A 72,089-nucleotide genomic window follows, 5' to 3' on the forward strand; every position below is an offset into this window, starting at 1 on the left:
AGGGCTGGGTTTGTCACTAGGCCCTATTTTGGGAATAGGTCAGTTCAGATGGCAAATTGAGTTCGGGTAATGCCTGGTCCAACAACACAACAACCTAAGAGGAGGAGGGCACCCACTTTCCTCTTACTTTCTTGCCTTGTCTCTCCTTTCCCAACAACCCATGCAGACATTGCTCATCTCTCCTGCAAATATGCTGTTGGGACAGAAATGACTATTGTCCTCCTAAGAGACTGTGAAAAAGTGATAGCATGTAAATCTAGTAGCGGGTGCAGGTCTTATTCATATTAACTAAATAAGGAGAGTGGCCACAACTGATATTCATTCCTGTCACCTGCAGCAACACCATAGCTTTTACTCCCCAGCACTAACCATCAGGGCAAACGTTGATGTATGTTCAAATCCACACCAGAGGGAACAGGAGGGAACGCGGTGGAAGCACCTGAGATATGAGCACGCCATGGGAAGAACAGGAAAAAAGGGTGAGAAAAACGTTCAAAAGGCCGTTGACCATCAGAAATCTGACATTCAATCACTAAAAGGGCATCGGAAGAGTCTATTCTTTTGGGATGTAATAAGAGCCTGGTTTAGATTTCGGCGGACGAGTTACTCAATCACAACGGTGACTGATTTCCTGTCCACCGAAATATAAATCCCATAATATTCTATGGGATTTATATTTTGGCGTACAGGATATCTGTCACCTTTGTGACGGAGTAACCCATCCACCGAAATCTAAACCAGGCCCTAAGTTACAATTGGCTTCCAACCACCAAGTCCAAAGGTTACAAGTCCGAGAGGGCACCAGCGGTAGCTTCGCATACGAGTCATGAGACACCGAGAGAATGAGCCTGTGGCACATAAACAGGGACCTTAATTCAGCACTAGTATGAACCATTTATTACCAGTAGCCATGGACTTCTGATAACCCTCAAAAAGCGAGGTAGATACTAAAGCTATGACACTGAACATACAGTATTGTGTTAGCAGAACTTTTTATTTTAGTAGAAAGCATTGGTTGGGCATTTATTAATGGCGGAAAATGTCCTTTAGGAGGAAGCCTCAATCACGCTGTGCCTTCACAGCTCTGGCAACAGAGCGAACGCGTCTTTAGCATGCATTCGTTCTGCACACAAGTTGTTACAACGACTTTCTTTAAGGAGGCGTATTGGTGGAATGGTGTTGGAAATAAAGTTTAACAGCTTCCCTGCTGTTGCACAGACTGGAGTTGGAGTAGTAAATGAAACTATTCCAAAATCCAGCACCCCCCGATGGGAAGTTGTTATAACAACTTATGTGCAGAATGAATGCATGCTAAAGACGCCTTTGTTTTAATGACGGCTCTCCCAAGGCATGCGTCATGAATGCATGTGCAATACCTTCCTTAATGGCATGCTATTTGTTTGAGTTCTGAGTCTCTATTACCACACTGCTTCTAGAGTAAAGCTTGGTTCGCTTTTTCACAACTTTGAGGATCAAGTGCTAAAGGGTTGCATACTGGGTATTTTGGGTACAACCGTCGGTCAATGGTGACTAAAGGCAGAAACAGGTTTAATTGGTGTCCAGCAGTGACTGTGTGACCCAGGACTCCTAGTCCAGTTCACATTAAAGGCCACTGGAATTATGTGATACTGCTGTTGCAGTATTTTCCACACAGTTAAGAATTCACAGCACTTGCACTTAATCTACCATTGACTTCATAATCTGCATATTTCATAAAAACTTGTTTCCAAAGCAAACAGATCAATATTTCCTGAAGAAAAATGGCCACACATGGTAATATGCAGTGACAAGCCATTATCAGCTATTAATTGGTCACCTTCCAGTTGCTGATTGCTGTGTTTAGATGGTAATTGGTACTAATAAGGTATTTCATTAATGTAAATAAGAATTACAAAATCACCAAATAAAACGGCCTTAGTATGTGCCACGTTAAATTACATTTTCTTGCCGAATAATATAGTCAGCACTGCCACATGGTTTCAGTGCCAATCAGATGTCTTACCACCAAACACTTCAATCCTTTAGACAATATCAGAGGTAAAATTTGTACCCCAACTGATGTCCACTGTGATGGTTTGAGGGACCTTGAAGGCAGTTAGTGTAAGGAAGAGTAAGTCTCCTACATTCACAGCCCACTTAAATGCCTGTGTAAGATAAACAGAAGACATGGAGTGGATGAAAAGGTGCTACAAAGAACTGATGATGTTGGAGGGATAGGATCTGAAGCAGGTTTAAAGAGGAACTGCTTAAGGGAGAGACACAACTAGGGGAGAATATTCATGATGAATAGAGGGACAAGGCAGGGAATAGAGCCTATGATGGAGGAACAAGGCAAATGTTTAACGTGACAAAGCTAGGATGATAACTGCCCATGAAGAATAGAGAGTCAAGATGAAAAGCAGACGGATCAATGGATGAATGGGCAGGCTGAGGGGAGCCTCCTTGCAGACTTCTATCTGTCATCCATTATTTTCAACCTTATTTCATCTACAGACCGCACAGCGTATGTTCTTCTTACAGACCATTCACATCTTTCCGTGCCTGTATGGGTCTCTGATAAGTTTTTACCACTATTCTCTTCCTGCAGCCCTCAGTCCATTTTTTCTCAGACGTCCTAGTGTCCACAAACCATCAGTCACTCCACTGTTCCTAAAGATCTTCTCTTCATTTAGGCCACACTGTATCCTCAATTCTTGCATACCACAGCCAACCACACCTTTCCTACAAATGTTAATTCCTCCTCTCATATTGTAATTGTATTTATATAGTGCTTCATACCCCTGAAAATGTACAGAAGATAATAGTGGATGGGAAGCATGCTACAAAGGGTCTACCACATGGCCTTCTTGAGGAGTGCAAATGTTGTGCTTGAGGACCAGAATTTTGCTCTAATCTTTTTTTTGTTGCTGCACATATGCATGAGCTCAAGTAAAAAGGAGTGTGTATAGTACTCTTAAGCAAAAGGCAACCTTTCATTCAAACTGCTATGCAAGTTTAAGTCTACCTATTGATATGCAACTCAGCTTTAAAGATTAACTGCACAAGTAGAAACCCTAATTCTTCTGCATTAAAGGGAACCAACAGGATACAAACTATTTCACTAGTTCACCCTAGAACAGCAGAAGTCCAACCTACCCAATGCACTATTAAGCTAACAAGAGAGAACTAATTTGAGGCAACTTTGGACTAAATGGCCTAAACCAACTGGGCACTTTGAGTCTATTGTTTGGTGTCCACCCAGAGTCACCAGAGCTCTCACCTGCATGAGACACTACTAGTCCACAAACAGATTGCTATATGGGGTATACTTAAGAGCAATAGGGCCTAACACTGCTGGACACTCTTAGATATCTAGAGAGCTACAAAAGCCCATGCCTTGGCAACAAAGTTAAGCTGCCAGAGAAAAGAATAGAGTCCACCCACAAGCAACAGAATCCCAACCACTGGATGGCATGCACAAGTCAAACCAAATATACAACCTGCCTTGGAACAGAAACTGGGGAGTAGGCTCTGAGGAGGGACAGGAGGATCAGTGTCAAAGATGAAGAAAAGGCAGAAGGTCTGGATCTGGCCCAAGGCTCCTGACAACCCAACTAGGGAAAATGCCCCTCATCTTTCTGCCCTTCTCCTGGATGCACTAGATGAAAGGTTTTAAGCAGTGGTGCAGTAAATCAATTAGCGAATGGGATGAGAGGACAAGGTAACTGAAAGAACAACCTTCATTTTCTGGAAGGTTCAGAGAAGCCATCTCTGCCCATTCAGGTAAGCCTATTTTTTTTGCTTCTGGGAGGCTCTTTCCACCTTTTTCACACCTATTCAAATGCTAACTACTGGCTGGCAGAAGTGGGAGAGCAAATGCAAATTTAGCTTCCAGGAACTTCGAGCAGATAAAGGGTAATTTTGTAAAGGTTACTTTTTGCTTAATATTTATTAAAAATCTGACTTCACTATTGAATTGGATTTTTCGTAACTATTAAAAATAGTTTTATTTTTCTAGCACATCCCATTCCCGAGATACAATATTTGTTATGGTTTTCTACATAGGAAAGATAGGCCTGCCATAGTTTTTGGGTACTAGGCACTTTACGGACATGTTAACATAACATTTCTACATGCCCTAGTATTAAATAGCATGCACCATGCCTTGATCTACATCGGGGTGATATTAATAGTTAAAAGGGACATTTTGACCTGTCAAAAGGTTTATTTTAAGTAGTTAAATTACAGTTTTGACACTGCTAATTAGTCTACAATGTTAGGCTTGAGCCACGTTTGCACTACCACTGTAGTGGCTGGCACAAAAGGTGCTGCGGTCCTCTAATGGCACTTAAGCTCCAAGTTCTAGATACATTTTGTACAATATTCTAGGGATTTAGAGGCAAGTAAGATAAACCATTTAGAAGTATGCCGATCCGACCATGTTAAAAGGGGTAGCACAGACACTCTACTGCTGGTTAGCAGTGGGAAAGTGCACAGAGTACTAAAGAATCCAACATGACCACGCAGAAAATGATTTACTAAAGTAACAAGGAGAGGTGACCCAGTGGTTAAAGCACAGGGCTTGAACTCTTATTTTTGACAGGCAGGTTAGGATTTAAGGGAATCCACTAGACACCTACAAAGACTAAACACAACATCCTTACAGAAATAAAATTCAACATATCCATACAAAAACACAGAACCAGCAACAGTGAAAGGCCAAGAACATTCCATTCAGCTAATAAGATCAGAGATTTGGCAACTGTCACAGATGTTGAAAACAGATTACACATTACCCTTGGATTTGTATTTTCAATACAATTCCCCTAAATTGGGTTCATGTAAATAGTGCACTGTTTTTCTGCACATATCTAAAATACTTCCTCTAGACCACAGTTCCCCCCAACTACCCTCCACCCCCCTCCAGAGGAGCTCAATCTTGTTCCTACTTTCTGGAGCTCTTATGAATTGAGAGCCTTGTTCGGGTTGTCCAGTTATTGTTGAAGAATATCTATTTTCATTTGTTCAGGTGCTGAGATTCTGGGATGGCCAGAAGTTGATCCTGTAACAAGTATTTATAGAAAATCTTCTGTACTCCCTTTGAACTTAGCAATTATGCCTTCTCTTGCTTACCTAGACAGTTAGGAAAAGTTTGGTAAGTTCTAAAATAAGGTTGAATTGATTTCTTGTAGTTCTTACGCTTTTTGTGATATTATTCAAAAAGGATAAAAAAGGCTTTGATGATTTTACCAACTCTTTTACACGGCTGGATATCAAAATACTGGTCTTGTCGGAACGGCAACCCTACTTCTTTAAGACCTTGGACAGGCTCCACACTAGCCTTAATACATCATACTTCCTGTAGACCTTAATCTTTGCTTACCTTTGGTTGAGGGTGCCAGTAGTAAACACAGCAGACTACTTCTTGCCTTTAACTATCTTTATTCAAATTCAACACAACACAGACATTGGTCCATAATACCAGGCTAAGTGTGAAATTGTGTTCCATCTTCTTTTTTAATTATGGAAAAAAGTGTACTAAGCTTTCCTCCCACCATCAACTTGCTGTCCTGAGGGGAAATAGGCCTGTGTGCCTGCCTTAAATGTCCTCTTCCTGCTGATCATTCCCTTCATGGAAAACAAAAGACTTAAATACTTTTATCCCCAGCTCATTTATTGTTGGATATCCTATTAGGTATCCATCTACAGCCCACCCGTCATTAAGTACGTACATTTCACTCATTATCACCCGATCTTCATATGCCAGCTTGACATCAAACTTTCCTCTGCATGATAACAATGGGCCCATAAGAGAATATATCTTCATTCTGGTGGCTCTCAGGGGCGGCAGAGGGGAAAGACTGCTGTATGTGACTGAATCCACGACGTTTATCGAAGAACCTGTGCTGATTAGACATTCAATCGACTTGTTTGCTACATTCACTATAAGCCTGAGGCCACCCTTTTCGCTGCCAAATTGCATGCCACCAACATGTCCCTCAGAGGGTGACGAAGAGCGTGATGACCTAGGCTTCTGTTTTTGCACGTGGTCGTCTGTGGATTTTTGGGCTTGTGTATGTTTGCCAAAAATCTTGTCCTGTTTTCTTGGTTTGCTTCCTGCTTTGCCAGAGCGGGTGCCAGGTGCTGTTTTCGCCCTACACACAGACTGGTAGTGGTTCTGCTTCCCACAATGACCACATGTGTGGCCCATGGCAGGGCACTGACCATCATGTGGCCACTGGCCCCCACACCTGTCACATTGTGCAACAGGTTTATTTGCTGACGATCTACTCAAGTGTGGCACCCCCTGTACTTCATTTCCTTGGTCACTGTGTACGTGCTCTATGGTGCCTATTTTTAATGCATCTAACTGCTCATGAATGCTCTCACTCTGCTGACTGTCCGCTATCTTAGTAGTCTCCCCCAACAGCTGATTTCGAAGTGTGGGAGATGAACATCCTACGATTACCTGTGATTGGATTGCTTCTTCAGTGGAATATTTATCAAAGTCACAATCTAATGCCAACATTTTCAAACGCAGTACAAAGCCCTCCATGGATTCATTTGGGCCTTGCTTTGCAGAATGGAACTGGTAACGCAGGTGCTGAAGATCCTTTCTCGGTTCAAAGCACGCACTGAGGGCTTTCTTCAGTTTTGTGACATCTTCCCTCTCTTCCTGTGTGAACGTGTCTATGACATTTTCCACTTCAGGACCAACCCAGTGCAGCAGTAGGTTGAATTGCATTTTTTGAGCTGCACCTGTGAGGGAGACGAGATTGTCAAACTTTCTAATCCATTTTCGCCATCTGGGGCCCAGGTTCCAGGTCTCTGACATGTCAAACGGTGCGAGGGCATTTAGATTCATCTCTTTGCTAATCTACAATAGCAACCAATCCACCAATTTGTTGTACTTAAGTGAGGTGGTAAAGATAACCGCCAAATATCCCTTCCTGCAGGGTGAAAGGGTGATGCTGAATCTTGTGAATCACTCTTCTGGAAAGGCAGGAGCTATTCACTTTTTAGTGCTAATCAGAATCCAAAATAGCCTTGAAGATAGATGCCAACTTTCTCTGTTAAGATAAAAAGCTCTTCCGTTCCTTTCCGAAGATCTTTCGGGCGTGTAATGATTCCTGGAGCTTTGACGGTGTTTGCGTGTGAGGGCGGCTGCGCCTGGACCTCGCCTGACGTTCTAAGATGGCCGCCTTCGCTGCACGCGCTCGCACGTCGGTTGTGACGCGCACTGGCGCCCCCGCCTGCAAGGAACGAGAGTCGTCGAAGCCCAGGGTGGGCACAGGTGTGTGTCTGCCGGGTGTGGCCCCGGAGGGCGGGGACTGTACAGCCCACCTGTACCTGAAGGGGCTCGTCTCCGGTACGGCGGCGCTCACCGCGGCACCTGTTCACCAGCTCCCTCACAGAGCCGTCGGGGTCGCGGCAGCTCGTGCGTGCCCTCGTTCAGGTGAGGCCTCCTCCTCTCCGAGGCTGCGACTCTCTCCTTTCTGATGGCCTCACTGACAGACTGTGGCAGTCCCGGGGGAGCTGCCGCTGTTCTGCGCTCGCGGAGACGGGTTGTTGACGGCCCCGGGGCAGGGCGGGGGCGTCGAGATGTCCGATGCCGTCGTCGGGGTTATTAGGGAGTGTCCGGTGAATGAGGGGCAGAGGACCTGGTGTGTCGCAGCAGCCAGCGGATAAGCTCTCGTCCCACCGACCGACCGTTACTTCCAGACCTTTTCACCGCCCCCTTCGCGCGTCAGCGGCTCAAGGACACCTGGCATAGCCCGGCCCATTGCTTGCTTCTCCAAAACTCCCCGCCCTGGACCGCTGACCCCCGCCCCTGCGTTTCCCTTGGAGATCTCGTGCTCGCCTGCCCCGGTCTGTACTTCCCCCCAACCGCGCCCCTCTGCCTTCTTCCTTCAGACTGTTCACCCTGCCTGCATGGAGTCACATGCATGCCAACAATTTACAAGAGGAAAGCAGAAGATTAAAAAAACAAGCAATTGGCAATGCAATAGGTCTCGCATTTGCGAGATTTTGAGCTATTGCCTTTGTATATGACAATGCCTTTTATTTATGTGTTTAAAAAAACCTGCAAAAATAAAAGGCATTGTCATTTACAATACCAATAGGTGAAAGTCTAAAAAATGCGAGACCTATTGCGTTGAAAACGCTTGTTTGCCAGTGACAAACTTTGGATGACACCCTCCTTTTCTGAGCAACAGGATGTGAACAAACCCCTGCTGTTGCTACAGAATTCCACATTTTCAGTATGCTGTCAACCAATCTATGTGGAAAAAACATGAGAATTCTCAGAGGTTAGGAGCACACCAGACATTTACTTTCGTGGGCCCAACTAAGTCACACCTGACGTAGGGCAGAAGGATGTGGGCAGCATACTGTATTTCCATAGCTTAGCTCTTCATTTAAAAAAATCTAGTGCATTCTAGAAGTTGCAGTCTCTACGCTTCAAATAACACAATTGCACCAAAACTCACGAAAATATGGTTTGTAAAAAGGATACCCAGTATTGGGGGGTGTTGTCCTCTCGTGAAGACATTTGGTCACACTGAAAAATATTTGAACATCAATAGAGCTGTAACAGCTGATGGGATAAAAAGGGGATGTCAAACTTCTGTAGCATTCCTAAGCCAGGATGTGCATTGTGCCCCCTACTCTACTAACAAGTCTTTGTGCCCCTCACTTTATTCCCCCACCCTTCTTGTATTGTACTGTGTCCCATTACTTAGTAGCTAGGGTTGCACATGACATAAAACCACACTCACGACCCATGGCCCATTCACAGAGGCCGTGTTCCATAGTGAACGTTATATTAAACCCATACTCTGTTTCGTACAGTATTCTCAGACGTTGAAGAGGGTTTATTCTGGTGATCGTGGGGAACCACTTGTGTGATTGCAGAACTGAGTAACCATCATATCAGCCCCCCCCCTCCTGCACAGAGATCTTCGAGCCCAACCATCTAACAGCATTTACAAATAAAAGATCTTCATGTCTACACACTTTTAAACTAACTTTTAGAGTGTCAAAGTGTTTTGCGGGGGCAGAGGAGCTATACAAATGACTTTCACGACAAGATGGCTTGCAGGCACCGCCCAGTGCATGCTCCCACTGCTTCTTTTCAAAGCTTGTCTGGAATTTTTACGGAAAGTGTTACTTGAGCTGGATATTGGTTAATGAACACCAATGTGTAGTTCGCTCACTTATGGGAAGGAACCTCCTTCTTATCTGGCAGTGGAATTAAAGGGAACTGGCCCAATCACAAAACACACTTTAATGAAGTGCTGAAGGAATGCCAAAACTGCAACCAGGGCAAAGGCAAGTTGTAATGCAAGTAGTTCACGAAAGCTGGCGAGCGGCCCAGGCGCACTGTCAGACATGGAGGGTGCACAGCTCTGCTGTTTACAGGCACAGGCTTGGGAAGCCCAGATACTGCAGAGCGCTCAAGCCACAGAGTAAGCCCAGGCTGTGCAACAGGCATGCCTAGTGTACATGTAATACTGTTACACAGGGGAGCTGATCAGTAGACCTTGTCTAAGATGCATGTGGGTAGCCATGGACAGATTTAGTGCTGAGAATCACTAGCAGCAGTACTGATATGGACCGGAGTAACACTTTAGCAAATCTGCTGCTGTGAAGCAGGCATGTGCATTAGCAAGTCCGGGCTATGCAAGCAAGCATCAACGTGTGCTGTGAAGCAGGCATTTGTATAAGCAAGTCCGGGACTATGTAAGCAAGCATCAACATGCTCCGTTCTAGTGCTCTGAAGGAGGTATGTCGGTGTGCAGCTTCAGTACTGTGAAGCATCAGGGGTATGCGTGCACAGGAAGAAGGAACTGGTGCTTGGAAGCTGTGTGATATGATGCAGGCTTGCTAAGGATGCAGGTGTTATCACAAAGAAGACAGGCTTCGACTGAAGCTCTGGGGCCATGAAACAGGCATGCTGTGTGGTAGCTCCGTCGCTGTGGAGTAGTTATGCTGGTGGAGTAACTCTGTGACAGTGACGCAAGAGATACTTGGGCAACAGTTATGGTTACGTAAAGCAGGCATGTCCGTGGTGCTTCTCTGGTGCTATGAAGCAGGCATGCCCTCTGTGCTTCTCTGAAGCAGGCATGCCCGCTGTGCTTGTCTGTTGCTATGAAGCAGGCATGCCAAAGGAGTTTCTCTGGTATTGCGCTGCAAGCTGTACCGGGGAAGTAGCCGTGATGTGGAGAAACAGACACGTCTTGGCAAGTGCTCTTGGACCAGGCAGACCCCACGAGCAGACCGAAGGGGAAACAGGGCCTACGAGGCAGCCCTGGTGCTGGTGAAGCAGGAATGCACAGGGGGCGGGGAGGACAAGCCTGACTCTGAAATGCAGTTATGCATGTGAGAAGCTCTGGTGATAGAGAGCAGGCGTTTGGAGGATAGGACTACTGTGCAGCAGGCATGCCTCACAAGTAGCACTGACGCTACGAAACGAGCTTACCTTGGTGCTCTTATAGTGATGTGAAGGCACGTAGCAAGCATTGCTATGGAGCTATGAAGCAGGCACTGCCAATGAGAAGTTCCTGAAATGTGAAGCAGGCATGCTTCTCATTGGAATAGCTCTGAGGGCTGAAACAATTAAATGCGAGTCCTATGACGTGGCCGCCATTGTCCTGGCTGCTTGAAAACCGAAAGTGCCCATGGCGTGCTGAGTGTAAGCAAAGCACTTCGTGGCGCCAGAAAGAAACGGGATGGGTTAAAAAAATGAATGGCGCATGGCGTGCAGAATGTTAGTAAAGCACATCGTGCTTGCAGTAAGAGAAACTCACTGAAGAAAATAGTGCTTATAAGACTAAATAACATGTACTGTGTAAGAAACCAAGTAAAGGGGCCAGTAACCATGGGAGGTTACAAATGAAGACATGGCCGTACTATGGAGGGACTTATAACAAGCCTATTTAGGAATCAGAAGACGGCATTTAGGAAGGACAAAGATACAAGCCGATGAAAAATATGAGCGGGGGAGTGGGCGGGGCTTCTCTCCTGTACTGAACTACCACAGATCATCCCCAGAACAGCGCTTGTGCGCTGGCTCAGGCTCAACCTAAAAAGTACATCATCAGGATATATTTTACCCAGTGACTTCTACTGAAACATGGGCAATTTCAAGCCAGAGACTGCCAAATTAAAAGAGTCTATGTTTAAAAAAATTAAAAACAGAAGACTCTCGTCAGAATGTGGTCGATTGGCATGTATGGAGTTAGTCCATGCCTTTCTCTATGGTCACTTTCTGCAGCCATCAGCATGTCCCTCGATCAGTATACACTTACTCCCTCAGCACCTGCTACCCCACCTGTAGAGGTAGTCTGTGTACTTCCAGCCTGCATATAATTAATGCATATCTCATTCTTTCATCCCTTTCTGCAGCTATCGGCGTGTTCATTTCTCAATGTAAGACTCCCCTGAGTCCCTGCTGTCTTCCTGAATCAGTGACTCTGGACTAAGGTCACACATCCTCATGCCATGACCTCCATTGAGTTAGTTCATGCATATCTAAATCTGTGGAAATTGTCTGTACAGCTCATTCCATGACCTCCATTGAGTTAGTTCATGCATATCTAAATCTGTGGAACTTTTCTGTACACCTCATTCTCTCCCTAACTGGTACACACTGCCTCAGACGCTGTTCCAGTATGGGAGCCTGTGCCCTACTTCCTTGAGTCTACATTGGGTTTATTCACACATATTTGAGTTTGTTACCTTGTGGTCAGCAGACCTCGGGCTGTAATCTTTTTGTGGCTACTGAATCCTGTTCTTCACCAAAAGAAGCTCATTACCGTATTTAGTTACAAGATAAAGGGGTTATCCCAGACACGTCACTAGGACCTGGGTAAGGTACGGTACAAGAAAAAATGACCCCAGTGGACACAAGTTTGAGAAAAGTAATATAAACAACAACAACACCACCTGTTAAAGCAATTACAAACAATATTATTTATGTTGAACACATTTTATTTATGTGCAACATGGAATCTCATGTTCACAGACGTACCATTCGTTAAATTTAAATTATATAGGGGTGCCCCAGCAGGAAGGGAGGGGTAAGTACAGCAGTGTGCAGATGTGAGGGTAAGTGAGAGAAGGAGGGCAGTGAACAATATATACATCTCAATCATGAAAAAAGCCAATCCAGCCGTATCCAAGGCTTCACCTATTTATAACACCAGAATGTTAGAACAGATGGGGGGACACAGTGAATCTATCACGGCTGTCCACAAAGGTAAACACAAAATATAGCCGTTGATGTTTCAACCCTGGGATTGTGTGTAGGCAATTGGAGTCCGTACAGTAGGGTCTTCATCAGGACTAAGAGGGGGACACCTGCAAACAATCAAAGGGACCTTAATTATGTACAGGTGTTGGAACAACAATGAAAATGTAAAGAACTGTGTAAATATAGGCATACAAATTACCCAGTGCCACCGGTACACGCGGTGGAGAGATCGATGAAGATGGGCCTTCCGGCTCCTGTCAGAAAGGGACGTGATTATAGGCTGAAAAAACAAATGTGTAAATATCAGCACCTAAAACGTGTGGGGCATATGAAGAAACAATATGAGTCTTCCAAAGACAGGCCACAGTACCAGTGAACAATCACTTATTTTATTTAAATCCAGTCTCTCTTCTGTTTATCTTGGGCTTGAGAAATCAAAAGCTCCATGTATCTACACTAAACATGGAAGGATTAACTAATAACAACCCACACCACCGAAGGATAGGCTAAGACAAACTATGCGATGTAACCCTCATGTGAGGAGAAGGCAAACATACCTCGTTCCTTAAAGCGCGTCCCTGTCACAGTAATGTAACATGAGCACTGAGCTGACGCTGTATAAATACATGGGGTGGGCGGAATTTGCAAAAGCGACTTTCGCAAATTATCGCGAAAATGTTAAAATTCACCGCAAACACGCGGAAATATCGCGAAGATGCGGAAGTTTTTTTCCCACCCGTTCGCGGTATTTTCTGCGTGGTCGCGGCTCGCCAACTTACCCATGCGGTTGCTCGCGGGCGCGGCCATCTTGTTTTCACTCTTCTCGCGGTGCATGATCGCGAGAAGAAAGACGTGATCGCGTGACGCATGACGTTACTGCGGGCGCGAACTGTCGCGAGACCGCGCAAATGGCTACCAACAATCCAACATCTCGTGGAGAACGCGACCGGATCGGGAAAACTTGTTGGCGAACGCGGGGATTCAGGGAAGGCGATCGCGCGCGAGAATGTATTATTTTACAGCGCGAGCAAGAACCAAATTATCGCTAAGCTGCGGAATGCGGAAATGTTGACATTTCGCGCTCTCTGCGGAACGCGAAAATGTCAAATTATCGCAATTTCCGCGAGCGGAACGGAAATTTAGCCCAGGCCTAATAAATACTAGCTCTGTCGGCCGAGAAACGTGCTATGCTCGAGTGAGCAGCAGCTGAGTGCTGATCGTACTTCATAGCGGGGGAAGCCCTGAGGCCATGGAGCAAACACCGGCGGCTGATCAGAAAGATACAGCTTGTCACGGCTGTGCTCAGGAAGAGAAGGACTTCAAAGTGAAATGAAATTAGGCATAATGCAAAGTCCGGCAGCTGATCGGGAAGTTACAGCATGTCACGGATTTGCTCAGAAGGGAAAATTACTTTCAGGGTGAAAAGAAAGGGGTGGACTGCAATATTAAAACAATGGCATTTGTCACCACTCCCTTAACAGTACATTAGAAGACAACGAGGCGTATAGGCGATGACATTCACCAACATAGGATAAATAACAAGCATTGAAAATGCCTTTGATTAAGTTAAAGCAATTTGCTTTGCTAATGGCATTGTATAGCAAAGCAAATGGCTTTAACTGAATGAAAGGCGAGACCTATTGCATTTTTAATGTTTGTTTTCCTTATGATTTTTTATCAATACATGTATATGGTGACTGTTCGGCTTTACATGACTCCGCCCCTCATGACTCCACCACTTTTCATATGCCTCACATTGATCCGCAATGCAGGGGTTTCCGGGTATTTTTTTGTTGTTGCAATTCCAGCACTGAACCCAGCACAACTTTTCATGCCATCAATAAATTGTCGCGACTGGAGTAGGTGATACTAACGCCTGTTATTGTAATAATGTGGTGCCTAGCTGTGAACCACAATGTCTCTGGCAGCAAGCACTATATAAAACGAAATTTGAGATCTGTGCCCTGACCTGAGAGCAGATTGCCTCAGTGTCCATCCGTGCGGCCGCTTGTAAAGCTCTCCTGGGTGACGCTGATGCTGTGGGGGGTCTAGGTGGCCCCAAGGGGCACGGCGTGCACGTGTCCACATCTGTCCAAGATGCGAACACTGTGACTCCCGAGCAGGATGCTCTGTGGAATCAGATGTCCCCCTCGAGCATTCCAGCGGTCTGTCCCGTTCACTGCTTGGACCCTGGGCCTCCCAGGAGCCCAGGGATGTGACAAGCCCCAGCAGACGGGGGGCAAAGAGCAGCGTGCACCACGGGAGCAGGACTCTGCTACCGGCCGGGGGTGGGCTCTTAGGGCGAGGAGTTCTGGGCACAGCCCCGGTCATCCCTCAGAACTGGGAGAGCTTTCTAAGGAGGGCTGCTTTCAAGAGCACAAAGTACATCTGCCCCTCTCGTGGAGCCCTGCAGCCCCTCGGACCCAGAGCAAGCTCTGCCAGGACGTCCCTCTGAAGTTCAGAAGGACCTGCGCCGCCGCCATCAGCCCTGCACGCCTCCTGGAAAGCACTGTGTTTCCATTGCAAATCCTTTGCCTCCTGTAACAAAACGCTCTAGTGACACATACTTCAAGGCCACCCGAAGAGACCGCTCCAGGCTTACCTAAAAACAAACACATCAGGGACAACAAAGAAGTGCGCACTGCAGGGTTAATGTCTTCAGCTCAAGTTAGAGGCTGCGCTAAACGCACGGTACTGTTACCAAGTTTCTTAAAATCTTTAAACAATAACTAAGCGTGCCTGTGAGTTACCAGTCACCCACACACTGGAACGCGTACATTCCTGAATCCTGAAGTGCACTGTGCTGTGGAGCTCCGCCCTTGCCTTCTCCCCATTGGTTAAAACCTGACACATCTCTCGAGTTGTAAATGGGTCGGCCAGCCTGTGTTTTCAAATTGAGCCTCTGCACTGCTGGGATATGTAGTGAGCTCTACTCTGCCCAGGTCAAACTCTACACGCTTTTGAACACACCGTGAAACAAACAATAACACAAAAAGAACCAATATGAAGTGATTGAAAATGCTTGGTCTCCTATACTTCTTTTGCCAGAGCTTGAAATGTTTGGCTGCTTTTCTCTCAGCGGAAAACTATTAAAAACTCAATGTCCCAGAATCCCTAGCAGCTGTTCCTATTGCATCCCTCCCAGATTTGCTCAGAGTAACTGTTGCCAGAGGAGCACTTCAGAAACTTTCAATGCTTGGTAAATACCGGGGCTGCTATTAGGTAGCAACCTGTCTCATACAGAGGCACCATGGATATTTAGTTTATGCATCGTTTCAAGGAAGAATCCACCAGCAAAATGGGGGTGAAGCCAGCAACCGGGCCAAATATGGTGAACATCCCCTCAGAGGGAGCCTAGGAGAGCAGGGCTCGTTCTGTCCTGTCTCCGACTGTGATGGCTGACTCCTGCTTGAGCGATGTGGTTCTACCGGTGTCTGTGGAGTCACTGCAGGTGGTACCCGGGTTGATGGCGCTTGTTTCACTTGGAGAGAGTTGGGACCAAAAGAAGTTTCCCTCAGCCTAGGTGGGGTGCAGGAAGACAACATCCCGCCAGAATAGCATACCTTACCGTACAATACCATCAACCGGAAACTATAGAATAAGCTAAAATGTAGGTGAAATACCTTGTGTCATTCTGAGATCATATCATTTGGCAACAGCACAAGACAAGTGCCTGAAAGGTTAATCTGATCCCCTGGACTCCAGCGCACACCTCTGTAAGAGTGAAACATGTTCCCGCAGACCTCTGTGGAGGGTGGAAAGAGAAACAGAGATCGCAAAGAGTTCTTGTCCAAGATCACTCTGCCGGTTTGACGGGCCCTGTGATCTCTTGGCCCTATTAAAACTATACCCGCGCCCCCAGTGCCCGGTCGTAACATCCAAAACCCCCACCTCCCCCTTGTGAGTACCCCCATCTTCACCCATTGTACTGCTGCTCTGTCGATGACCAGAGCACTTGTGAAACTAGCCCCGCCCCCGGTGGCAACATCAGTAGCCCCAGTACTCCCCCCAGAGGACCCCCCCCTCGCCTATACTCACTGTGAGCCTCCTGAGCACCTATGACACTAGCCCCGCACCCTGTGCCCAGTGGTAACATCGGCCGCCCCTCTCCCTACCGAGGTCCTCCCCCTTCGCCTGTACTGACTGTGTCGCTGTTGTGCCAACCTCCTGAGCGCCATCCCTATGTTCGCGGGCCTCTTGCGGAACAGGTCTGCTAACATATACATAGGGAGTCTGCCAAACTGAGCGTGGTGTCCCCACGCTCTGTAGTAAATAAAACAAGTGAAAAAAATAGGAAAATTAAGAAGTCAAGTCTAAACCAAATCAAAGTGAAACAAAAGAGAAAGAGAGTAATGAACAATAAAAAACAGAAAACAATCAAGAAATAAAACAATTAGAAAGTAGTCAAGTAGGATAACATGGGATTAAGGGCTCTGTAAAGAAACAACGAACAGATTGAAATTATTAAAAGTATGTCTCGATAAAAGTAAAAGAAAGACACGTGATGATTGAAAGTATAGATGAGAGATAAACTAAAGCAAGTGGGGTTGAGGCAGCGCCCATCCCCCTACCCCCCGTCATCACGGCACTGCTGGGGGTGGGGGGTACAGGCCTGTTGGCTGGCAGGAGGGGGGGTTACACACTCATCTCACTGATCGTATCGCCCCAAGCTCCCCTCCAGCTCCATGCTCAACCCTAGAGTGAGGGTGTATCTGCGCCAGGGTGCCTCCTTCCACAAGTGTTTCCCGCCTGCACCCCTGAGGCCTAGAAGCCCCCGCTGCCCGCAGAGACCCGGAGCACAAAGTGCCTCTCAGCGGAACAAAGGAGGTGGTTCCAACTCTACTGGGATCTACAGCAGCCCTCCCCCTAGCTGTCTTTTTAATTTTCTTTGATCATGTGTCTTCTTTTCACACTCCCTCTCCACACCCCCCCCCCCCTTCCGCCCTTCACCTGCTGCGTTGCCCAAAGCAAAACTGCATATTAAGAATAAATCGGTGGACCGTGCATTCTGTGTGGTTGTTCACGGGAAGGACAGCTGGGGAACCCGGAGTACAGCGGGAGCATGCTGAAAGCACATGCAGGAGTGCACCAACTTGTCATGCTCACTTCTCCCGAAGTCCTTCTGCCTCACCCCCTACTTTCTCTCCATCCAGGGAGAAGTGTTCTCTGTGGGGAAAATGGTAAAATAGGTTCTGCGAGGCCGGCAAGTGGCAAGCAGATGCCGTTCTAGTAAGCGATCTCGGAGTCATACTTTGATTTAAATGGACTGGTCGTGGACAGTGGCTCGCATGCCGTGGTCATATGCCGGGAGCCGCAGAGGGGTCTGCACAGCGCCAGGCACTCTGAGCACTGCTGGGCACCGGCAAAAGATCTGCTTGCTGCTGAGACCTGATATCCACACACTGGCTCAGACCAGGCATCTGGGCACTGGCGAGAAATCTACACGCTGCTGAGACCAGACATCCATGCACTACTGGGCACTGGCGTGATATCTGCACGCTGCTTAGACCTCATATTCATAAAAATAAGGGTACCCCTGACAAAAGTTCCTAATCAGGGTGTATCAAATAATTGAATTCAAAACAACTTAGGAACATAAACATTAATAAATGCGGACCTGAAAAGCATACACAATATTGCATACATACACCATTGGTTACAAAAATAGATATTTTTTATTTTTCTTATTTTGTGAATTAATCTTACTTTTCATAATTTAAAGACCGTACAAAAACATCAAAAGTATCTACTAGAGGTAATGATGACCTCTACATTTGAACGTTCAAAATATTTACACATAGACATATTTCAATCATATTTGGAACAAAAGATACAATAGTTTGTATTCTATCTGAAATTCATTAAACATTCATCAAAGTTATATCGGACACATTGAATATTGTTTCATGTTGTTGAAAACAATGTTTTGAGGCATGGCTCTTGCAAACTTTAAATCCTACGCGCGTTTCGGCTTACAGCCTTCATCAGGACAAGGTATATGTAGACAAAAACATATATCAGTGTTGCAAATTGGTCCTATTTACACAAAATTTATTTATTTTAATTATAAAACACCCCCCAAAAATTGGGGTATTCATAGAGACCTGAATTTCATTTAACCTATCAATATGGGAAAAAACGACAATAATCTCAAAAGAGATTTCTCTAAAAACATAAAACAATTCATTGTGAAAGGTATTTACACATTCCCTCAACAAAAGATACCTCAGAACCAGCAACCCGTGCAACATTAATAGAATGAATATTCAGAAAATGAATAGTGTCAATAAAGGAAAGAATGTGACAGAAAATGAGTGCTTATTTAAAGAAATCTAACTTTATTAGCAGACAAAACAATCACAGGTGACGCGGACGTGGATAAATGTGAAATTAGTGGCAGTCTATTTACTGGCGTTTTGTGCTAATGTAGCGGCCATTTTGGAGTTTGTTTTCTTACGAAAGACATACATCATAGATAGTGTAAATTACAAAAAAAGGGGGGGAGGAAAAAGAAAATAATTATAAAAAAAATCACGATCATAATTTATTTTTGTAGCACAATTATGTTGAATCGTTCGTGCATGGAAATTGATAAAAGTTCTCTCCTATATGTCCATGTCTACAAATTCTCATTGTCAGGATCAGTCTATATTTTGGCGTGGTCTTGCACTATTTCTGCCAGAAAAAACAGTAACACGTCAGAAGTATAGCTTTTAACTTCGTATATGTACGTCTGCACCACAAAACTTGCTGGGCAAGATATGCTGACACTGCGAATAGCCCATAGATGTATATTATCAATTAGCAACAATATTTCTGAAGATATAAAGTCTAATCAGAAATATATGGGTATTACCCATATATATACATGTGCCCACAAAGCCTTGTAAGCAAATGGTGCTAGTTACGAGCGAACCGTTGCAGAATGTTTACTGTCATATAATGACAGTGCTTCTTGGGGCACGTAGTCTATCTTCCAAACATACATGCCTATCAGTCTTTGCTGACAATCTATGTCAAAATCAGCCACAGTTATATTTTAACACCTGTTCCCACGGGATTTCGTTGTTCATGCCGTTTTCATAGGTATTTAAAATAAAAATCCAGTAAACTTCTCTACACTTACAGATATTAGTGCTCAGCACCCCAGCATTAATTCGAATTTTTTCTAAAATTACCCATCTTATTTCGTCTGCATTGTGCTGTGCTTCCATATAATTTTGTACTAATGGAGCTTGGCTTTTCTTGGTGCGGATTGCTGACCTATGTTCTGTTAAGCGTGTCGACATAGTGCGAGCAGTTTCTCCGACATAGCCTTTGTTACATGGACATAGGAGTAGATAGACAATGTTAGATGTTTTACAATTAGTTAACATCCTGGATGGTAAATGGACTTTGTTAAATGTGAAATCAGAGGTTTCAATGGCAAACTGGCAAGCCACACAAGAGAGGCACCTAAAATTGCCTCTTGGATTTGTAGAGCCAGTGATAGATGTTTGAATCATTTTAGATTTAGCTGGCATACGAAATCGAACAATCAGGTCTTTAAGATTCTTATTTTTTCTGTAAGCGTACAGAGGTTTAGGTATTTCTTTACCTTTGGGTTTAGTGGCATTAAGAATATGCCAGTTGGAGTTAATGATATGACGGATCTTCTCATTCATCGTAGAGTGTCTAGTTACAATGACCATTCTGGAATTAGTTTGTTTAGATTGTGGTGTCAACAAGTGTTGCCTGTCAAAAAACCGTGCACGTTTGTATGAGTTGCGTACTAAGCGTCTTGGGTAACCTCGAGCTAAAAACTTAGCTTTCATCTCTTCAGCTCGAATATCGAAATCCTGTACATTGGTACAGTTCCTACGAAGTCGTAGGAACTGTCCAAAAGGGATACTGGTCTTTTGTATTTGAGGATGGTAACTGTCAAAATGGAGCAAGGTATTACGGGCAGTGGGCTTAACATAGAGGTCCACCTCAAGGTGGTCTTCTATATTTTGGATCACTATATCCATAAACTCTACTTTTTGGTTGCTTGTATTAGCTATGAAAAAAATATTCTCATCACATAAATTGAGCCAGGAAACAAAATCTGTGATGTCTGTACTATCATCTAGCCAGATGAAAAAGACGTCATCTATGTATCGAGACCATAGATATACGGACGCACTGTAGGGTGCAATTTCATTGTGGATATAATTTTCTTCGTATAGAGCCATGAAGATATTCGCTACTGTTGGAGCACAGAAAGCCCCCATGCTGACGCCCTTTGTCTGTTTATACAGTGCACCGTTAAACTCAAAAGTATTTTCAGTGAGCACAACGCGTAAACACTCGAGAACAAATAATCTAGGGCAATCGATCTCAAAAGTACTCATAAACCAAGTGACAGCTTCTATGGCTCCTTCCTGTGGGATATTTGAATATAAGGCTTCGATATCCATAGTTACCATAGTGTGTCTACTAGCATTGAACTGAAGATTTTCAACCTTATTATAATGTCTCGTGTGTCCTTGACATATGATTGAATTTGTGGGACATAGGGTCTCAGAAGAGTGTCTACGTACTTGGATAGAAGCTCCGTCACAGACCCAATGGGGGTCACTAAGGGTCTGTACGGATGATCCTCACTGTTTTTATGGATTTTGGGTATTCCATAAACCGCAGCCATTTTAGGTTGTTGGACATTTAGGTATTCCCATTCTTTCTCACATATCCAATTACATTTCAATGCTCTAGTGGTTATTTGAAGTATGGATTGTTGTACTGCAGCATTAATAGTTAGTCCTGTGCAAGCCACTCTTACTAATGTGTCTCCTAGAAACATGTGGTCCTGCACAAGGTCTATCTCTGCAACTCCTGAAACCCTTCCACTGGCCAATCACTCTACCTCAGCTGAGGAACTGTAGATCCCACACATTAACAGGAGGCATCCCTGTGCAGATATTTTGTGTTGTGAGGTCATGCTTCAGATGGGGGTGCTACTATACTCCCCCCAGGCGGTATATTGGGCTGCTTGGCCTGCTGTGTGCTCCACAGTGTCTAATACATGTGCATTTGGATGGCGTGACAATACATGATACACGTCAATGTGGAAACAAACAAGAGAGAAGTGTCCAAATGGCATTCCTTTGCCGCCCAATCACATACAGCTTGGTGTTGTGTGACCATGAGTGAACTAAGAAGTGGCCGGAGAGAGAAGAAGAGGGTCACCAGCTTCATGATGGAAGAGATGAATTTTCAACGGAGAGTTGTTTCTTGAATATGTCTTCAGCTCTTTGGGTCTGCAGATCAACAGTTGGCTCACACGGCTGAAATGGACATCTAGCAGGACACTGCCTGGAAGTGCCTGCAGTCGGGATCATCAACAGGATGGGATGGGACATGAGGAACCACTGGCAGGACATCCTTCAGCTCACCCGATTAAAGGCACGCGACATCCTGGGGAGGACCTCAGCTGAAGAGGAAGGCGAGATCCTGCTCATCCCACCACAGCGAAGAGTGTTTATGGTGCCCTGCCCAGCCTGCAGGCCCAGCTTTAGAATTACAAGCACTTGCAAAGCAGTTCATCTCAATTACTTCAATGGCACAAATGATCATTTTCAGTTTAGTATCAGCGCCAGGGTCTACTATTTTTTTCTGGTGAGCATGAACCAGAATAAATATTGGCAGGTGTTGCATTCAAAGGTGTCTCTTCTTTTTTCTTCATCTGAGAGTAGTTAATCAATTAATTTTAGCTTGAGTAGTGGTTCATTGTTCAGGATTGAATGAAGAAGACTGACAAGGAGGTAATGATCCCGTTACTTACTGGTAATCTTCACTACTCAGATTCCAGGTCTTCTGCATTCCAGTCCTGGCTCCCTCCTTTGCTCCCAGATTTATTGATTCATTTATGTAGCCTAATTACTACAGGAAGTGCCCAGGAGGAAGTGACATATTTAAGTACTTCTGGGTAATAAGTGGGCATATTGGGAGAAGTATGAAAGTTGGGCTTGGTAATCAATATCTGCAAGCTGGGGGGGATGAACTTATTGGTCAGGACTGGAAAGAGGAAGACTTGGAGTAATGAAGAATAACGGTAAGGAAGCGGGTCAATAACACATTTTAAAGTTATTTTGCCTTACATTTACTGTTTAAAGCACATACTTCATTTTCGTATCAGCCAGGACACCCTAGCCAAATCAGGGGTTGTGGCCCTTGGGCCAGTTTATTTCACCTCACCCGCCCAGTCAAAATGCAGTGCTTCTAGTTTTCACCAGTCTTACAGGTTCAATAAGCTTTAAAATGATTAATTTACCAAACATTTCCCCAAAAATTGAGTCCAGTGAGACTTGCCAAATGGTTATCCATGAAAGCGACGATCCAGGTTTGTGGGCTATTGTTTTGGTCGTGCCGTGGCCTAATTGTGATCCTAATCAGACCCTGCCTTTGCCCATTCTGAGCCCCTCAACAGGCTCCGGTTTACCAATGGTAAAAAAGGTGAGTCTTGGGGATGACACCCTGCTTCTTGTCAGGGTTTGCCTCTTCACCTGATAACTCTTGGTGTGGTGCCAGGGGATAGGGGATTGGGCCCACTGGGCCACTTGCTTCCAGAGAAGCGGGCACTTACAGCTTATGATGCCAGAGTGCACATCAGTCGCAAAACATCTTGGAGCTACTTCTGATCTAGGGCATTTCACGGTAGGACATTCAACAGTGCATGCTTTGCCTTGATGTCTGTCTGGCAATGAATTCCCCGTACATGTTTCCCTTCTGTCACCTTTCTTCGGCCGCTCTGCTCCTTTTCTCTTTATGGTTTTGGAGAACCCAACTCTTCCCTCTCATGTTGCTTGCCTCCCAACCCCTGAGCTGTTAGAGACGTTGCACAGCAGCGTGGGCTGCTGTGCAACACGGCTAGGAGGGAAAAGAAATCAGTGACTACGTCAACATTGGCCATGCCATAGTGTATTTTTTTAAACTGTAAGCCATCTTGCACTGCAGCTTGTGCTGTGTGCAACATGTAAATAAATGACAAAGCCAATAGATCTTGCATAGGTGAAATCTACTGTCTTTGCCAATGCTTGTTTTGTCATCACCTGCCACATTGTCTAATTTTGGCGTGTGGTAAAATAACTCACACAATGTATGTGCAGCAAAAGGCCAACGTTCACACTATGCCCCTATCTGTTGTTATCCTCCCTGGACACCACCACCTGGTGTTCACATTGTAACTCCATCGTGTGCAACAAGATGCTACTGGGTTCTTGACGATGGTTGTCCATGCCGACTAACAGTGCACTGGTGTAGCTGAGGAGCCGCTCCATGGACACATGGCCAAGTCCCACAAACGTCATCTGCTGGAAAACAAAAACCCCTTTTTCATGTTGGAGATCTGTCCTGGGCCCACCCACCGTACGTGTGGTTGACGCTCCCTGAGCGGTAAAGTTGCTGGAGAGAAAACAGATCGAAGATGGTGAGAGAAACCAAGCACTGGGATGGTCACACCTGATCTGTCCTGGGCCCACCCACCATACGTGTGGTTGACGCTCCCTGGGCGGTAAAGGAGCTGGAGAGAAAACAGATCGAAGATGGTGAGAGAAACCAAGCACTGGGATGGTCACACCTGAAGAGAGAAGTCTAGGACTTGTCTCTGTCCAATGGCAAAGCAGTGTGGAGAATGAGGGCCTGTGTGGATATGACGTTAAGACTTGGGTTGTGGGACGAGGGCCTAAGGTATGGGTCCATCACCTGTGGAGTAGGAATCCAAAAACTGCACTGTGCCCCAGAGGCCAGGATATTGAGCAAGGGGTGGCTGGAAGCAGCACCCTCGTTGGTGGAAAGGGGCACAGTTGCCTCATCTGTCTGCATTGTATGATGTGTGCGGATGGTGGCTTGCAGAGTAACAGGAGTCTCTCCCAAAAAGAGCATCGACCACCTACTGGGGAAAGGGGGGTGAATGGGGGTCAAGTGGTTGCTCGATATGGCACACATGCCTTTGAAATCACGTGTACCACGGATTGGGAATTAACACATGGGGTCAAGGTCAACATGGTCTATGAGTCAAACATGAGATTCACATGAACATGGGAGTGACGTCAGGGGCAGTAAAGGTCATGACGGCAGTGCACTGTGTCATAGATGCAGGAATCGCAGGATATTGTGAGATAGGGTGCACTCGCAGAGCTCCTGAGAAGCAGGTTGTGCTTCAAGTCTAACTGGGGGTGCATTGGCAGAGCGGTGTGTGCTGGACAGCAGGAATAGCCGGTGGGTACATGCTGCAAAATCTGTGGTACTTCGGCAGAGCAGAGTCTCAGTGCATGATTGGCAAGGGTGTGCTACAGGACATGGCGGAGGTGCACTGGCAGAACTGGAGGGGAACCCTTCCTGAATACTAGCTTGTGTCGCAGGGTAGGTTTGAGGTGCACTGGCAGAACTGGAGGGGAGTCCATTCCTGAATACCAGCCTGTGCCGCAGGGGAGGTCTGAGATGCACTGGCAGAACCAGAGGGGAGTCCCTTCCCGAGTACCAGCCTGTCCCACAGGGGAGGTTTGAGGTGCACTGGCAGAACTGGAGGGGTGTCCCTTCTTGAATACCAGCCTGTGCCACAGGGGAGGTTTGAGGTGCACTGGCAAAACTGGAGGGGAGTCCCTTCCTGAACACTAGCTTGTGTCGCAAGTAGGTTTGAGGTGCACTGGCAGAACTGGAGGGGAACCCTTCCTGAATACCAGCCTGTGCCGCAGAGGAGGACTGAGGTGCATTGGCAGAGCTGGAGGGAACCCTTCCTGAACACTAGCTTGTGTCGCTGGGGAGGTTTGAGGTGCAATTGCAGAACTGGAGGGGAGTCCCTTCCTGAGTACCAGCCTGGGCCGCAGAGGAGGTTTGAGGTGCACTGGTAGTGCCAGAGGGAGTCCTTTCCTGAGTACCAGCCTGGGCCGCAGAGGAGGTTTGAGGTGCACTGGTTGTGCCAGAGGGAGTCCTTTCCTGAATACCAGCCTGGGCCGCAGAGGAGATTTGAGGTGCACTGGTAGTGCCAGAGGGAGTCCCTTCCTGAGTACCAGCCTGGGCCGCAGAGGAGGTTTGAGGTGCACTGGTAGTGCCAGAGGGAGTCCTTTCCTGAGTACCAGCCTGGGCCACAGAGGTTTGAGGTGCACTGGTGGTGCCAGAGGGAGTCCCTTCCTGAATACCAGCCTGTGCCGCAGGGGAGGTTTGAGGTGTCTACACACACATAGAAATGCTCATGTGAGTTGCCTGAACATTCACACAGGCTGTGACTACGCTCTACTCCTCAAGGTAGGAGGTAGGGAGAGTGTCTTAGGGATCTACTCTTTTAGTCCTGATGAAAGCCGGGGACAACGCAGTAGCCGGCTGAAACATGTCGACAGTTTGCAGAGTGGAGGGGCAGTGGGTCCATCATAGACCAGTATACCACCATCCACTGGTTGTTTACAATCTTTTTAATCAGAATAGGGAGTCCACCAATAAAGGGTAGTTAGGAGATCCCTGCGTTAGTTTCAACATTACGTTCTCTGCACTTTTCCTTTGATCCCGCAAAGTTTTTCTTTATGTTTGTCTTGTCTCCCCCTCCTTATTGCTCCACCTCTGTCGTTGGCTTGCGCGATGTGTTAGCTCCCTATGATGAAGCATGCCACAGATTTCTGTGGGTGAGGGCAGTTTTTACAACACAAGTATTTTGTCAACTTACCTCTCCGTAATAGCGACATACTTCGTATAGCCCCATTTCTATGTGTGTGTAGTCGTGTTACAGGAGGTCGAAGTGGGGCATCTCCTCCTACCCCTCATCTACCGTGTGTGAAGAGGTTTGAGGTACACTGGCGGAGCCAGAGGAGAGTCCATCCCTGAGTACCAGCCTGTACCGTAGGGGAAGATTGAGGTGCACTGGCAAAGCAGGAGACGAGTCCCATCCTGAATACCAGCCTGGGTCACAGGGAAGGTTTGAGGTGCACTGGCGGAGCCAGAGGGGAGTCCCTTCCTGAACATCAGCCTGTGCCCAGGGGAGGTTTGAGGTGCACTGGCAGAACTGGAGGGGAGTCCTGTTCTGAACACCAGCCAGTGCCGCAGGGGAGGTTTGAGGTGCACTGGCGGAGCGGGTGAGGAGTCCCTTCCTGTATACCAGCCTGTGCCGCAGGGGAGGTTAGACGTGCACTGACTGAACCGGAGTGGAGTCCCTTTATCAATACCAGCTTGTGCCACAGGGGAGCCCTGAGGTACACTGGCAGAACTAGAGGTGCGTCCCTTCCTGAGTACCAGCCTGTGCCGCAGGGGAGGTATGAGGTGCACCGGCGGTGCTGAGGTGCGTCCCTTCCTGAGTACCAGCCTGTTCCGCAGGGGAGGTATGAGTTTCTCTGGCAGAGCCGGAGGGGAAACCGTGCACAAAGGGATTGATATGAGATCTGACGCTGCTCACTCCTTCCTCACAGTCTACAACAGCTCCCAGCAGCTCAGCTACCTACAGCTTAGCAGAGGCAGCTCCAGGCGGTCTCTTACTAGTAGTCCATTGCCTCCCTTGAAGTCTCCCCAGTGCCTCGCCGGCTCACCCAGGGCCGGACTGGGAACCAAAACCGGCCCCCGCCCGTGCGGCGCACCGGGGGATTGCCCGGTGCACGCTACGGCCAGTCCGGCACTGGGCTCACCCCTGTCCGGCTCTCCCACTTCGGCCCCAGTTTTCTTCACTCCTACCGCTTCACATCCTCTTCTTTCCTACTCCTGTCAGGCTGGATGAGAGTGTACACTCACCCCCCGCTATTTTCAGAGGTTGAGGTCTGTCCCCCTTCAGCCTGACACCCAGGTGTTTGTGGTGTCACCTCGTGCCACACACGCCTCTGATCACCTTTTATTTCCAGTGCGTGGGATCGCATCCACCCGAACGTGAAAGCAGAACGTTTTCATTCCACTGCAGTCTCCTCGTTGCCCGTGCCATTGACCCACCCGAGGTCACCTTTGTGTGTTTTAACGAGGCCCATTAATACTTCACCAGCTTAAAGAGGTGCCGAAGTGATTAATTTGAGCCGGTGGTTTCCCGCTCGGCACTTGTTAACTCCAGCGCTTGTGACAGTCTGCCACGAGGTGGCGCTGAATGGCTACTTTAGAGATGACCACAACAAGCGGTAATTATTAATTCAATATTCATTGAAAATGACTATTACCTGCTGCTCGCGCGATTCTTGTACCTTTGGAGGCCTGAAATAGTCCGAATTGTCACACTTGTAGTGATGGTTTTGTAGTTGTGTTGCTACTATCCCTGGCAGCATGGCAGTGGCCTCCTGACGAGAGCCCTGGCACTTATTATTATTTTTTTACAAATTAAGCACTCGGCTAATCTAGAAAAGAAACAGCAGGCGGTTAACTTTAAAAAATAAAATGCACCCAGCACGTTTTATTCCCACGTTTAAAATACAATTACCAAGTTCCACACTTTTGTTCAAAACAGTTGCCCCTTTCAACCACTTCTATGCCTGGGTGCATATTAGTAAACGAAAAATTCTATATGGCTTATAAAAAGTGAAACTGCCTTCAAACTGATTCTAAGAATGTTCTTTTCACATCTGTGTGTGTCTGTCTGCATTAATGTTTCCAAATAATTGGATTTAATCCAGTACTGATTTGTAAAAAACAAAAAGTGCCCACCCCAAAACCTTTGTGAAGAGTTTCCGCCCGCTGCCACTGGGGAGGGTGAGGAGAGGTTTGGGGTGGGCACTTATTCCACTGGCATCACCCACTGCACTGGGGGCTCTCTTCTCGCATCCTCTCTGTAATTCTTTTGTTCAGTCCCATATATATTGTTCTCTTTCTTTTCCTGCCTCCTCTTCATCATCGCCCCCTCTTTTCCCCTGCCTTTTCTCACTCTCCTCCCCTTTGTATCAAGCCCTTCCCTCTTCTCCTTTCTCAGCACCCTGCCTCTTCTTCCTCTTGTATTTCCTCTCTCAACACATCTATTTCTTTCTCACCCCTTTAACCTTTGCCCGTTTTTTTCTTTTTCTCTGACCCTATGTCTTTTGTCCCTCTCCTCCACAGTTTTTCTCCCTCTTTTCCCCTGTGCTAATTTTTTATCTTGATTTTTCTTTGTCTCATTTCATTAGTTCTTCAGCCATCTCCCTTCCACTTTTTTTCACTGACTCAACATCAATCTCAATATTTTACCCCCGCCCCTAATATTCTCTTTCCCTTTTCCCCTCTGTCTATACCACTTTATCATTCTGTTTTCCCATCTGACCCAACTCTTTCCTCTTCTCTATTCTCCTCTACCTGTGTCTCTGTGTTATTCATTTTTCTCCTCGAGCCCCGTTTCATTCTCCCTCAGTTTTTCCATGCCTGCATCTTCTCGCTCTCTTCTCCCGTTCCTATATGCTTCTCTCATCTCTCCTTTGTCCAAGTCTTTTTGCTTCTCTTTTTATCTCTGCCGTGCCTTATCTCGCTTTTCATGTACTTACCTATGTGTTCACTACCCTTAGTCCAACACTCTCCTGTTCCACCCCTAGTTTTATGTCCAAAATATTTTGGGCTTTTCTAGTATGCGCTTTTGCCGGCTACATAAAAGCAGGGCACAAATGATGTCGAGACCCATTTGGTGGGATATGGGACAAGCAGGGGCTCCTGGGCCACAGCCGTGAATCTGGCTTCCGTCCTACTATGGATCTGCAAACTGGGCCAAGTACAACCTCTTCTACACTTGACTCTCATTGTCAGAGATGGTGATAAGTCATGGGCTTCTCTACATTTACAGTCTTATATGTACAATATCTTAGCTTTGGCTGTAAAGCTGAGCAATCCCGTTTACATTTGGGATGTTATAGGGGTGTCATTTCACTTCCTGTGACACCACTTCCCGAGAAGTCACTGTATGTGATGTTATTACAGATGCTAATTAGTCCTCAATAATGTTTTTGGACTTGTGCCCTGCTGCCACCCTTCCAAATGTTCTCCTAATCCTTCCCTTTTGCCCCCACTCCTTCCCTTTCAGCCTTAACCTTGCCCACCTTTCTTTCTGCCATATCATCCCGTACCACTTCACCCATTTCCTGCAGTCACCAGCACATTCTCACTTCCTAGAGGCCTCACTCAGCCTATTCTCCCTACATAGTGTCCTGCCCAACTGTTCTCCTTGCTGGACCCAGCCCATGCCCCCCTGATGCAGGACCTAGTCAATGCTCCTTCCCTGCAGGCCATGTCACATGCTGGCTCCCTCTAAGCCCCCAGCCCATCCACTGTTCTTGGAGGCACACACCTATGCTCCTGTCTTCAAGATCCAGTCCATGTTAACTACCACCTTACCCTATAATCCCTCTCTGCGGGCCCCCCCCCCATATTATCTCCATGTAGGCAGCAGCCAATGACTCCATCCTGTAATTCCCAGCCCATGCGGATCTTCTACAGGCCACAGTTTCCTCCTGACACTTCAGTCTGTCGCCTCCTTGCTTTTTGCGCTTCATGATCTTGATGCATGTGCTTGCTTGAACAGCATTAGATGGGAAGGGCTGGGTTTGTCACTAGGCCCTATTTTGGGAATAGGTCAGTTCAGATGGCAAATTGGGTTTGGGTAATGCCTGGTCTAACAACACAACAACCTAAGAGGAGGAGGGCACCCACTTTCCTCTTACTTTCTTGCCTTGTCTCTCCTTTCCCAACAACCCATGCAGACATTGCTCATCTCTCCGGCAAATATGGTGTTGGGACTCAAATGACTACTGTCCTCCTAAGGGACTGTGAAAAAGTGGCAGCATGTAAATCTAGTAGCGGGTGCGGGTCTTATTCCTATTAACTAAATAGGGAGAGTGGCCACAATTGATACTCATTCCTGTCACCAGCAGCAACACCATAGGTTTTACTCCCCAGCACTAACCATCAGGGCAAAAATTGATGTATGTTCGAATCCACACCAGAGGGAAAAGGAGGGAACGCGGTGGAAGCACCTGACATATGAGCACGCCCTGGGGAGAACAGGACAAACGGGTGAGAAAAACGTTCAAAAGGCCGATGACCATCAGAAATCTGACATTCAACACTAAACGGGCATCGAAAGAGTCTATTCTTTTGGGATGTAATTAAGGGCCTGGTTTAGATTTCGGCGGACAAGTTACTCAGTCACAACGGTGACTGATTTCCCGTCCACCGAAATATAAATCCCATAATATTCTATGGGATTTATATTTTGGCGGACAGGATATCTGTCACCTTTGTGACGGAGTAACCCATCCACCGAAATCTAAACCAGGCCCTAAGTTACAATTGGCTTCCAACCACTAAGTCCAAGGGTTACAAGTCAGAGAGTGCAACAGAGGTAGCTTCGCATATGAGAAATGAGACACCGCGAGAATGAGCCTGTGGCACATAAACAGGGACCTTAATTCAGCATTAGCATGAACCATTCATTACTAGTAGCCATGGACTTCTGATAACCCTCAAAAAGCGAGGTAGATACTAAAGCTATGACACTGAACATACAGTATTGTTTTGGTAGTACTTTTCTATTTTAGTAGAAAGCATTGGTTGGGCATTTATTAATGGCGGAAAACGTCCTTTAGGAGGAAGCCTCAATCACGGTGTGCCTTCACAGCTCTGGCAACAGAGCGAACGTGTCTTTAGCATGCATTCGTTCTGCACACAAGTTTTTACAATGACTTTCTTTAGGGAGGCGCATTGGTGGAATGGTGTTGGAAATAAAGCCCAACAGCTTCCCTGCTGTTGCACAGACTGGAGTTGGAATAGTAAATTAAACTATTCCAAAATCCAGCACTCCCCTATGGGAAGTTGTTATAACAACTTATGTGCAGAACGAATGCATGCTAAAGACGCCTTCGTTCTAATGACGGCTTCCCCAAGGCATGCGTGATAAATGCATGCACAATACCTTCATTAATGGCATGCTATTTGTTTGAGTTCTGAGTCTCTATTACCACACTGCTTCTAAAGTAAGGCTTGGCTCGCTTTTTCACATCTTTGAGGATCAAGTGCTAAAGGGTTGCATACTGGGTATTGTGGGTAAAACCGTCGGTCAATGGTGACTAAAGGCAGAAACAGGTGCAATTGGTGTCCAGCAGGGACTGTGTGACCCAGGACTCCTAATCCAGTTCACATTAAAGGCCACTGAAATTATGTGATACTGCAGTATTTTCCACACAATTAAGGATTCACAGCACTTGCACTTAATCTACCATTGACTGCATATTTCATAAAAACTTGTTTCGTAAGCAAACAGATCAATATTTTCTGAACAGAAAGCGCAACACATGGTAATGTGCAGTGACAAGCCATTATCAGCTATTAATTGGTCACCTTCCAGTTGCTGATTGCTGTGTTTAGATGGTAACTGGTACTAATAAGGTATTTCAATAATGTGAATAAAAATTACAAAATCACCAAATAATACGGCCATAGTATGTGCCACGTTAAATTAAATTTTCTTGCTGAATAATATAGTCAGCACTGCCACATGGTTTCAGTGCCAATCAGATGTCTTACCACCAAACACTTCAATCCTTTAGACAATATCAGAGGTAAAATTTGTACCCCAATTGATGTCCACTGTGATGGTTTGAGGGACCTTGAAGGCAGTTAGTGTAAGGAAGAGTAAGTCCCCTACATTCACAGCCCACTTAAATGCCTGTGTAAGATAAACAGAAGACATGGAGTGGATGAAAAGGTGGTGCAAAGAACTGATGATGTTGGAGGGATAGGATCTGAAGCAGGTCAAAAGAGTAACTGCTTAAGGGAGAGACACAACTAGGGGAGAATATTCATGATGAATAGAGGGACAAGGCAGGGAATAGAGCCTATGATGGAGGAACAAGGCAAATGTTTAACGTGACAAAGCTAGGAAAATAAATGCCCATGAAGAATAGAGAGTCAAGATGAAAAGCAGACGGATCAATGGATGAATGGGCAGGCTGAGGGGAGCCTCCTTGCAGACTTCCGTCTGTCATCCTTTCTTTTCAACCTTATTTCATCTACAGACCGCAGCGTAAGTTCTTCTTACAGACCATTCACATCTTTCCGTGCCTGTACGGGTCTCTGATAAGTTTTTACCACTATTCTCTTCCTGCAGCCCTCAGTCCATTTTGTCTCGGACGTCCCAGTGTCCACAAACCATCAGTCACTCTACTGTTCCTAAAGATCTTCTCTTCATTTAGGCCACACTGTATCCTCAATTCTTGCATACCACAGCCAGCCACGCCTTTCCTACAAATGTTAATTCCTCCTCTCATATTGTAATTGTATTTATATTGTGCTTCATACCCCTGAAAATGTACAGAAGATAATAGTGGATGGGCAGCATGCTACAAAGGGTCTACCACGTGGCCTTCTTGAGGAGTGCAAATGTTGTGCTTGAGGACAAGAGTTTTGCTCTAATCTTTTTTTGTTGCTGTGCATATGCATGAGCTTCAGTTAAAAAGGAGTGCTGCATAGAACTCTTAAGCAAAAGGCAACCTTTCATTCAAACTGCTATGCAAGTTTAAGTCTACCTATTGATATGCAACTCAGCTTTAAAGATTAACTGCATAAGTAGAAACCCTAATTCTTGTGCATTAAAGGGAACCAACAGGATACAAACTATTTCACTAGTTCACCCTAGAACAGCAGAAGTCCAATCTACCCAATGCACTATTAAGCTAACAAGAGAGAACTAATTTGAGGCAACCTTGGACTAAATGGCCTAAACCAACTGGGCACTTTGGGCCTCATGTAGGTAGCTAAATACCGGTCGGTAACGGCCGAAATTCGGTAAATATCCCGTTACCGACCGGTATTTAGCTATTTGAGATGTAGGAGGCATAATTTCAGGATTCGGTAAATTACCGAATCGGTAAAATACCGATTCGGTAAATACCGAATCCTGAAATCATATGTAGGGAGCATTCTAAAGAGAGAAAATTAGTATTAAGAATTCGTTATTTACCACCAAATACAGGTTGGTGATAAATAACGAATACCTTGCAAAAAGTAATATTTTGCAGATTTAAGAGTGCCATGTGGCAGACATGTGCGCCACATGTGCACACATGCAAGATTCAGGGGTGTAACAGGGTGTCAATGTGACACCCTGCCACCCTTGAATATGCTCCCCCCATTACCGAATCGGTATTTACCGAATCGGTAATGAGGCATACCTTCCCATTGATTCCTATGGGCCTCCAGGCCCATAGGAATCAATGGGAGGGTATGCCTCATTACCGAATCGGTAAATACCGATTCATAATTACCGAATTTTTCCGATTCGGTAAAATTTACCGAATTATTACCTACATCACATTTACCGATTCATAAATACCGAATCGGTAAAATTCGGTATTTATGAATCGGTAAATGTGATGCTACCTACATATGGCCCCAAGTGTCTATTGTTTGGTGTCCACCCAGAGTCACCAGAGCTCTCACCTACATGAGACACTACTAGTCCACAAACAGATTGCTATATGGGGTATACTTAAGAGCAATAGGGCCTAACACTGCTGGACACTCTTAGATATCTAGAGAGCTACAAAAGCCCATGCCTTGGCAACAAAGTTAAGCTGCCAGAGAAAAGAATAGAGTCCACCCACAAGCGACAGAATCCCAACCACTGGATGGCATGCACAAGTCAAACCAAATATACAACCTGCCTTGGAACAGAAACTGGGGAGTAGGCTCTGAGGAGGGACAGGAGGATCAGCGTCAAAGATGATGAAAAGGCAGAAGGTCTGGATCTGGCCCAAGGCCCCTGACAACCCAACTAAGGAAAATTCCCCTCATCTTTCTGCCCTTCTCCTGGATGCACTAAATGAAAGGTTTTAAGTCGTGGTGCAGTCAATCAATTAGCGAATGGGATGAGAGGACAAGGTAACTGAAAGAACAACCTTCATATTCTGGGAGGTTCAGAGAAGCCATCTCTGCCCATTCAGGTAAGCCTATTTTTTTGCTTCTGGGAGGCTTTTGGCACCTTTTTCACACCTATTCAAATGCTAACTACTGTCTGGCAGAAGTGGGAGACCAAATGCAAATTTAGCTTCCAGGAACTTCGAGCAGATAAAGGGTAATTTTGTAAAGGTTACTTTTTGCTTAATATTTATTAAAAATCTGACTTCACTATTGAATTGGATTTTTCGTAACTATTAAAAATAGTTGTTTATTTTTCTAGCCCGTCCTATTCCTGAGATACAATATTTTTTTATGGTTTTCTACATAGCAAAGATAGGCCTACCATAGTTTTTGGGTACTAGGCACTTTACAGACATGTTAACATAACATTTCTACATGTCCTAGTATTAAATAGCATGCATCATGCATTGGTCTACATCGGGGTGATATTAATAGTTAAAAGGGACATTTTGACCTGTCAAAAGGTTTATTTTAAGTAGTCAAATTACAGTTTTGACACTGCTAATTAGGCTACAATGTTAGGCTTGAGCCACGTTGGCACTACGACTAGTGGCTGGCACAAAAGTTGCTGCAGTCCTCTAATGGCACTTAAGCTCCAAGTTCTAGATACATTTTGTACAATATTCTAGGGACTTAGAGGCAAGAAAGATAAACCATTTAGGAGTATGCCAACCCGACCATGTTAAAAGGGGTAGCACAGACACTCTACTGCTGGTTAGCAGTGGGAAAGTGCACAGAGTACTAAAGAATCCAACATGACCACGCAGAAAATGATTTACTAAAGTAACAAGGAGAGGTGACCCAGTGGGGAAGGCACAGGGCTTGAACTCTTATTTTTGACAGGCAGGTTGGGATTTAAGGGAATCAACTAGACACCTACAAAGAGTAAACACAACATCCGTACAGAAAGAAAATTCAACATATCCATACAAAAAACACACCCAGCAACAGTGAAAGGCCAAGAACATTCCATTCAGCTAATAAGATCAGAAATGTGGTAACTATAACAGATGTTGAATACAGAGTACACATTACCCTTGGATTTGTATTTTCAATACAATTCCCCTAAATTCGGTTAATGTAAATAGTGCACTGTTTTTCTGCACATATCTAAAATACTTCCTCTAGACCACAGTTCCCCCCAACTACCCTCCAGAGGTGCTCAATCTTGTTCCTACTTTCTGGAGCTCTTGTGAATTGAGAGCCTTGTTCAGGTGCTGAGATTCTGGGATGGACAGAAGTTGATATTGTAACAAGTATTTATATAAAATCTTCTGTACTCCTTTTGAACTTAGCAATTATGCCTCCTCTTGCTTACCTAGACAGTTAGGAAAAGTTTGGTAAGCTCTAAAATAAGGTTGAATTGATTTCTTGTAGTTCTTACGCTTTTTGTGATATTATTTAAAAAGGATAAAAAAGGCTTTTGATGGTTTTACTAACTCTTTTACAAGGCTTGATATCAAAATACTGGCCTTGTCAGAACGGCAACCCTACTTCTCTAAGACCTTGGACGGGCTCCACACTAGCCTTAATACATCATACCTCCTGTAGACCTTAATCTTTGCTTACATTTGGTTGAGGGTGCCAGTAGTAAACACAGCAGACTTCTTCTTGCCTTTAACTATCTTTATTCAAATTCAACACAATACAGACATTGGTCCATAATACCAGGCTAAGTGTGAAATTGTGTTCCATCTTCTTTTTTAATTATGGAAAAAAGTGTACTAAGCTTTCCTCCCTCCATCAACTTGCTGTCCTGAGGGGAAACAGGCCTGTGTGCCTGCCTTAAATGTCCTCTTCCTGCTGATCATTCCCTTCATGGAAAACAAAAGACTTAAATACTTTTATCCCCAGCTCATTTATTGTTGGATATCCTATTAGGTATCCATCTACAGCCCACCCATCATTAAGTACGTACATTTCACTCATTATCACCCGATCTTCATATGCCAGCTTGACATCAAACTTTCCTCTGCATGATAACAATGGGCCCATAAGAGAATATATCTTCATTCTGGTGGCTCTCAGGGGCGGCAGAGGGGAAAGACTGCTGTATGTGACTGAATCCACGACGTTTATCGAAGAACCTGTGCTGATTAGACATTCAATCGGCTTGTTTGCTACATTTACTATAAGCCTGAGGCCACCCTTTTCGCTGCCAAATTGCATGCCACCAACATGTCCCTCAGAGGGTGACGAAGAGCGTGATGACCTAGGCTTCTGTTTTTGCACGTGGTCGTCTGTGGATTTTTGGGCTTGTGTATGTTTGCCAAAAATCTCGTCCTGTTTTCTTGGTTTGCTTCCTGCTTTGCCAGAGCGGGTTCCAGGTGCTGTTTTCGCCCTACACACAGACTGGTAGTGGTTCTGCTTCCCACAATGACCACATGTGTGGCCCATGGCAGGGCACTGACCATCATGTGGCCACTGCCCCCCACACCTGTCACATTGTGCAACAGGTTTATTTGCTGACGATCTACTCAAGTGTGGCACCCCCTGTACTTCATTTCCTTGGTCACTGTGTACGTGCTCTATGGTGCCTATTTTTGATGCATCTAACTGCTCATGAATGCTCTCACTCTGCTGACTGTCCGCTATCTTAGTAGTCTCCCCCAACAGCTGATTTCGAAGTGTGGGAGATGAACATCCCACGATTACCTGTGATTTGATTGCTTCTTCAGTGGAATATTTATCAAAGTCACAATCTAATGCCAAAATTTTCAAGCGCAGTACAAAGCCCTCCATGGATTCATTTGGGCCTTGCTTTGCAGAATGGAACTGGTAACGCAGGCGCTGAAGGTCCTTTCTCGGTTCAAAGCACGCACTGAGGGCTTTCTTCAGTTTTGTGACATCTTCCCTCTCTTCCTGTGTGAACGTGTCTATGACATTTTCCACTTCAGGGCCAACCCAGTGCAGCAGTAGGTTCAATTGCATTTTTTGAGATGCACCTGTGAGGGAGACGAGATTGTCAAACTTTCTAATCCATTTTCGCCATCTGGGGCCCAGGTTCCAGGTCTCTGACATGTCAAACGGTGCGAGGGCATTTAGATTCATCTCTTTGCTAATCTACAATAGCAACCAATCCACCAATTTGTTGTACTTAAGTGAGGGGGTAAAGATGGCCGCCAAATATCCCTTCCTGCAGGGTCAAAGGGTGATGCTGATTCTTGTGAATCACTCTTCTGGAAAGGCAGGAGCTCTTCACTTTTTAGTGCTAATCAGAATCCAAAATAGCCTTGAAGATAGATGCCAACTTTCTCTGTGAAGATAAAAAGCTCTTCCGTTCCTTTCCGAAGATCTTTCGGGCGTGTAATGATTCCTGGAGCTTTGACGGTGTTTGCGTGTGAGGGCGGCTGCGCCTGGACCTCGCCTGACGTTCTAAGATGGCCGCCTTCGCTGCACGCGCTCGCACGTCGGTTGTGACGCGCACTGGCGCCCCGCCTGCAAGGAACGAGAGTCGTCGAAGCCCAGGGTGGGCACAGGTGTGTGTCTGCCGGATGTGGCCCCGGAGGGCGGGGACTGTACAGCCCACCTGTACCTGAAGGGGCTCGTCTCCGGTACGGCGGCGCTCACCGCGGCACCTGTTCACCAGCTCCCTCACAGAGCCGTCGGGGTCGCGGCAGCTCGTGCGTGCCCTCGTTCAGGTGAGGCCTCCTCCTCTCCGAGGCTGCGACTCTCTCCTTTCTGATGGCCTCACTGACAGACTGCGCTCGCGGAGACGGTTTGTTGACGGCCCCGGGGAAGAGCGGGGGCGTCGAGATGTCCGATGCCGTCGTCGGGGTTATTAGGGAGTGTCCGGTCCCGAATGAGGGGCAGAGGACCTGGTGTGTCGCAGCAGCCAGCGGAGACGCTCTCGTCCCACCGACCGACCGTTACTTCCAGACCTTTTCACCGCCCCCTTCGCGCGTCAGCGGCTCAAGGACACCTGGCATAGCCCGGCCCATTGCTTGCTTCTCCGAAACTCCCCGCCCTGGACCGCTGACCCCCGCCCCTGCGTTTCCCTTGGAGATCTCGTGCTCGCCTGCCCCGGTCTGTACTTCCCCCAACCGCGCCCCTCTGCCTTCTTCCTTCCGTCTGTTCACCCTGCCTGCATGGAGTCACATGCATGCCAACAATTTACAAGAGGAAAGCAGGAGATTAAAAAACAAGCAATTGGCAATGCAATAGGTCTCGCATTTGCGAGATTTTGAGCTATCGCCTTTGTATATGACAATGCCTTTTACTTATGTGTTTAAAAAACCTGCAATAATAAAAGGCATTGTCATTTACAATACCAATAGGTGAAAGTTTAAAAAATGCGAGACCTATTGAATTGCAAACGCTTTTTTGCCAGTGGCAAACTTTGGATGACACCCTCCTTTTCTGAGTAACAGCATGTGAACAAACCCCTGCTATTGCGCCAGAATTCCACATTTTCAGTATGCTGTCAACGAATCTATGTGGAAAAACATGAGGATTCTCAGAGGTTAGGAGCACCTCACGTAGGGCAGAAGGATGTCTGCACATGCGTGATGTGGGCAGCATACTGTATTTCCATAGTTTAGCTCTTCATTTAAAAACATCTAGTGCATTCTAGAAGTTGCAGTCTTCGTACGCCTCAAATAAGACAATTGCATCAAAACTCATGAAAATATGGTTTGTAAAAAGGATGCCCAGTATTGGGGGGTGTTGTCATCCTCTCATGAAGACATTTGGTCACATCGAGAAATATTTGAACATCAATAGAGCTGTAACAGCTGATGGGATAAAAAGGGGATGTCAAACTTCCGTAGCATTCCTAAGCCAGGATGTGCATTGTGCCCCCTACTCTACTAACAAGTCTTTGTGCCCCTCACTTTATTCCCCTACCCTTCTGCGTCCCATTACGTAGTAGCTAGGGTTGCACATGACGTAAAACCACACTAACAACCCATGGCCCATTCACAGAGGCCGGTGCCTTAGCACCTAGAAAACCCGTGTTCCATAGCGAGCGTTATATTAAACCCATACTCCTGTTTCGTACAGTATTCTCAGACGTTGAAGACTGTTTATTCTGGTGATCGTGGGGAACCACTTGTGTGATTGCAGAACTGAGTAGCCATCGTATCAGCCCCCCTCCCGCACAGAGATCTTCGACCCCAACCATCTAACAGCATTTACAAATAAAAGATCTTCACGTCTACACACTTTTAAACTAACTTTTAGAGTGTCAAAGTGTTTTGAGGGGGCAGAGGCGCTATACAAATGACTTGCACGACAAGATGGCTTGCAGGCACTGCCTAGTGCAAGCTCCCACTGCTTCTTTTCAAAGCTTGTCTGGAATTTTACGAAAAAAAAGTGTTACTTGAGCTGGATATTGGTTAATGAACACCAATGTGTAGTTCGCTCACTTATGGGAAGGAACCTCCTTCTTATCTGGCAGTGGAATTAAAGGGAACTGGCCCAATCACAAAACACACTTTAATGAAGTGCTGAAGGAATGCCAAAACTGCAACCAGGGCAAAGGCAAGTTGAAATGCAAGTAGTTCACGAAAGCTGGCGAGCGGCCCAGGCGCACTGTCAGACGTGGAGGGTGCACAGCTCTGCTGTTTACAGGCACAGGCTTGGGAAGCCCAGATACTGCAGAGCACTCAAGCCACAGAGTAACCCCAGGCTGTGCAACAGGCATGCCTAGTGTACATGTAATACTGTTACACAGGGGAGCTGAGCAGTAGACCTGGTCTAAGATGCATGTGGGTAGCCATGGACAGATTTGGTACGGAGAATCACTAGCAGCAGTACTGTGATGGACCAGAGTAGCACATTAGGAAATCTGCTGCTGTGAAGCGGGCATGTGCATAAGCAAGTCCGGGCTATGCAAGCAAGCATCAACGTGTGCTGTGAAGCAGACATTTGTATAAGCAAGTCCGGGACTATGTAAGCAAGCATCAACATGCTCCGTTCTAGTGCTCTGAAGGAGGTATGTCTGTGTGCAGCTTCAGTACTGGGAAGCATCAGGGGTATGCGTGCACAGGAAGAAGGAACTGGTGCTTGGAAGCTGTGTGATATGATGCAGGCTTGCTAAGGATGCAGGTGTTATCACAAAGAAGACAGGCTTCGACTGAAGCTCTGGGGCCATGAAACAGGCATGCTGTGTGGTAGCTCCGTCGCTGTGGAGTAGTTATGCTGATGGAGTAACTCTGTGACAGTGACGCAAGAGATACCTGGGCAACAGTTGTGGTTACGTGAAGCAGGCATGTCCGTGGTGCTTCTCTGGTGCTATGAAGCAGGCATGCCCTCTGTGCTTCTCTGAAGCAGGCATGCCTGCTGTACTTGTCTGTTGCTATGAAGCAGGCATGCCAAAGGAGTTTCTCTGGTATTGCGCTGCAAGCTGTACCGGGGAAGTAGCCCTGATGTGGAGAAACAGACACGTCTTGGCAAGTGCTCTTGGACCAGGCAGACCCCACGAGCAGACCGAAGGGGAAACAGGGCCTACGAGGCAGCCCTGGTGCTGGTGAAGCAGGAATGCACAGGGGGCGGGGAGGACAAGCCTGACTCTGAAATGCAGTTATGCATGTGAGAAGCTCTGGTGATAGAGAGCAGGCGTTTGGAGGATAGGACTAGTGTGCAGCAGGCATGCCTCACAAGTAGCACTGACGCTACGAAACGAGCTTACCTTGGTGCTCTTATAGTGATGTGAAGGCGCGTAGCAAGCATTGCTATGGAGCTATGAAGCAGGCACCGCCAATGAGAAGTTCCTGAAATGTGAAGCAGGCATGCTTCTCATTGGAATAGCTCTGAGGGCTGAAACAATTAAATGCGAGTCCTATGACGTGGCTGCCATTGTCCTGGCTGCTTGAAAACCGAAAGTGCCCATGGCGTGCTGAGTGTAAGCAAAGCGCTTCGTGGCGCCAGAAAGAAACGGGATGGGTTAAAAAAATGAATGGCGCATGGCGTGCAGAATGTTAGTAAAGCACATCATGCTTGCAGGAAGAGAAACTCACTGAAGAAAATAGTGCTTATTAGACTAAATAACATGTACTGTGTAAGAAACCAAGTAAAGGGGCCAGTAGCCATGGGAGGTTACAAATGAAGACATGGCCGTACTATGGAGGGACTAATAACAAGCCTATTTAGGAATCAGAAGACGGCATTTAGGAAGGACAAAGATACAAGCCGATGAAAAATATGAGCGGGGGAGTGGGCGGGGCTTCTCTCCTGTACTGAACTACCACAGATCATCCCCAGAACAGCGCTTGTGCGCTGGCTCAGGCTCAACCTAAAAAGTACATAATCAGGATGTATTTTACCCAGTGACTTCTACTGAAACATGGGCAATTTCAAGCCAGAGACTGGCAAATTAAAAGAGTCTATGTTTAAAAAAATAAAAAACAGAATCCTCCCGTCAGAATGTGGGCGACTGGCATGTATGGAGTTAGTCCATGCCTTTCTCTATGGTCACTTTCTGCAGCCATCAGCATGTCCCTCGATCAGTATACACTTACTCCCTCAGCACCTGCTACCCCACCTGTAGAGATAGTCTGTGTACTTCCAGCCTGCATATAATTAATGCATATCTCATTCTTTCATCCCTTTCTGCAGCTATCGGCGTGTCCATTACTCAATAGAAGCACTCCCCTGAGTCCCTGCTGTCTTCCTGAATCAGGGACTCTGGACTAAGGTCACACATCCTCATGCCATGACCTCCATTGAGTTAGTTTTTGCATATCTAAATCTGTTGAAATTTTCTGCACACCTCATTCCATGACCTCTATTGAGTTAGTTCATGCATATCTAAATCTGTGGAACTTTTCTGTACACCTCATTCTCTCCCTAACTGGTACACACTGCCTCAGACGCTGTTCCAGTATGGGAGCCTGTGCCCTACTGCCTTGAGTCTACATTGGGTTTATTCACGCATATTTGAGTTTGTTACCTTGTGGTCAGCAGACCTCGGGCTGTAATCTTTTTGTGGCTACTGAATCCTGTTCTTCACCAAAAGAAGCTCATTACCGTATTTAGTTACAAGATAAAGGGGTTATCCCAGACAAGTCACTAGGACCTGGGTAAGGTACGGTACAAGAAAAAATGGCCCCAGTGGACACAAGTTTGAGAAAAGTAATATAAACAACAACAACACCACCTGTTAAAGCAATTACAAACAATATTATTTATGTTGAACACATTTTATTTATGTGCAACATGGAATCTCATGTTCACAGACGCACCATTCGTTAAATTTAAATTATATAGGGGTGCCCCAGCAGGAAGGGAGGGGTAAGTACAGCAATATGCAGATGTGAGGGTAAGTGAGAGAAGGAGGGCAGTGAACAATATATACATCTCAATCATGAAAAAAGCCAATCCAGCCGTATCCAAGGCTTCACCTATTTATAACACCAGAATGTTAGAACAGATGGGGGGACACAGTGAATCTATCACGGCTGTCCACAAAGGTAAACACAAAATATAGCCGTTGATGTTTCAACCTTGGAATTGTGTGTAGGCAATTGGAGTCCGTACAGTAGGGTCTTCATCAGGACTAAGAGGGGGACACCTGCAAACAATCAAAGGGACCTTAATTATGTACAGGTGTTGGAACAACAATGAAAATGTAAAGAACTGTGTAAATATAGGCATACAAATTACCCAGTGCCACCGGTACACGCGGTGGAGCGATCGATGAAGATGGGCCTTCCGGCTCCTGTCAGAAAGGGACGTGATATAGGCTGAAAAAACAAATGTGTAAATATCAGCATCTAAAACGTGTGGGGCATATGAAGAAACAATATGAGTCTTCCAAAGACAGGCCACAGTACCAGTGAACAATCACTTACTTATTTGATTTAAATCCAGTCTCTCTTCTGTTTATCTTGGGCTTGAGAAATCAAAAGCTCCATGTATCTACACTAAACATGAAAGGATTAACGAATAACAACCCACACCACCGAAGGATAGGCTAAGACAAACTATGCGATATAACCCTCATGTGAGGAGAAGGCAAACATACCTCGTTCCTTAAAGCGCGTCCCTGTCACAGTAATGTAACATGAGCACTGAGCTGACGCTGTATAAATACTAGCTCTGTCGGCCGAGAAACGTGCTATGCTCGAGTGAGCAGCAGCTGAGTGCTGATCGTACTTCATAGCGGGGGAAGCCCTGAGACCATGGAGCAAACACCGGCAGCTGATCGGAAAGATACAGCTTGTCACGGCTGTGCTCAGGAAGAGAAGGATTTCAACGTGAAATGAAACCAGGCATAATGCAAAGTCCGGCAGCTGATCGGGAAGGTACAGCCCGTCACGGCTGTGCTCAGGAAGAGAAGGATTTCAAAGTGAAATGAAACCAGGCATAATGCAAAGTCCGGCAGCTGATCGGGAAGGTACAGCTCGTCACGGCTGTGCTCAGGAAGAGAAGAATTTCAAAGCGAAATGTAATCAGGCATAAAGCAAAGTCCGGCAGCTGATCGGGAAGGTACAGCCCGTCACGGCTGTGCTCAGGAAGAGAAGAATTTCAAAGCGAAATGTAATCAGGCATAAAGCAAAGTCCGGCAGCTGATCGGGAAGGTACAGCAATGGCATTTGTCACTCCCTTACATGAGAAGACAACGAGGCGTACAGGCAATGACATTCACCAACATAGGACAAATAACCAGCATTGAAAATGCAATAGGTCGCGCCTTTGATTAAGTTAAAGCAATTTCCTTTGCTAATGGAATTGTATAGCAAAGCAAATGGCTTTAACAGAATGAAAAGGCGAGACCTATTGCATTTTTAATGTTTGTTTTCCTTATGATTTTTTTTCAATACATGTATATGGTGACTGTTAGACTTTACATGACTCCGCCCCTCTTGACTCCACCACTTTTCATATGCCACACATTGATCCCAAATACAGGGGTTTCCGGGTATTTTTTTGTTCTTGCAATTCCAGCACTGAACCCAGCACAACTTTTCATGCCATCAATAAATCGTTGCGACTGGAGTAGGTGATACTAACACCTGTTGTTGTAATAATGTGGTGCCTAGCTGTGAACCACCATGTCTCTGGCAGCAAGCACTATATAAAACGAAATTTGAGATCTGTGCCCTTACCTGAGAGCAGATTGCCTCAGTGTCCATCCGTGCGGCCGCTTGTAAAGCTCTCCTGGGTGACGCTATAGTCTCTTGATGCTGTGGGGGGTCTAGGTGGCCCCAAGGTGCACGGCGTGCACGTGTCCACATCTGTCCAAGATGCGAACACTGACTCCTGAGCAGGATGCTCTGTGGAATCAGATGTCCCCCTCGAGCATTCCAGCGGTCTGTCCCGTTCACTGCTTGGACCCTGGGCCTCCCAGGAGCCCAGGGATGTGACAAGCGCCAGCAGACGGGGGGCAAAGAGCAGCGTGCACCACAGGAGCAGGACTCTGCTACCGGCCGGGGGGGGGGGGGTTAATGCAGGGTTAATGTCTTCAGCTCAAGTCAGAGGCTGCGCTAAACGCACGGTACTGTTACCAAGTTTCTTAAACTCTTTAAACAATAACTGCGCGTGCCTGTGAGTTACCAGTCACCCACACACTGAAACGCGTACATTCCTGGATCCTGAAGTGCACTGTGCTGTGGAGCTCCGCCCTTGCCTTCTCCCCATTGGTTAAATCCTGACACATCTTTCGAGTTGTAAACGGGTCGGCCAGCCTGTGTTTTCAAGTTGAGCCTATGCACTGCCGGGATATGTAGTGAGCTCTACTCTGCCCAGGTCAAACGCTACACCCTTTTGAACACACGGTGAAACAAACAATAATACAAAAAGAACCAATATGAAGTGATTGAAAATGCTTGGTCTCCTATACTTCTTTTGCCAGAGCTTGAAATGTTTGGCTGCTTTTCTCTCAGCGGAAAACTATTAAAAACTCAATGTCCCAGAATCCCTAGCAGCTATTCCTATTGCATCCCTCCCAGATTTGCTCAGAGTAACTGTTGCCAGAGAAGCACTTCAGAAACTTTCAATGCTTGGTAAATACCGGGGCTGCTATTAGGTAGCAACCTGTCTCATACAGAGGCACCATGGATATTTAGTTTATGCATCGTTTCAAGGAAGAATCCACCAGCAAAATGGGGGTGAAGCCAGCAACCGGGCCAAATATGGTGAACATCCCCTCAGAGGGAGCCTAGGAGAGCAGGGCTCGTTCTGTCCTGTCTCCGACTGTGATGGCTGACTCATGCTTGAGCGATGTGGTTCTACCGGTGTCTGTGGAGTCACTGCAGGTGGTACTCGGGTTGATGGCGCTTGTTTCACTTGGAGAGAGTTGGGACCAAAAGAAGTTTCCCTCAGCCTAGGTGGGGTGCAGGAAGACAACATCCCGCCAGAATAGCATACCTTACCGTACAATACCATCAACCGGAAACTATAGAATAAGCTAAAATGTAGGTGAAATACCTTGTGTCATTCTGAGATCATATCTTTTGGCAACAGCACAAGACAAGTGCCTGAAAGGTTCATCTGATCCCCTGGACTCCAGCGCACACCTCTGTAAGAGTGAAACATGTTCCCGCAGACCTCTGTGGAGGGTGGAAAGAGAAACAGAGATCGCAAAGAGTTCTTGTCCAAGATCACTCTGCCGGTTTGAGGGGCCCTGTGATCTCTTGGCCCTATTAAAACTATACCCGCGCCCCCAGTGCCCGGTCGTAACATCCAAAACCCCCACCTCCCCCTTGTGAGTACCCCCATCTTCACCCATTGTACTGCTGCTCTGTCGATGACCAGAGCACTTGTGAAACTAGCCCCGCCCCCGGTGGCAACATCAGTAGCCCCAGTACTCCCCCCAGAGGACCCCCCCCTCGCCTATACTCACTGTGAGCCTCCTGAGCACCTATGACACTAGCCCCGCACCCTGTGCCCAGTGGTAACATCGGCCGCCCCTCTCCCTACCGAGGTCCTCCCCCTTCGCCTGTACTGACTGTGTCGCTGTTGTGCCGACCTCCTGAGCGCCATCCCTATGTTCGCGGGCCTCTTGCGGAACAGGTCTGCTAACATATACATAGGGAGTCTACCAAACTGAGTGTGGTGTCCCCACGCTCTGTAGTAAATAAAACAAGTGAAAAAAATAGGAAAATTAAGAAGTCAAGTCTCAACCAAATCAAAGTGAAACAAAAGAGAAAGAGAGTAATAAACAATAAAAAACAGAAAACAATAAAGAAATAAAACAATTAGAAAATAGTCAAGTAGGATAACATGGGATTAAGGGCTCTGTAAAGAAACAAAGAACAGATTCAAATTATTAAAGGTATGTCTCGATAAAAGTAAAAGAAAGACACGTGATGATTGAAAGTATAGATGAGAGATAAACTAAAGCAAGTGGGGTTGAGGCAGCGCCCATCCCCCTACCCTCCGTCATCACGGCACTGCTGGGGGTGGGGGGTACAGGCCTGTTGGCTGGCAGGAGGGGGGTTACACACTCATCTCACTGATCGTATCGCCCCAAGCTCCCCTCCAGCTCCATGCTCAACCCTAGAGTGAGGGTGTATCTGCGCCAGGGTGCCTCCTTCCACAAGTGTTTCCCGCCTGCACCCCTGAGGCCTAGAAGCCCCCGCTGCCCGCAGAGACCCGGAGCACAAAGTGCCTCTCAGCGGAACAAAGGAGGTGGTTCCAACTCTACTGGGATCTACAGCAGCCCTCCCCCTAGCTGTCTTTTTAATTTTCTTTGATCATGTGTCTTCTTTTCACACTCATTCTCCACACCCCCCTTCCGCCCCCCACCTGCTGCGTTGCCCAAAGCAAAACTGCATATTAAGAATAAATCGGTGGACCGTGCATTCTGTGTGGTTGTTCACGGGAAGGACGGCTGGGGAACCCGGAGTACACCGGGAGCATGCTGAAAGCACATGCAGGAGTGCACCAACTTGTCATGCTCACTTCTCCTGAAGTACTTCTGCCTCACCCCCTACTTTCTCTCCATCCAGGGAGAAGTGTTCTCTGGGGGAAAAATGGGAAAATAGGTTCTGCGAGGCCGGCAAGTGGCAAGCAGATGCCGTTCTAGTAAGCGATCTCGGAGTCATACTATGATTTAAATGGACTGGTCGTGGACAGTGGCTCGCATGCCGTGGTCATATGCCGGGAGCCGCAGAGGGGTCTGCACAGCGCCAGGCACTCTGAGCACTGCTGGGCACCGGCAAAAGATCTGCTTGCTGCTGAGACCTGATATCCACACACTGGCTCAGACCAGGCATCTGGGCACTGGCGAGAAATCTGCACGCTGCTGAGACCAGACATCCATGCACTACTGGGCACTGGCGTGATATCTGCACGCTGCTTAGACCTCATATTCATATTTGTAAAAATAAGGGTACCCCTGACAAAAGTTCCTAATCAGGGTGTATCAAATAATTGAATTCAAAACAACTTAGGAACATAAACATTAATAAATGCGGACCTGAAAAGCATACACAATATTGCATACATACACCATTGGTTACAAAAATAGATATTTTTTATTTTTCTTATTTTGTGAATTAATCTTACTTTTCATAATTTAAAGACAGTACAAAAACATCAAAAGTATCTACTAGAGGTAATGATGACCTCTACATTTCAACGTTCAAAATATTTACACATAGACATATTTCAATCATATTTGGAACAAAAGATAAAATAGTTTGTATTCTATCTGAAATTCATTAAACATTCATCAAAGTTATATCGGACACATTGAATATTGTTTCATGTTGTTGAAAACAATGTTTTGAGGCATGGCTCTTGCAAACTTTAAATCCTATGCGCGTTTCGGCTTACAGCCTTCATCAGGACAAGGTATATGTAGACAAAAACATATATCAGTGTTCAAATTGGTCCTATTTACACAAAATTTATTTATTTTAATTAAAAAACACCCCCCAAAAATTGGGGTATTCATAGAGACCTGAATTTCATTTAACCTATCAATATGTGAAAAAACGACAATAATCTCAAAAGAGATTTCTCTAAAAACATAAAACAATTCATTGTGAAAGGTATTTACACATTCCCTCAACAAAAGATACCTCAGAACCAGCAACCCGTGCAACATTCATAGAATGAATATTCAGAAAATGAATAGTGTCAATAAAGGAAAGAATGTGACAGAAAACGAGTGCTTATTTAAAGAAATCTAACTTTATTAGCAGACAAAACAATCACAGGTGAGTACCTCTATATCTTTTATGGGGTATTAGGGCCTCCCAACCGCTTCAGATATGACCTATATATGGATCTTCAAATGGTAAGCAAGGTTCTATGGATCAGTGGAATGAGAGCGGATGAAGTTGATTCTATCCAAATAAATATACAAAGAAATATAAATATAAATTATTATATTTAATTTTATATTTAGACTTTAATATCCTGTCCATTTCTTAAAATGATGTTCGATAGATAGGCAAAAGTTCTCCTACTAGCCTCTATAGTTTCTCAAGGTTTGCATCTAAAAATCCGGTCTGCTAAATCAATGCAAATATTCTGAAAATCAGGGAAAATAGAGCTAAAGATTTGATTTACAAAACATGTGAATGGAAAAAATTCTGTTATATGATCAAGTCCGAAAACATCATATGTATTTTATTCTCTATCTACATCTAAAGCTCAATACAGAGATAAAAGATCATCTAATCCCCAGATAGAAAAACTTGCTGTACCAATACTATCGGGTTGTGTTTAATTGAACAAAAACCTTAGTTGTTGTTCAGTGCGTTAATTATATGATGCTGATGAACGAAGATTGGCCTCTCATATCTTTCTGTTGTTATAAATTCAGCAATTCTCTATCTCAATGGGGGGATTTAAAATATATCTGTGCTTTCTGATTCAAATTGTTATATACAGATAACATATAGAAAGCAACATCCAAATAATACCTGCTCCGGGGTGTTTTATTATCAGAGTTGCCAATAACCGTGGTGGCAATATTGAAGCGTAATACACAATTCGCCGTAGTTACTGTGAAAAGGGGGCAAGCAAACTTACTATGTGATAAAGATATTTGAAAAGAGAAAGGCAGGTGATATAGTTGTTGCATATTAATGCTTACCCGCTATATATAATCTTGCAACCGAAAAATTAGTTCTGTTGTAATAGTTCCAACAAGTATATCGACAATGTTCCGTTGTATGTACAACCACACTACTTTATTGTTGATACATGCGTTTATATCTGAAAAATAATGGACAGAATTACTAAGTGCCACCCCAACAGAAACAAAAAATATGTTATCTATTGCTTGCGAACCCTGTATTAAATCGAAACTAACATATTTACCGTATTTAGGGCTTGTAATGCAGCATTGTAAGTACGGGTGTGGAGAAACTCTCGCTCGATGGAAATACCGAAGTTGCCTGGTAGGCGCCAACTATTCGAGTGTAAATCTTAATCGCACTTTAAATAGACCGATAGTAATGGAGAAGCGCGCCAAGCTGGGCGAAACTCGTCCAAATAACCCAGAAGTGGATAAATGTGAAATTAGTGCCAGTCTATTTACTGGCGTTTTGTGCTAATGTAGCGGCCATTTTGGAGTTTTTTTTCTTATGAAAGACATACATCATAGTTAGTGTAAATTACAAAAAAAGGGAGGAGGAAAAAGAAAATAATTATAAAAAATAAAAAAATCACGATCATAATTTATTTTTGTAGCACAATTATGTTGAATCGTTCGTGCATGGAAAATTGATAAAAGTTCTCTCCTATATGTCCATGTCTACAAATTCTCATTGTCAGGATCAGTCTATATTTTGGCGTGGTCTTGCACCATTTCTGCCAGAAAAAACAGTAACACGTCAGAAGTATAGCTTTTAACTTCGTATATGTACGTCTGCACCACAAAACTTGCTGGGCAAGATATGCTGACACTGCGAATAGCCCATAGATGTATATTATGAATTAGCAACAATATTTCTGAAGATATAAAGTCTAATCAGAAATATATGGGTAATACCCATATATATATACATGTGCCCACAAAGCCTTGTAAGCAAATGGTGCTAGTTACGAGCGAACCGTTGTAGAATGTTTACTGTCATATAATGACAGTGCTTCTTGGGGCACGTAGTCTATCTTCCAAACATACATGCCTATCAGTCTTTGCTGACAATCTATGTCAAAATCAGCTACAGTTATATTTTAACACCTGTTCCCAAGGGATTTCGTTGTTCATGCCGTTTTCATAGGTATTTAAAATAAAAATCCAGTAAACTTCTCTACACTTACAGATATTAGTGCTCAGCACCCCAGCATTAATGCGTATTTTTTCTAAAATTACCCATCTTATTTCGTCTGCATTGTGCGGTGCTTCCATATAATGTTGTACTAATGGAGCTTGGCTTTTCTTGGTGCGGATTGCTGACCTATGTTCTGTTAAGCGTGTCGACATAGTGCGAGCAGTTTCTCCGACATAGCCTTTGTTACATGGACATAGGAGTAGATAGATAATGTTAGATGTTTTACAATTAGTTAACTTCCTGGATGGTAAATGGACTTTGTTAAATGCGAAATCAGAGGTTTCAATGGCAAACTGGCAAGCCACACAAGAGAGGCACCTAAAATTGCCTCTTGGATTTGTAGAGCCAGTGATAGATGTTTGAATCATTTTAGATTTAGCTGGCATCCGAAATCGAACAATCAGGTCTTTAAGATTCTTATTTTTTCTGTAAGCGTACAGAGGTTTAGGTATTTCTTTGCCTTTGGGTCTAGTGGCATTAAGAATATGCCAGTTGGAGTTAATGATATGACGGATCTTCTCATTCATCGTAGAGTGTCTAGTTACAATTCTGGAATTAGTTTGTTTAGATTGTGGTGTCAACAAGTGTTGCCTGTCAAAAAACCGTGCACGTTTGTATGAGTCACGTACTAAGCGTCTTGGGTAACCTCGAGCTAAAAACTTAGCTTTCATCTCTTCAGCTCGAATATCGAAATCCTGTACATTGGTACAGTTCCTACGAAGTCGTAGGAACTGTCCAAAAGGGATACTGGTCTTTTGTATTTGAGGATGGTAACTGTCAAAATGGAGCAAGGTATTACGGGCAGTGGGCTTAACATAGAGGTCCACCTCTAGGTGGTCTTCTCTATTGTGGATCACTATATCCAGAAACTCTACTTTTTGGTTGCTTGTATTAGCTATGAAAAAAATATTCTCATAACATAAATTGAGCCAGGAAACAAAATCTGTGATGTCTGTACTATCATCTAGCCAGATGAAAAAGATGTCATCTATGTATCGAGACCATAGATATACGGACTCACTGTAGGGTGCAATTTCATTGTGGATATAATTTTCTTCATATAGAGCCATGAAGATATTCGCTACTGTTGGAGCACAGAAAGCCCCCATGCTGACGCCCTTTGTCTGTTTATACAGTGCACCGTTAAACTCAAAAGTATTTTCAGTGAGCACAACACGTAAACACTCGAGAACAAATAATCTAGGGCAATCGATCTCAAAAGTACTAATAAACCAAGTGACAGCTTCTATGGCTCCTTCCTGTGGGATATTTGAATATAAGGCTTCGATATCCATAGTTACCATAGTGTGTCTACTAGCATTGAACTGAAGATTTTCAACCTTATTTATAATGTCTCGTGTGTCCTTGACATATGATTGAATTTGTGGGACATAGGGTCTCAGAAGAGTGTCTACGTACTTGGATAGAAGCTCCGTCACAGACCCAAAGGGGGTCACTATGGGTCTGTACGGATGATCCTCACTGTTTTTATGGATTTTGGGTATTCCATAAACCGCAGCCATTTTAGGTTGTTGGACATTTAGGTATTCCCATTCTTTCTCACATATCCAATTACATTTCAATTCTCTAGTGGTTATTTGAAGTATGGATTGTTGTACTGCAGCATTAATAGTTAGTCCTGTGCAAGCCACTCTTACTAATGTGTCTCCTAGAAACATGTGGTCCTGCACAAGGTCTATCTTTGCATCTCCTGAAACCCTTCCACTGGCCAATCACTCTACCTCAGCTGAGGTACTGTAGATCCCACACATTAACAGGAGGCATCCTTGTGCAGATATTTTGTGTCGTGAGGTCATGCTTCAGATGGGGGTGCTACTATACTCCCCCCAGGCGGTATATTTGGCTGCTTGGCCTGCTGTGTGCTCCACAGTGTCTAATACATGTGCATTTGGATGGCGTGACAATACATGATACACGTCTATGTGGAAACAAACAAGAGAGAAGTGTCCAAATGGCATTCCTTTGCCGCCCAATCACATACAACTTGGTGTTGGGTGACCATGAGTGAACTAAGAAGTGGCCGGAGAGAGAAGAAGAGGGTCACCAGCTTCATGATGGAAGAGATGAATTTTCAACGGAGAGTTGTTTCTTGACAATGTCTTCAGCTCTTTGGGTCTGCAGATCAACAGTTGGCTCACACGGCTGAAATGGACATCTGGCAGGACACTGCCTGGAAGTGCCTGCAGTCGGGATCATCAACAGGATGGGATGGGACATGAGGAACCACTGGCAGGACATCCTTCAGCTCACCCGATTAAAGGCACGCGACATCCTGGGGAGGACCTCAGCTGAAGAGGAAGGAGAGATCCTGCTCATCCCACCACAGCGAAGAGTGTTTATGGTGCCCTGCCCAGCCTGCAGGCCCAGCTTTAGAACCACAAGCACTTGCAAAGCAGTTCCTCTCAATTACTTCAATGGCACAAATGATCATTTTCAGTTTAGTATCAGCGCCAGGGTCTACTATTTTTTTCTGGTGAGCATGAACCAGAATAAATTTTTGCAGGTGTTGCATTCAAAGGTGTCTCTTCTTTTTTCTTCATCTGAGAGTAGTTAATCAATTAATTTTAGCTTGAGTATTGGTTCATTGTTCAGGATTGGATGAAGAAGACTGACAAGAAGGTAATGATCCGGTTACTTACTGGTAATCTTCACTGCTCAGATTCCAGGTCTTCTGCATTTCAGTCCTGGCTCCCTCCTGTGCTCCCAGATTTATTGATTTATTTATGTAGCCTAATTACTACAGGAAGTGACATATTTAAGTACTTCTGGGTAAAAAGTGGGCATATTGGGAGAAGTATGAAAGTTGGGCTTGGTAATCAGAATCTGCAAGCTGGGGGGATGAACTTATTGGTCAGGACTGGAAAGAGGAAGACCCGGACTTGGAGTAATGAAGAATAACGGTAAGGAAGCGGGTCAATAACACATTTTAAAGTGATTTTGCCTTACATTTACTGTTTAAAGCACATACTTCATTTTCGTATCAGCCAGACACCCTAGCCAAATCAGGTGTTGTGGCCCTTTGGCCAGTTTATTTCACCTCACCCGCCCAGTCAAAATGCAGTGCTTCTAGTTTTCACCAGTCTTACAGGTTCAATAAGCTTTAACATTATTAATTTACCAAACATTTCTTTAAAAATGAGTCCAGTGAGACTTGCCAAATGGTTATCCATGAAACGGACGATCCAGGTATGTGGCTATTGTTTTGGTCGTGCCGTGGCCTAATTGTGATCCTAATCAGATCCTGCCTTCGCCCATTCTGAGCCCCTCAACAGGCTCCGGTTTACCATTGGTAAAAAAGGTGAGTCTTGGGGATGACACCCTGCTTCTTGTCAGGGTTTGCATCTTCACCTGATAACTCTTGGTGTGGTGCCAGGGGATAGGGGATTGGGCCCACTGGGCCACTTGCCTCCAGAGAAGCGGGCACTTACAGCTTATGACGCCAGAGTGCACATCAGTCGCAAAACATCATGGCGCTACTTCTGATCTAGGGCATTTCACGGTAGGACATTCAACAGTGCATGCTTTGCCTTGGTGTCTGTCTGGCAATGAATTCCCCGTACATGTTTCCCTTCTGTCAACTTTCTTCGGCCGCTCTGCTCCTTTTCTCTTTATGGTTTTGGAGAACCCAACTCACCCCTCTCATGTTGCTTGCCTCCCAACCCTTGAGCTGTTAGAGATGTTGCACAGCAGCGTGGGCTGCTGTGCAACACGGCTAGGAGGGAAAAGAAATCAGTGACTACGTCAACATTGGCCATGCCATAGTGCATTTTTTTAAACTGTAAGCCATGTTGCACTGCAGCTTGTGCTGTGTGCAACATGTAAATAAATGACAAAGCCAATAGATCTTGCATAGGTGAAATCTACTGTCTTTGCCAATGCTTGTTTTGTCATCACCTGCCACATTGTCTAATTTTGGCGTGTGGTAAAATGACTCACACAATGGTATGTGCAGCAAAAGGCCAATGTACACACTATGCCCCTATCTGTTGTTATCCTCCCTGGACACCACCACCTGGTGTTCACATTGTAACTCCATCGTGTCCAACAAGATGCCATTGGGTTCTTGATGATGGTTGTCCATGCCGGCTAACAGTGCACTGGTGTAGCTGAGGAGCCGCTCCATGGACACATGGCCAAGTCCCACAAACGTCATCTGCTGGAAAACAAAAACCCCTTTTTCATGTTGGAGATCTGTCCTGGGCCCACCCACCGTACGTGTGGTTGACGCTCCCTGGGCGGTAAAGGTGCTGAAGAGAAAACAGATCGAAGATGGTGAGAGAAACCAAGCCCTGGGATGGTCACACCTGAAGAGAGAAGTCTAGGACGGGTCTCTGTCTAATGGCAAAGCAGTGTGGAGAAGGAGGGCCTGTGTGGATATTAAGTTAATACTTGGGTTGCTGGGACGAGGGCCTAAGGTATGGGTCCATCACCTGTGGAGTAGGAATCCAAAAACGGCACTGTGCCCCAGAGGCCAGGACATTGAGCAAGGGGTGGCTGGAAGCAGCACCCTCGTTGGTTGAAAGGGGCACAGTTGCATCATCTGTCTGCATTGTATGATGTGTGCGGATGGTGGTTTGCAGAGTCTCTCCCAAAAAGAGCATCGACCCCCCTGCTGGTGAAAGGGGGGGGTGAATGGGGGTGAAGTGGTTGCTCGATATGGCACACATGCCTTTGAAATCACGTGTACTACGGATTGAGAATTAACACATGGGGACATGGTCAACATGGTCTATGAATCAAACATGAGATTCACATGAATATGGGAGTGACGTCAGGGGCAGTAAAGGTCATGACGGCAGTGCACTGTGTCATAGATGCAGGAATCGCAGGATATTGTGAGATAGGGTGCACTCGCAGAGCTCCTGAGAAGCAGGTTGTGCTTCAAGTCTAACTGGGGGTGCATTGGCAGAGCGGTGTGTGCTGGACAGCAGGAATAGCCGGTGGGTACATCTTGCAAAATCTGTGGTACTTCGGCAGAGCGGAGTCTCAGTGCATGATTGGCAGGGTGTGCTACAGGACATGGCGGAGGTGCACTGGCAGAACTGGAGGGGAGTCCTGTCCTGAATACCAGCCTGTGCCGCAAGGGAGGTTTGAGGTGCACTGGCAGAACTGGAGGGGAGTCCATTCCTGAATACCAGCCTGTGCCGCAGGGGAGGTCTGGGATGCACTGGCAGAACCGGAGGGGAGTCCCTTCCCGAGTACCAGCCTGTCCCACAGGGGAGGTTTGAGGTGCACTGGCAGAACTGGAGGGGAGTCCCTTCCCGAGTACCAGCCTGTCCCACAGGGGAGGTTTGAGGTGCACTGGCAGAACTGGAGGGTGTCCCTTCTTGAATACCAGCCTGTGCCACAGGGGAGGTTTGAGGTGCACTGGCAAAACTGGAGGGGAGTCCCTTCCTGAACACTAGCTTGTGTCGCAAGTAGGTTTGAGGTGCACTGGCAGAACTGGAGGGGAACCCTTCCTGAATACCAGCCTGTGCCGCAGAGGAGGACTGAGGTGCATTGGCAGAGCTGGAGGGAACCCTTCCTGAACACTAGCTTGTGTCGCTGGGGAGGTTTGAGGTGCAGTTGCAGAACTAGAGGGGAGTCCCTTCCTGAGTACCAGCCTGGGCCCCAGAGGAGGTTTGAGGTGCACTGGTAGTGCCAGAGGGAGTCCCTTCCTGAGTACCAGCCTGGGCCTCAGAGGAGGTTTGAGGTGCACTGGTAGTGCCAGAGGGAGTCCCTTCCTGAGTACCAGCCTGGGCCGCAGAGGAGGTTTGAGGTGCACTGGTAGTGCCAGAAGGAGTCCTTTCCTGAATACCAGCCTGGGCCGCAGAGGAGATTTGAGGTGCACTGGTAGTGCCAGAGGGGAGTCCCTTCCTGAATACCAGCCTGTGCCGCAGGGGAGGTTTGAGGTGTCTACACACACATAGAAATGCTCATGTGAGTTGCCTGAACATTCACACAGGCTGTGACTACGCTCTACTCCTCAAGGTAGGAGGTAGGGAGAGTGTCTTAGGGATCTACTCTTTTAGTCCTGATGAAAGCCGGGGACAACGCAGTAGCCGGCTGAAACATGTCGACAGTTTGCAGAGTGGAGGGGCAGTGGGTCCATCATAGACCAGTATACCACCATCCACTGGTTGTTTACAACCTTTTTAATCAGAATAGGGAGTCCACCAATAAAGGGTAGTTAGGAGATCCCTGCGTTAGTTTCAACATTACGTTCTCTGCACTTTTCCTTTGATCCCGCAAAGTTTTTCTTTATGTTTGTCTTGTCTCCCCCTCCTTATTGCTCCACCTCTGTCGTTGGCTTGCGCGATGTGTTAGCTCCCTATGATGAAGCATGCCACAGATTTCTGTGGGTGAGGGCAGTTTTTACAACACAAGTATTTTGTCAACTTACCTCTCCGTAATAGCGACATACTTCGTATAGCCCCATTTCTATGTGTGTGTAGTCGTGTTACAGGAGGTCGAAGTGGGGCATCTCCTCCTACCCCTCATCTACTGTGTGTGAAGAGGTTTGAGGTACACTGGCAGAGCCAGAGGGGAGTCCATCCCTGAGTACCAGCCTGTACCGCAGGGGAAGATTGAAGTGCACTGGCAAAGCAGGAGACGAGTCCCATCCTGAATACCAGCCTGGGTCACAGGGAAGGTTTGAGGTGCACTGGCAGAACTGGAGGGGAGTCCTGTCCTGAACACCAGCCTGTGCCGCAGGGGAGGTATGAGGTGCACCGGCGGTGCTGAGGTGCGTCCCTTCCTGAGTACCAGCCTGTGCCGCAGGGGAGGTTTGAGGTGCACTGGCGGAGCGGGTGAGGAGTCCCTTCCTGTATACCAGCCTGTGCCGCAGGGGAGGTTAGACGTGCACTGGCTGAACCGGAGTGGAGTCCCTTTATCAATACCAGCTTGTGCCACAGGGGAGCCCCGAGGTACACTGGCAGAACTAGAGGTGCGTCCCTTCCTGAGTACCAGCCTGTGCCGCAGGGGAGGTTTGAGGTGCACCGGCGGTGCTGAGGTGCGTCCCTTCCCGAGTACCAGCCTGTTCCGCAGGGGATGGTATGAGGTGCTCTGGCAGGGCCGGAGGGGAAACCGTGCACAAAGGGATTGAAATGAGACCTGGCGCTGCACACTCCTTCCTCACAGTCTACAACAGCTCCCAGCAGCTCAGCTACCTACAGCTTAGCAGGGGTAGCTCCAGGCGGTCTCTTACTAGTAGTCCATTGCCTCCCTTGAAGTCTCCCCAGTGCCTCACCGGCTCACCCAGGGCCGGACTGGGAACCAAAGCCGGCCCCCACCCGTGCGTCGCACCGGGGCATTGCCCGGTGCACGCTACGGCCAGTCCGGCACTGGGCTCACCCCTGTCCGGCTCTCCCACTTCGGCCCCAGTTTTCTTCACTCCTACCGCTTCACATCCTCTTCTTTCCTACCCCTGTCAGGGTGGATGAGAGTGTACACTCACCCCCCGCTATTTTCAGAGGTTGGGGTCTACCCCCCCTTTAGCCTTGGATCTAGGTGTTTGTGGTGTCACCTCGTGCCACACACGCCTCTGATCACCTTTTATTTCCAGTGCGTGGGATCGCATCATCGCACCCACCTGAACGTGAAAGCAACACGTTTTCATTCCACTGCAGTCTCCTCGTTGTCCGTGCCATTGACCCACCCGAGGTCACCTTTGTGTGTCTTAACGAGGCCCATTAATACTTCACCGGCTTAAAGAGGTGTTGAAGTGATTAATTTGAGCCGGTGGTTTCCCGCTCGGCACTTGTTAACTCCAGCGCTTGTGACAGTCTGCCACGAGGTGGCGCTGAATGGCTGCTTAAGAGATGACCACAACGAGCGGTAATTATTAATTCAATATTCATTGAAAGTGACTATTACCTGCTGCTCAAGCGATTCTTGTACCTTTGGAGGCCTGAAATAGTCCGAATTGTCACACTTGTAGTGATGGTTTTGTAGTTGTGTTGTTACTATCCCTGGCAGCGGCCTTCCGACGAGAGCCCTGACACTTATTATTATTATTATTTTTTTTACAAATTAAGCACTCGGCTAATCTAGGAAAGAAACAGCAGGCGGTTACCTTTAAAAATAAAATGCACCCAGCACGTTGTATTCCCACGTTTAAAATACAATTACCAAGTTCCACACTTTTGTTCAAAACAGTTGCCCCTTTCAACCACTTCTATGCCTGGGTGCATATAAGTAAAAGAAAAATTCTATATGATTTCTAAAAAGTGAAACTGCCTTCAAACTGATTCTAAGAATGTTTTCACATCTGTGTGTGTCTGTCTGCATTAATTTTTCCAAATAATTGGATTTAATCCAGTACTGATTAGTAAAAAACAAAAAGTGCCACACCCCAAAACCTTTGTGAGGAGTTTGCCGCCCGCTGCCACTGGGGAGGGTGAAGAGAGGTTTGGGGTGGGCACGTATTCCACTGGCATCACCCACTGCACTGGGGGCTCTCTTCTCGCATCCTCTCTGTAATTCTTTTGTTTAGTCCCACATATATATTGTTCTCTTTCTTTTCCTGCCTCCTCTTCGTCATCGCTCCCTCTTTTATCCTGCCTTTTCTCACTCTCTTCCCCTTTGTATCAAGCCCTTCCCTCTTCTTTCTCAGCACCCCACCTCTTCTTCCTCTTATATTTCCTCTCTCAACACATCTATTTCTTTCTCACCCCTTTAACCTTTGCTCGTATTTTTCTTTTTATCTGACCCTATGTCTTTTGTCCCTCTCCTCCACAGTTTTTCTCCCTCTTTTCCCCTGTGCTAATTTTTTATCTTGATTTTTCTTTGTCTCATTTCATTAGTTCTTCAGCCATCTCCCTTCCACTTTTTTTCACTGACTCAACATCAATCTCAATATTTTACCCCCGCCCCTAATATTCTCTTTCCCTTTTCCCCTCTGTCTATACCACTTTATCATTCTCTTTTCCCATCTGACCCAACTCTTTCCTCTTCTCTATTCTCCTCTACCTGTGTCTCTGTGTTATTCATTTTTCTCCTCGAGACCCGTTTCATTCTCCCTCAGTTTTTCCATGCCTGCATCTTCTCGCTCTCTTCTCCCGTTCCTATATGCTTCTCTCACCTCTCCTTTGTCCAAGTCTTTTTGCTTCTCTTTTTATCTCTGTCGTGCCTTATCTCGCTTTTCATGTACTTACCTATGTGTTCACTACCCTTAGTCCAACACTCTCCTGTACCAACCCCCAGTTTTATGTGAAAAATATTTTGGGCTTTTCTAGTACGAGTTTTTGCTGTCTTCATAATAGCAGGGCACCCATGATGTCCAGACCCATTCATATGGGACAAGCAGGGGCTCCTGGGCCACAGCTGTGGTTCTGGCGTCCGTCCTACTATGGATCTGCAAACTGGGCCAAGTACAACCTCTTCTACACTTGACTCTCATTGCCAGAGATGGTGACCAGTCATGGGCTTCTCTACATTTACAGTCTTATATGTACAATATCTTAGCTTTGGCAGTAAAGCTGAGCAATCCCGTTTACATTTGGGATGTTATAGGGGTGTCATTTCACTTCCTGTGACACCGCTTCCCGAGAAGTCACTGTATGTGATGTTATTACAGATGCTAATTAGTCCTCAATAATATTTTTGGACTTGTGCCCTGCTGCCACCCTTCCAAATGTTCTCCTAATCCTTCCCTTTTGCCCCCACTCCTTCCCTTTCAGCCTTTACCTTGCCCACCTTTCTTTCTGCCCTATCATTCGGTACCCCTTCACCCACTTCCAGCAGTCACCAGCACATTCTCACTTCCTAGAGGCCTCAGCCTATTCTCCCTACATAGAGTCTCCTGCCCAACTGTTCTCCTTGCTGGACCCAGCCCATGCCCCCTGATGCAGGACCTAGTCAATGCTCCTTCCCTGCAGGCCATGTCACATGCTGGCTCCCTCTAAGCCCCCAGCCCATCCACTGTTCTTGGAGGCACACACCTATGCTCCTGTCTTCAAAGATCCAGTCCATGTTAACTACCACCTTACCCTATAATCCCTCTCTGCGGGCCCCCCCCATATTATCTCCATGTAGGCAGCAGCCAATGACTCCATCCTGTAATTCCCAGCCCATGCGGATCTTCTACAGGCCACAGTTTCTTCCTGACACTTCAGTCTGTTGCCTCCTTGCTTTTTGCGCTTCATGATCTTGATGCATGTGCTTGCTTGAACAGCATTAGAGGGGAAGGGCTGGGTTTGTCACTAGGCCCTATTTTGGGAATAGGTCAGTTCAGATGGCAAATTGAGTTCGGGTAATGCCTGGTCTAACAACACAACAACCTAAGAGGAGGAGGGCACCCACTTTCCTCTTACTTTCTTGCCTTGTCTCTCCTTTCCCAACAACCCATGCAGTCATTGCTCATCTCTCCTGCAAATATGCTGTTGGGACTGAAATGACTATTGTCCTCCTAAGGGACTGTGAAAAAGTGGCAGGATGTAAATCTAGTAGCGGGTGCGGGTCTTATTCCTATTAACTAAATAGGGAGAGTGGCCACAATTGATACTCATTCCTGTCACCAGCAGCAACACCATAGGTTTTACTCCCCAGCACTAACCATCAGGGCAAAAATTGATGTATGTTCGAATCCACACCTGAGGGAAAAGGAGGGAACGCGATGGAAGCACCTGACATATGAGCACGCCCTGGGGAGAACAGGACAAACGGGTGAGAAAAACGTTCAAAAGGCCGATGACCATCAGAAATCTGACATTCAACACTAAACGGGCATCGGAAGAGTCTATTCTTTTGGGATGTAATTAAGGGCCTGGTTTAGATTTCGGCGGACAAGTTACTCAGTCACAACGGTGACTGATTTCCCGTCCACCGAAATATAAATCCCATAATATTCTATGGGATTTATATTTTGGCGGACAGGATATCTGTCACCTTTGTGACGGAGTAACCCATCCACCGAAATCTAAACCAGGCCCTAAGTTACAATTGGCTTCCAACCACTAAGTCCAAGGGTTACAAGTCAGAGAGTGCAACAGAGGTAGCTTCGCATATGAGAAATGAGACACCGCGAGAATGAGCCTGTGGCACATAAACAGGGACCTAAATTCAGCATTAGCATGAACCATTCATTACCAGTAGCCATGGACTTCTGATAACCCTCAAAAAGCGAGGTAGATACTAAAGCTATGACACTGAACATACAGTATTGTTTTGGTAGTACTTTTCTATTTTAGTAGAAAGCATTGGTTGGGCATTTATTAATGGCGGAAAACGTCCTTTAGGAGGAAGCCTCAATCACGCTGTGCCTTCACAGCTCTGGCAACAGAGCGAACGTGTCTTTAGCATGCATTCGTTCTGCACACAAGTTGTTACAATGACTTTCTTTAGGGAGGCGCATTGGTGGAATGGTGTTGGAAATAAAGCCCAACAGCTTCCCTGCTGTTGCACAGACTGGAGTTGGAATAGTAAATTAAACTATTCCAAAATCCAGCACTCCCCTATGGGAAGTTGTTATAACAACTTATGTGCAGAACGAATGCATGCTAAAGACGCCTTCGTTCTAATGACGGCTTCCCCAAGGCATGCGTGATAAATGCATGCACAATACCTTCATTAATGGCATGCTATTTGTTTGAGTTCTGAGTCTCTATTACCACACTGCTTCTAAAGTAAGGCTTGGTTCGCTTTTTCACATCTTTGAGGATCAAGTGCTAAAGGGTTGCATACTGGGTATTGTGGGTACAACCGTCGGTCAATGGTGACTAAAGGCAGAAACAGGTGCAATTGGTGTCCAGCAGGGACTGTGTGACCCAGGACTCCTAATCCAGTTCACATTAAAGGCCACTGAAATTATGTGATACTGCAGTATTTTCCACACAATTAAGGATTCACAGCACTTGCACTTAATCTACCATTGACTGCATATTTCATAAAAACTTGTTTCGTAAGCAAACAGATCGATATTTTCTGAAGAGAAAGCGCAACACATGGTAATGTGCAGTGACAAGCCATTATCAGCTATTAATTGGTCACCTTCCAGTTGCTGATTGCTGTGTTTAGATGGTAACTGGTACTAATAAGGTATTTCAATAATGTGAATAAAAATTACAAAATCACCAAATAATACGGCCATAGTATGTGCCACGTTAAATTAAATTTTCTTGCTGAATAATATAGTCAGCACTGCCACATGGTTTCAGTGCCAATCAGATGTCTTACCACCAAACACTTCAATCCTTTAGACAATATCAGAGGTAAAATTTGTACCCCAACTGATGTCCACTGTGATGGTTTGAGGGACCTTGAAGGCAGTTAGTGTAAGGAAGAGTAAGTCCCCTACATTCACAGCCCACTTAAATGCCTGTGTAAGATAAACAGAAGACATGGAGTGGATGAAAAGGTGGTGCAAAGAACTGATGATGTTGGAGGGATAGGATCTGAAGCAGGTCCAAAGAGTAACTGCTTAAGGGAGAGACACAACTAGGGGAGAATATTCATGATGAATAGAGGGACAAGGCAGGGAATAGAGCCTATGATGGAGGAACAAGGCAAATGTTTAACGTGACAAAGCTAGGAAAATAAATGCCCATGAAGAATAGAGAGTCAAGATGAAAAGCAGACGGATCAATGGATGAATGGGCAGGCTGAGGGGAGCCTCCTTGCAGACTTCCGTCTGTCATCCTTTCTTTTCAACCTTATTTCATCTACAGACCGCAGCGTATGTTCTTCTTACAGACCATTCACATCTTTCCGTGCCTGTACGGGTCTCTGATAAGTTTTTACCACTATTCTCTTCCTGCAGCCCTCAGTCCATTTTGTCTTGGACGTCCCAGTGTCCACAAACCATCAGTCACTCTACTGTTCCTAAAGATCTTATCTTCATTTAGGCCACACTGTATCCTCAATTCTTGCATACCACAGCCAGCCACGCCTTTCCTACAAATGTTAATTCCTCCTCTCATATTGTAATTGTATTTATATAGTGCTTCATACCCCTGAAAATGTACAGAAGATAATAGTGGATGGGCAGCATGCTACAAAGGGTCTACCGCGTGGCCTTCTTGAGGAGTGCAAATGTTGTGCTTGAGGACCAGAGTTTTGCTCTCATCTTTTTTTGTTGCTGTGCATATGCATGAGCTTCAGTTAAAAAGGAGTTCTGCATAGAACTCTTAAGCAAAAGGCAACCTTTCATTCAAACTGCTATGCAAGTTTAAGTCTACCTATTGATATGCAACTCAGCTTTAAAGATTAACTGCATAAGTAGAAACCCTAATTCTTGTGCATTAAAGGGAACCAACAGGATACAAACTATTTCACTAGTTCACCCTAGAACAGCAGAAGTCCAATCTACCCAATGCACTATTAAGCTAACAAGAGAGAACTAATTTGAGGCAACCTTGGACTAAATGGCCTAAACCAACTGGGCACTTTGGGCCTCATGTAGGTAGCTAAATACCGGTCGGTAACGGCCGAAATTCGGTAAATATCCCGTTACCGACCGGTATTTAGCTATTTGAGATGTAGGAGGCATAATTTCAGGATTCGGTAAATTACCGAAATCGGTAAAATACCGATTCGGTAAATACCGAATCCTGAAATCATATGTAGGGAGCATTCTAAAGAGAGAAAATTAGTATTAAGAATTCGTTATTTACCACCAAATACAGGTTGGTGATAAATAACGAATACCTTGCAAAAAGTAATATTTTGCAGATTTAAGAGTGCCATGTGGCAGACATACATGCCCTTAGGGCATGTATGTGCGCCACATGTGCACACATGCAAGATTCAGGGGTGTAACAGGGTGTCAATGTGACACCCTGCCACCCTTGAATATGCTCCCCCATTACCGAATCGGTATTTACCGAATCGGTAATGAGGCATACCTTCCCATTGATTCCTATGGGCCTCCAGGCCCATAGGAATCAATGGGAGGGTATGCCTCATTACCGAATCGGTAAATACCGATTCATAATTACCGAATTTTTCCGATTCGGTAAAATTTACCGAATTATTACCTACATCACATTTACCGATTCATAAATACCGAATCGGTAAAATTCGGTATTTATGAATCGGTAAATGTGATGCTACCTACATATGGCCCCAAGTGTCTATTGTTTGGTGTCCACCCAGAGTCACCAGAGCTCTCACCTACATGAGACACTACTAGTCCACAAACAGATTGCTATATGGGGTATACTTAAGAGCAATAGAGCCTAACACTGCTGGACACTCTTAGATATCTAGAGAGCTACAAAAGCCCATGCCTTGGCAACAAAGTTAAGCTGCCAGAGAAAAGAATAGAGTCCACCCACAAGCGACAGAATCCCAACCACTGGATGGTATGCGCAAGTCAAACCAAATATACAACCTGCCTTGGAACAGAAACTGGGGAGTAGGCTCTGAGGAGGGACAGGAGGATCAGCGTCAAAGATGATGAAAAGGCAGAAGGTCTGGATCTGGCCCAAGGCCCCTGACAACCCAACTAAGGAAAATTCCCCTCATCTTTCTGCCCTTCTCCTGGATGCACTAGATGAAAGGTTTTAAGTAGTGGTGCAGTCAATCAATTAGCGAATGGGATGAGAGGACAAGGTAACTGAAAGAACAACCTTCATATTCTGGGAGGTTCAGAGAAGCCATCTCTGCCCATTCAGGTAAGCCTATTTTTTTGCTTCTGGGAGGCTCTTGGCACCTTTTTCACACCTATTCAAATGCTAACTACTGGCTGGCAGAAGTGGGAGACAAAATGCAAATTTAGCTTCCAGGAACTTCGAGCAGATAAAGGGTAATTTTGTAAAGGTTACTTTTTGCTTAATATTTATTAAAAATCTGACTTCACTATTGAATTGGATTTTTCGTAACTATTAAAAATAGTTGTTTATTTTTCTAGCCCGTCCCATTCCTGAGATACAATTTTTTTTATGGTTTTCTACATAGCAAAGATAGGCCTACCATAGTTTTTGGGTACTAGGCACTTTACAGACATGTTAACATAACATTTCTACATGCCCTAGTATTAAATAGCATGCATCATGCCTTGGTCTACATCGGGGTGATATTAATAGTTAAAAGGGACATTTTGACCTGTCAAAAGGTTTATTTTAAGTAGTCAAATTACAGTTTTGACACTGCTAATTAGGCTACAATGTTAGGCTTGAGCCACGTTGGCAGTACGACGAGTGGCTGGCACAAAAGTTGCTGCAGTCCTCTATTGGTACTTAAGCTCCAAGTTCTAGATACATTTTGTACAATATTCTAGGGACTTAGAGGCAAGAAAGATAAACCATTTAGGAGTATGCCAACCCGACCATGTTAAAAGGGGTAGCACAGACACTCTACTGCTGGTTAGCAGTGGGAAAGTGCACAGAGTACTAAAGAATCCAACATGACCACGCAGAAAATGATTTACTAAAGTAACAAGGAGAGGTGACCCAGTGGGGAAGGCACAGGGCTTGAACTCTTATTTTTGACAGGCAGGTTGGGATTTAAGGGAATCAACTAGACACCTACAAAGAGTAAACACAACATCCTTACAGAAAGAAAATTCAACATATCCATACAAAAAACACAACCAGCAACAGTGAAAGGCCAAGAACATTCCATTCAGCTAATAAGATCAGAAATTTGGTAACTATAACAGATGTTGAATACAGAGTACACATTACCCTTGGATTTGTATTTTCAATACAATTCCCCTAAATTCGGTTAATGTAAATAGTGCACTGTTTTTCTGCACATATCTAAAATACTTCCTCTAGACCACAGTTCCCCCCAACTACCCTCCACCCCCCTCCAGAGGAGCTCAATCTTGTTCCTACTTTCTGAAGCTCTTATGAATTGAGAGCCTTGTTCAGGTGCTGAGACTCTGGGATGGCCAGAAGTTGATATTGTAACGAGTATTTATATAAAATCTTCTGTACTCCTTTTGAACTTAGCAATTATGCCTCCTCTTGCTTACCTAGACAGTTAGGAAAAGTTTGGTAAGTTCTAAAATAAGGTTGAATTGATTTCTTGTAGTTCTTACGCTTTTTGTGATATTATTCAAAAAGGATCAAAAAGGCTTTTGATGGTTTTACTAACTCTTTTACAAGGCTTGATATCAAAATACTGGTCTTGTCGGAACGGCAACCCTACTTCTCTAAGAACTTGGACGGGCTCCACACTAGCCTTAATACATCATACTTCCTGTAGACCTTAATCTTTGCTTACCTTTGGTTGAGGGTGCCAGTAGTAAACACAGCAGACTACTTCTTGCCTTTAACTATCTTTATTCAAATTCAACACAACACAGACATTGGTCCATAATACCAGGCTAAGTGTGAAATTGTGTTCCATCTTCTTTTTTAATTATGGAAAAAAGTGTACTAAGTTTTCCTCCCTCCATCAACTTGCTGTCCTGAGGGGAAACAGGCCTGTGTGCCTGCCTTAAATGTCCTCTTCCTGCTGATCATTCCCTTCAGGGAAACCAAAAAACGTAAATTTTATCCCCAGCTCATTTATTGTTGGATATCCTATTAGGTATCCATCTACAGCCCACCCGTCATTAAGTACGTACATTTCACTCATTATCACCCGATCTTCATATGCCAGCTTGACATCAAACTTTCCTCTGCATGATAACAATGGGCCCATAAGAGAATATATCTTCATTCTGGTGGCTCTCAGGGGCGGCAGAGGGGAAAGACTGCTGTATGTGACTGAATCCACGACGTTTATCGAAGAACCTGTGCTGATTAGACATTCAATTGGCTTGTTTGCTACATTTACTATAAGCCTGAGGCCACCCTTTTCGCTGCCAAATTGCATGCCACCAACATGTCCCTCAGAGGGTGACGAAGAGCGTGATGACCTAGGCTTCTGTTTTTGCACGTGGTCGTCTGTGGATTTTTGGGCTTGTGTATGTTTGCCAAAAATCTTGTCCTGTTTTCTTGGTTTGCTTCCTGCTTTGCCAGAGCGGGTGCCAGGTGCTGTTTTCGCCCTACACACAGACTGGTAGTGGTTCTGCTTCCCACAATGACCACATGTGTGGCCCATGGCAGGGCACTGACCATCATGTGGCCACTGGCCCCCACACCTGTCACATTGTGCAACAGGTTTATTTGCTGACGATCTACTCAAGGGTGGCACCCCCTGTACTTCATTTCCTTGGTCACTGTGTACGTGCTCTATGGTGCCTATTTTTAATGCATCTAACTGCTCATGAATGCTCTCACTCTGCTGACTGTCCGCTATCTTAGTAGTCTCCCCCAACAGCTGATTTCGAAGTGTGGGAGATGAACATCCCACGATTACCTGTGATTTGATTGCTTCTTCAGTGGAATATTTATCAAAGTCACAATCTAATGCCAAAATTTTCAAGCGCAGTACAAAGCCCTCCATGGATTCATTTGGGCCTTGCTTTGCAGAATGGAACTGGTACCGCAGGCGCTGAAGGTCCTTTCTCGGTTCAAAGCATGCACTGAGGGCTTTTTTTAGTTTTGTGACATCTTCCCTCTCTTCCTGTGTGAACGTGTCTATGACATTTTCCACTTCAGGACCAACCCAGTGCAGCAGTAGGTTCAATTGCATTTTTTGAGATGCACCTGTGAGGGAGACGAGATTGTCAAACTTTCTAATCCATTTTCGCCATCTGGGGCCCAGGTTCCAGGTCTCTGACATGTCAAACGGTGCGAGGGCATTTAGATTCATCTCTTTGCTAATCTACAATAGCAACCAATCCACCAATTTGTTGTACTTAAGTGAGGTGGTAAAGATAACCGCCAAATATCCCTTCCTGCAGGGTGAAAGGGTGATGCTGATTCTTGTGAATCACTCTTCTGGAAAGGCAGTAGCTCTTCACTTTTTAGTGCTAATCAGAATCCAAAATAGCCTTGAAGATAGATGCCAACTTTCTCTGTGAAGATTTGAAAAAGTGTTGCCACTCTCTCTGTTAAGATAAAAAGCTCTTCCGTTCCTTTCCGAAGATCTTTCGGGCGTGTAATGATTCCTGGAGCTTTGACGGTGTTTGCGCTCTGGTACTATAGGAGGCGGATGGGAGGCGTGTGAGGGCGGCTGCCGTTCTAAGATGGCCGCCTTCGCTGCACGCGCTCGCACGTCGGTTGTGACGCGCACTGGCGCCCCGCCTGCAAGGAACGAGAGTCGTCGAAGCCCAGGGTGGGCACAGGTGTGTGTCTGCCGGATGTGGCCCCGGAGGGCGGGGACTGTACAGCCCACCTGTACCTGAAGGGGCTCGTCTCCGGTACGGCGGCGCTCTCCGCGGCACCTGTTCACCAGCTCCCTCACAGAGCCGTCGGGGTCGCGCCAGCTCGTGCGTGCCCTCGTTCAGGTGAGGCCTCCTCCTCTCCGAGGCTGCGACTCTCTCCTTTCTGTTGGCCTCACTGACAGACTGTGGCAGTCCCGGGGGAGCTGCCGCTGTTCTGCGCTCGCGGAGACGGTTTGTTGACGGCCCCGGGGCAGGGCGGGGGCGTCGAGATGTCCGATGCCGTCCTCGGGGTTATTAGGGAGTGTCCGGTCCCGAATGAGGGGCAGAGGACCTGGTGTGTCGCAGCAGCCAGCGGATAAGCTCTCGTCCCACCGACCGACCGTTACTTCCAGACCTTTTCACCGCCCCCTTCGCGCGTCAGCGGCTCAAGGACACCTGGCATAGCCCGGCCCATTGCTTGCTTCTCCAAAACTCCCCGCCCTGGACCGCTGACCCCCGCCCCTGCGTTTCCCTTGGAGATCTCGTGCTCGCCTGCCCCGGTCTGTACTTCCCCCCAACCGCGCCCCTCTGCCTTCTTCCTTCCGTCTGTTCACCCTGCCTGCATGGAGTCACATGCATGCCAACAATTTACAAGCGGAAAGCAGGAGATTAAAAAAACAAGCAATTGGCAATGCAATAGGTCTCGCATTTGCGAGATTTTGAGCTATTGCCTTTGTATATGACAATGCCTTTTATTTATGTGTTTAAAAAAACCTGCAATAATAAAAGGCATTGTCATTTACAATACCAATAGGTGAAAGTTTAAAAAATGCGAGACCTATTGCGTTGAAAACGCTTGTTTGCCAGTGACAAACTTTGGATGACACCCTCCTTTTCTGAGCACAGCCGCGTAGCTAGGGGGGTGCGGTGGGGGCGGTCCGCCCCAGGCGGCACTATTTTGGGGGTGGCCGCAGCCGTGCGGCACTGGTGACTGGCTCTATAGTAGTATCTGTATTGGTCTATTGGATGGCGGCCGCGGAAGTAAAAAGAAGTGCGTCCTGGCGTTGCGCGCGCGCGCGCGCGAGAAGTGTGACTAAGGGGGATAGGCCTCACACTGCACCAGAGTGAAGGCGGGCAAGGTAGGAGACAGAGAACCGGATACATCTGCCGAAGGCAAAGCAGGGGCCTGTGATCTTGCACTGCTTTCACCGCAGTAGAGGGAAAATAAGAGGTGAGATCTTGCTCTGTCTGCACTGTGGGAAGTGAAAACAAGAACTGTTCTGCAATGCAGGCGCCGGGGGATGGAAACAAAGGCACTGTGTTTTCTTTGTCACATCGTGTTTGGGGCGATGGCAGAAAGGCAGCGGCCTGTCCTGGCACTGCACGCACTGTCATAGAGGGGATCGGATATATTTGGCACTGCGTGATTTGGCGTCAAGGGGGAGCAAGGAAGGATGTGTGGATTGGAACTGCAGGCACTAGAGTGAAGGGAAATGTAGGGGGGCGTGTTGTGGCACTGCCGTACAGTAGGGTGAGGTGGACAAGCCAGGCAATGCGGGTTAGGGGGGACAAGGGAGATGTGTTCTGTACTGCTGCATGCCCTGGGTGTAGGTAGAGGCCGTAGAGCAAGATGGATGTGTTCTGACACCCCCTAAAGTGAAGGGCGGTGCTCTCGTGCTGACACGTGACGGCATGGATTGGTGTCAAGGGTGTTAAGGGAGATGTGCTCTGCCCGCATCGTGTCATGGAAACATGGGGGCGTGTTCATATTTGGCATACACCGTTTTATTTTCAATTTCTGTGTTTGATTTTAGGTGCCTTTCCGCTGCGGCTCTGCATCCTGATGGGTGGGGTGGGTTGGGGCACCGCAGGACATGCACACGATCCTGGCCGATAGCGCCTGCGGTGGTCCATGTTTGAAGTGGGCCTCTTTGGGCGCCCATTACACATCATGTTGCAGGTCCTCCCACGTTTTGTCCCTTCTTACTCTATCAGGGTGTCCAACATAGACCCAGGAGAGCAGGATGCATGTCAGATGACCACTGGCTATGCAAATATTTTATTTTAGAGTACTGTGGCTAAACTTGTCTTATGGGATCTTCGAGAAAGACGGGCAAGGATCCAACCATCCTGAACACATTTTGGACACCTTTAAATCCATCGCGCCAGAGTGGCTGTCTTCGAAAATGCCCTTTTCGTGCTCATTGAGCCAAGGGGCGTAGCTTCCGGTAGTGCCTGGGGCCCAGAGACACGAGGAGCCCTCTGCATCATGGTTATTCCTGTATTTTTTCATTCAAACAGCTTGGGAAGGGGGTCATTCCCTTTCTTGCCCCAGGCCCCATGACACACTGACTACGAGGCTGATTCAGCCCTTTCTTTCTCAAGGGAAATCCTGCACTCCCCACTCCCACCTCCTCCTGTGGCACTCTGGGCAGCATCCTTGGCACAGCGACAACGAGAGCCATACATCATTATTACACATACGACCACTAGCCGGCCTCAACACTTTGTACAGGTGCAGCGCCTAGGATGGGACTACACAGAGCCTGATGTGCACAATTCAAAACCTTTTTGAAGAGGTTGGCACCTGAGTGTCCGTCATACTTAGGCTGTGTCGTGGTGAGGCTGCTGCAAATAACGCTGCCCTGCCAGGTTACTGCAATTTCTCAATAAATGGAAAACAAAGGAATTAAAACAAACACTGGGTCTCTGAGTGATGGCAGCAGGATTTTCAGAATGCTGATGTGGAGCACCTAAATGAGAATGGCGTGAGAACTCGCACATTCACTCACATCCTCCTATACTCCTCTGAGTGATTTAAGCACTCCATACCTGCCAACTTGCAGACCAATCTCACTGTGTGAATAGGGGGCAGGGCCTTGAAGGGGGCTCCTCGCGAGAAATACCTACAAGGCAATTTTTAACCCACCCTGCACCCAAGCCCCCATCCACCCCAAAAAAAGGTTGTTGACATTGATGCTGATGGCCTGGGGTGTTTTCACACTCCTTAATTGATGTCGGCAGTTCAAAGCCTCCAAAAACGAGCTGAAAACCACTATTTACAGTGGTTTTCAGCTAGTTTTCCCAGCCAACGTGTGATATAGGCTCCTCACCGGGAGACAGTGTGATGCTAGCCAATATCGTGTGTCAAACGGTGGCACCGTGTGAGTTGGCAGGTATGGCACTCGTTCTAGAGATCTGTCTTTAAGCTACATACCACTCACACCTTAAATGTACATGTTCTGTGGGCGATGAAAGCTTGTACAACTCTGCCCTGCTCGATCTGTTCTGCAGGAAATGGAAGACTGCACTTTCTGCCTTCTGTGAAAGAGGGAAGCTTGCTTTGCAACTGCCATCCTTTCCCTGTTGTGTGAGGCAGTGAAGCTTGCACTGCAGTTGCTTTATTTGTACTGTCCTGTGATGGGAAAAGCTTGTGCTGATGCTACCACTGGGGTAGCTAGGGGGTGGTCTGCCCCAGGTGGCACTATTTTGGGGGCAGCGGCCGCGCGGCACTGGTGGCCTGTTGCAGCGGTCTTTATCCTTTATTTGGGGATACTCACTGACACCACTGTCAGTCATTACAGTAGTGTCAGTGTCCCCAAATAAATTATAAAGGCCACCGCAACGGGCCACCAGTGCCGCGTGCGTGGCCCCGTTTAAAGTGCAAGCGCCCCTTTTTGCAACTGCTTCCTGCAGCGCA

The 72,089-nt window shown here is 46.1% G+C and overlaps 1 protein-coding gene across 6 annotated transcripts; it reads right to left on the bottom strand.

The window, feature by feature from the left end:
- Positions 1-11,949: 11,949 nt before the first annotated feature.
- LOC146782854 (uncharacterized) lies at positions 11,950-44,599 on the bottom strand. Of its 6 annotated transcripts, none has more exons than XR_014971921.1 (4): positions 44,125-44,599; positions 42,680-42,759; positions 12,432-12,512; positions 11,950-12,339 (listed from the first exon to the last, which is right to left on the bottom strand). XR_014971921.1 is itself a non-coding variant. In XM_085636872.1 (4 exons), the coding sequence occupies exons 1-4, from the start codon at positions 43,174-43,176 to the stop codon at positions 12,325-12,327; spliced, it is 312 nt and encodes a 103-aa protein (XP_085492998.1). In that variant the 5' UTR covers positions 43,177-43,438; the 3' UTR covers positions 11,950-12,324. The 6 variants fall into 6 exon arrangements, 1 of the variants encoding a protein (XP_085492998.1); XM_085636872.1 differs by lacking the exon at positions 44,125-44,599 and adding an exon at positions 43,041-43,438; XR_014971924.1 differs by lacking the exon at positions 42,680-42,759.
- Positions 44,600-72,089: the final 27,490 nt, after the last annotated feature.

Source organism: Triturus cristatus, chromosome 12, assembly GCF_964204655.1.
Source record: "Triturus cristatus chromosome 12, aTriCri1.1, whole genome shotgun sequence".
Classification (NCBI taxonomy): domain Eukaryota; kingdom Metazoa; phylum Chordata; class Amphibia; order Caudata; family Salamandridae; genus Triturus; species Triturus cristatus.

Bases quoted from the DNA above. Each gene is read 5' to 3' on its own strand.
- LOC146782854 (XM_085636872.1), bottom strand. From the start codon at position 43,176: ATGAAGTACGATCAGCACTCAGCTGCTGCTCACTCGAGCATAGCACGT. The intron at 42,760-43,040 runs GTATGTTTGCCT...TTGTTTTTTCAG, and splicing joins GACGCGCTTTAAGGAACGAG to CCTATATCACGTCCCTTTCT. The intron at 12,513-42,679 runs GTAATTTGTATG...TTGTTTTTTCAG, and splicing joins GCGTGTACCGGTGGCACTGG to CCTATAATCACGTCCCTTTC.